We start from the raw sequence: 72,089 nt of genomic DNA, 5'->3' as shown, positions 1-72,089 counted from the left end.
GTGCAGTCACGGTACATGATTAGTGATAATAACCAAGTGATTAGTGATTATAACCAAGTAATGTATGCAACTACACATGTAGCGTACATTGCCAGTGGTCTTTTGTGTACATTTCACTGCACCTGTTCACTTGCTCATATGTTTGTTTTAATATGTACTTCTTATAATCTTTATCTCTATCTTTTTGTCCTCACACACAGTGCTTATACTCTCAATTTGCATTCCAGGGACAATCCACTCCTCCCTGTTTATTCTATGTTGGCTGTATGTACAGCCATATAGCATATGAACACGTTTTAGTCGACAGAATGTGCTACACCTGTCTGATAGCTATTAAAAAATCAAAACAAACAAAATCAAAACAAAAAAACATGTATTTATTGTCTGTCTATCCAGCAGTTGTGCTCTGGTTAATCTATCTGTAAGTTGAAAAGAGATCAAACACTGCTTTAACTCGATCAAACTTTTCCAACAATATGTTTTATGTATATTTTATTGTATCAATAGGAGCTCGTTATTCATGCATTTGAACATATTGAGCAATTTCCTTTGTGATATCGTTTGTTTAGTGGTTATATTGCACTCTCTTGTTTCACATAAGCTAGATGATTGTGTTTATGCTGCATGTGTACATACAAGATACTTATTGTTTCTATAGAGTGGTGAAGTGTGACATCATCAAAAATCTGTTTTTAGAATTTCTCAATTTTTTCTTCATTTCGGAAAGAGCATCAAAAATAATGTCCGATCGTCGAAAACTTATTGAATATATTAAATATTGGCTGAGATATGACCATCTGAATAAATATATGTCCTATGGGAATTCAGTGTTATAGTGCTCTGGTTCATAACATTAGGATCTTTTTTGATCTTTTTTCCAGCTAGTAATTAAAAAAGTAGTTACAAAAAAACTCCTAGGAATCCCTTGGTAATGCAAGCTCTTTTACGTTCAATAAATCAAGAAAAAAAAAATATTTAAAGTGTAAATTTAAGTTATTGGATAAAGATAAGATAAAATATACAGAATATAAGAACATACTTTGAGGAAAGCTAAAAAAAAAGTTTTCGTAAGCAGTTTGAATTGTATACAAATGACCTAAAAAATACTTGGAAGGTTATCAAACTTGTTTATACACGGGAAAGGCAAGACTTCCACAATTACAAAGATTAAAGTTAATAATGAAGTTATTGATAATACTGAACTAATACCGGAATATTTTAATGATTATTTGTCAAATATTGGTCTCAACCTTGCCCCCTAAATACCAGACTCAATAGCATTTCACTGACTTCCTTGGAGCCCCAAATTCACTTTCTTATATTTTAACCAATTCTTGAAAGTGAAATTATAAACATAATTAACGGATTGAAGAATAAGCGGAGTTCTGGACATGATGAAATAAGCAATTATCTCTTGAAAAAAATAATCCTTTAGTCTATATTTTAAATCTATCACTTACAGCTGGGTTGGTGCCTCAATTGATTAAATTGATTAATTTGGCAAAAGTTGTTCCAGTCCAGTCTTCAAGAAAGGAGATCGTTAGAGTAAGGAAACTACATACCTATTTCCTTGCTGACATCTTATCTAAAGTTCTTGAAAAAAATTGTACATAATAATATATGTTCCTACTGTAAAATTCTTATGTACTAGTAATATTTTCTATCAGGCACAATTTGGCTTCCGTGAAAACAAGCATAGTACAACACATGCCCTTTTGACTCTAATAAATAAGGTGGCTCGCTCTATTGACAATTTCGAACATACAGTGAGGGTTTTTTGGGATTCCGCTAAGACGTTTGAAGCAATAAATCACAAAATACTTCTTTACAAACTTTCGAACTACAGAATCAGAGGATTACCCTTAAAGTGGTTCAAGAACTACCTCTATAATAGAAAGCAATATGTTCTCATAGAAAATGCACATTCTTCTATAAAGACCATTGAATGTAGCGTGTCTCAAGGTTCTATGTTAAGTTCTGAAACTTATGTCTAAGAGAGATTATTTAAAAAAAGAAATATGAGAAGCTCAAACTACCTCATATTTTGTCTGAGTATCATCAAACGCGGAATAATGTTACTAAAGTTATTTTTTGAAAACGTAACTATTTTAATACTGTAACTGAGAAGTATGAAGGTGATAGTAAGAAATTATGGAAATAAGTAAATAAGCTTATAGGACGGAAACCTATCAATACAGGTATCTCTAATAATTTGAATGGTGATGATTTTAATGAACTTGTTGTAAATATAGGTACCGATTCTGATCTTGTTATCCTGATTAAATATGTTCAAATAAATAAAATAAATAATAAATAAATCATTTTCATCGTCATCACCATCGTCGGCATCATCATAACCATATCATCATAGTCATCATCAGCATCAGCATCATCATCATCATTGCCATCATCATCGTCACCAAGAATGATCTGTCAAAAGATAGGTTTGGATTTAGTGACCCTCTCTCGATCTCCAAGTGCTTTTATCATTAGTGTTTACGATGCAGTTAATGAAGAACATTATGTTTGTCCAGAGCCAAAACAACATGAGTTAAGGTCCTTCTAGCTCAAAACCGAAAATGTTATATAACGCCTGGCTGGAATGCTCCCCAGGGAGTGGAGATTGTGCACACATTGTGTGTGGGCAAGCACTGAATCCAATGACCAGGGTAATAGCATATTTGTAAAGCGCTTAAAGACATTTGTATTAAGCGCTATATAAAAATTAAATATTATTATTATATTATGATTGTTTATGATTTAGATATCTTACATGTCTGTGTTATCTATCTTACCTTCAGATACCGAACCTGTAGAAGACTTAGAGGAATTCTTCAAGCTAGAAGCTCTTGGAACGGAGAGGCATGAAGACTCTGTTTGCAAGTACTTCTCAGGGACAGAAGAGGTAACAGATATTCAGAAATGATTTTGATGCTGTTAGAGCTGTGCAATACACCACTTTAATCATTTTATTAAAACTGGTTTTTCAGTACTACAGCTATCTGTATTTATTTAATTGTTGTGATTCATCATATCTGTATCTAAGAAATCAGGGTCTTATTGACAGCTGATTTTCTGTTATGCCAAGCTAACATTGCAATGACTTGTATTAGTACTATATTCAGTTGACAAGGTAGCATTATATTGTGAAAAATACAGTGTCTTCAATGTCTTGATTTTATTTCTCATGGTAAAAAAAAAGATCCACCTGAACTGTTTAGGGATTATCTAAGGAATTAAGGAATTACAGGAGGAATAATATCAAGGCCTGTAAGCCAAACTGTACCTCCTTTTCTGGATAACAGTGTTCTAAAAATGAATTTTAACAATGTAAAACCTGTCTATGACATCAAATATGTATGATGCATGAGAAAATACATTATTTCAATCATTTAATGGCCTACCTACAAAAGTCACTACATTGTAGTTTATGTCCACACACACATAAACACTTGCGCACACCAGTACATATGTATGAATAGTTTCTTCTGAGGACTATGGAAAAATACCATCTTTTGAGGACACCCCCTTTGAGGGGATTTACATATTATGAAATATCTTGTTGTCTACGTTTTTGCTCACAATTTCTCTCGATAAATTAAGCTTATTTTAATGGAGAGAAAGAGAGAAAAAAATTGAATGAGGTCGCTTTTGACTTGTTTACTGACATTATATATCTAAGGATTTTATGAATACTGGTTTAATTGCCACCACCAACATATGAGGATTATTGAATAAGCGTATCAAAAATGGTTATTGATTACACCATAATTTTGCATATTATCACTTCTTCTTTTTTTAAATGCTTTGTTCATGTTTTTCGGTGTACACTGTCAAAGGTTTTAGAAGTATACCACTTGGTCGAAATACTCTTCATAAAGTACAGACTGTCATCTGTTTATGACCCCAAATTTTCCAACACTACTTTAATGAGTTTCTAAAAATGGGTTCTAAACATACTGAATATATCCTGCAGGACTGCACATACAATACGAGGGCAACACATGCAGTGCAATCTTCTCTAAACGCACATTGAATTCTGCACCACATAATATACAGGGACACCATGGGTACTTTCTTTTCCAAACATTTTTGGGGGGTCTCACTGAGCAAATCTTGTAAGGTCCTGTGAGATACATTTATCTTTTCAGAGTTACTTCTCAAAATAATGAAGTACATCGTCTTTTTGTATTTTCAAATATCTAGGGTGTCCAATATAAAAGGCTCACCGTGATTATGCTACATGATGTACTGTTTTATCTTTTTTTTCTTTCTCTCTTCTTCCTTTTCCTCATTTCTAATTCTTATCCTTTTTCTTTTCTTAACCCTTACTGTACTTTTCAGAGATTGCGCCGCACCCGCGTGGAATTTTGAATTGTCGTTTCATGACTTTTTTCCCTCAAGTTATAACCGTAAGGTGTTACATAACAATTAGTATGCGCATGTCATCAAAAATATGCTATAATTGCATATATTCGCATATATTCATGTACAATACAGGTTTAGATGTATTTGGGAGATATGAATTGATATCGAATTGCTTGTTTATGTTTCTCAAAGTAACTTGATGTATTCCAGAACAAAAGAATACATTAGAAATAAAACAATAAATATAATAAGAAATAAAAACAATAAAATACAAAAGAAAATAAATATTTGAAAAATGCATCAAATTTGCATAAATTATCATTATTATTACTGGTACATCAAAATAACTATTTTGTGTTAGAAAAGAAGTTTCATCTGAATAATGAGTTTCAATTAACGTTCAAAAAGTGGAGTCTGACAATTTTTGTAATGATTCTAGTTCCATGTATATTTCCAGATTTAATATTCATGAATGCGTATTCATAATTTATGCAAATTAACCTATGCATAAAAATAATATCATAAAAATAATGTAACCTCATGAATTTGAGATGAAGGAAACATTTATTCAAAACATTTTCAACATTCTTCACAAGTCTACAGACAAATTTGTAGAGTTATCTGTAAAATGCATAAAATTAGCATTTTGCATAATTAATTAGGCTATAACGACAAAAATTTGCATCGAAAAATGTTGTCCATCGCGGAAAGAAAATCAAGAGTTGAACAAATATCCAGTTGTCTCGCGAAGTGTAATAAGAAAGAAATCTCACAACGTTTCGTACGCTGCTGCTGTACTTCGTCAGGTGACAAATATTTTGGTGCGCGGTCGCAATTTATACCTTTTACTAACAGTAGTACCGGTATTGACCGGTTCGTCGTTAATTGGCGTCACCCGTCCAGCGTTCTGATTGGACGGGTCCGTGCGGGAGGCGTAGGCGGTAACGCTGACCGCTGGGCTACGATTGGACAATGCTGCGGCATTGTCCGGAGCTGCGCGCTCTCCGCTCTGATTGGCTGGGCCGGTACAAACGGCGTAAATAGTGCCGTTAATCGCTGTGTCGTGATTGGTCAATGCTGCGGTGTCGTCTGATGTTGCGTGTCCTTTGCTCTGATTGGTTGAGCCGGTGCAAGCCGCGTGGGTGGTGCCGCTGATCGACTGGTTGATGTTCTGTGTCCGGGTGAAATTACGTGGGGCGTGCCGTCGTATGGTTCTGATCCAAGAATCCGGAATCTCGAACCCGTTGTCCCTGTTGATGTTGTTAGGTTGTAACCGAATCTGGATCGCTTCCTTTACGCGGCGTGTGTACCAATGCTGTTCTTTTGCTAAGCACTTTACTCCATTCCAGTCGGGTCGGTGTTCCTCGTTCCAAGCATGTTTGGCTACGGCTGAATTGTCTGTCAGTCTTAATCTGACGTCACGTTTGTGTTCCCACATTCTTTCACCTACTGGCCGGCCCGTTTCCCCGATGTATTCCTTATCACATGAGCCACACAGTATGCTATATACCACACCATTGCGTCTGTGTTCAGGAACTGGGTCTTTCGGGTTGACAAGTTGGCTCCTCAATGTAGTGTCAGATTTGAAGATGGTACGGATACCATGATTCTCAAGTCGACGACGGAGTTGGGGTGCGATGCTTTCAATGTAGGGTAGCACAGCCATGGATTTGTACTCCTTACGCTCATCCTGCGTAGTGACTGGCCTTTGCTTGGAAGCATTGCATATGAATGATTTGGGGTAACCATTGGCAGATAGAGCGCCTCTCACGTGACTTCGTTCCGCATTTGCCCCTTGTGGCTTAGTGACGATGCGATCCGCTCTGTCGTGTAGGCATTTAACAACACCTCTTTTGACCGACGGGATGGTGCGAGTCATAGGCTAGGTATTGGTCGGTATGCGTCGGCTTTCTGTAGACCGTAGTGGTGAGGCTCCCAGCACTGCTTCTATGAGCCAAAGTGTCCAAGAACGCTATGGAGTTGTCCACTTCTGCTTCCATGGTGAAGTTGATGGATGGTTGTTGGTCGTTGACGTATTTGAGCAGATTGTCGACTTCCGATCGTGCGACTACAATGAAAGTGTCATCAACATAGCGCTTCCATACCCTGGGCGCACATGAAGATGGACATTCTCTCAATGCATTTTCCTCGAAGTCCTCCATGTACAGGTTTGCGATCACTGCAGATACGGGGCTGCCCATTGCTGCGCCCTCCGTCTGCTCATGGAAGGAGCCTTTGTAGAGAAAGTATGTGGAGCGGAGTACAAAATCCAATAACTCTGTAACTTGTCTCGGGTTGAGACTAGTGCGAGATAATAGCTTATCATCTGTCTGCAAGCGCTTCAGGGCTACACTGCATGCGTCCTCTATGGGTACGTTAGTGAAGAGAGACACCACATCGAATGAGACCATAGTCTCACTGTTATGGACCGTCTGATCTAGCAGAAACTCAGCAAAGCCGCTGGAGTTAGGAACCGTGTGTTCAGATGTGCCCGTCAGAGGAGCAAGGATGTTTGCAAGATGCTTTAATAGTTCATAAGCAAAGGATCCAATGCAAGAGACAATGGGCCGTAACGGAATCTCAGGCTTGTGTATCTTAGGCAGACCATATATCCTTGGAGGTTGCTTGTGGGCGGGTCTCAGTTCCCGGTATGTTGACTCGTCTATGCTGTCATCCTTCTTTAGACTGAGTAGCATATACCTGTGAGTTTGCGACATAGTCGGTCCGTGGGGTCTTTTCTGACCTCTCGGTACGGTCCCGAGGTTATTAGATCCGCCATTTTGTTATGGTATGAATTAGTGTCTAGTATCACAGTGGCCCGGCCCTTGTCAGCTGGCAACATCATGATGGAATCATCCTCCTTTAAGGATTTGATTGCGTTACGCATATCCTTCGGGATGTTCGGCTTTGGAGGCCGTGCTTTCTGTAGAATGGCATCTACATCTCTGCGGACAGAGTCGGCAGTTTCGGCGTCGAGGGTCCTGATTGAAGATTCCACCTTGGCGACTATCTCAGTCACTGGGATCCGTTTAGGAGCAACAGCGAAGTTGAGGCCTTTCTTCAACGGCATCCTCGGCAGGTGTCAAAGTACGCGATGAGAGGTTTACTACCCACTTGTCAGTATTGACTGAAGTGGTGTTTGCAAATGCACCTTTAGTTCTAGGTTCTATTAGACCCGTGAACTTGGCCTGTTGGCGTGCCTTGCATTTCTGGTAAACATCCTCGTACACACGGTTGATAGTTTGGACTACTTTCTCGCTGTCTTCAGCAGAAAGGATACTGGCGATGTCGGCTGCCGTTGAATCAAATTCAGCTTTAGCTGAGTTCTTGGTGAGTCGTGTAAGGTAGATCCGTTCCTTGAGAAATAAATTTGCATATTAGGAAAAAAATAATTATACCATCTTGTTCCTTACGTAAATATCTACAAACATGCAAATTTTCGTGTTCATCGGACTTTCGACGGCCGAGATCATGGGGTGCTCAAAATAGCCCAGTACAGTAAGGGTTAAGTTGTTCTTCTTTTTATTCTCTTCTTCCTTCTTTCCTCATGCTTTCCTTCGTTATATCATTATTTCATCTCTCTTTCCTATTTTTGATGATTTTCTTTTTTTAATGTCGTCTTTCATCTTCCTTAATTGTCTAAATAGTTATGCTTCTTTCATGTTCCTATGACTTAATTAGGCTTCTTTCAATGTTTAAAAGTGAGCAAAGAAGATGGAGAAGAAGAAAAAACACACTCCAATTGGGCCACCCCTGGAACTACATAGAACAACTTATGTTTTCTGTTTGTCAGATTTGTCTGCTTCTATTGAAAGGGTGGACTTCCCTTTAAGTCCTATCCAAGAGACTTGGTAATGAGGATTTGAAAAGATACTCTCTGTTGGCCTCAACATATGCAACAACAACAAGATGGCAGAAAAAAAAGCAAATGGATTACTTATATATTGCATCAAAGAAAAGCATGTACATGTATACTATATAAAATGTAGTGTCCGTATCATCCTATAGGATTTTGTACATGAGTTATTTTGGACAACTTATGATATGAAACCAGCCTTCCTAGCAATTTGATTTGTTTTTATATGTATACAGATGGGACTTGAGTTTGGAATTTGTCTCATTTACCAATGTTTGGTTGGCTTTTTAAAAAGTTTCAGGTTTTGAAAAAATGGCATTTTTATCAGATTTGACCTTGTGTTACCTCTTATGTGTATACTGCGTCTAATTTATGGACCAAAGTGAGTGTGAATTGTTCTTATTGTTCACAAATGGCCAAGAAATTCCCCAAAGAAGTGCAAAATATTTGTGTGTTAAGGTAAATAATGCTTGAAAATTCTATTTCAGTAAAATTGTGTAGTGTCCGTAACACCTGCCACCCCCTGTTGTGTTGCTGTTCATAAAATGATAACCAAGATAGTTTCCTCCAGGATATTGCAAGGTAGTAACCCTAGGGTATGGATGAACAATTTGGGGTTGATGAAACTGCTCTATTGCATAGTTCATTTTTTGACCCAAGTGCAAATGGTTTTGCACCCTGATTGTGGCTATATCGATTGTGACTAAGTCCCAACTTTGCGCATTTTCGAAAAATCACTACCAAAGTGATGGCACTTCATGATTTCAATACCTTCTGTTTGCACGCTACAAAAAAGGATACTTCCACCTTTCATGATCACATTCCGAGCAATAGGCTCGATGGGATTTAAAGGTTTGTACAAAATATGACCTTTATTGTCCCATGGGTAGATAGTATCTCCATGCTATTTTATATATTGCCAACGTGCAACTTTAACTTTGATTATAATTTGTTTCTTTTAAACATGGAATGGAACTGAAATAGCCACGACTGAAATTATAACAAACAGACTTTATTTTGGTCTTTTGGTTCCATGTAGACTAAGCAGCTTGAACTGCTGTCAGAGAAATTCCTGGGCCTAGCTGTCAGGGAATACGTGGACAAGGAGGAGAAGAAAGCAATCCAATCGTCGTTAAACACCAGCTCTCCCAAACGCAAGGTCAACTCATGAACCAAGGAACAACAAAAGACCATATCGATGATGAGGTATGAAATTGCGATCAGATACGTTTGATTTATGAGGAATGTGAAAGAGTGAAAGCTTGTTCAGATATGGTGCAAAAATCTATCACATTTTTAAAATGTTTTTTTAATGAATGGCAAATGTACACAAAAGGACTTGTGCACATTCACTGTCTCCTACATATTGTCAATAGATCCAGTAATAGGTACACCACTATAATTGAAACATTTTGAGCCTAACTTTAACACTGAAAGGGCTGAGGGGGGAGGGGCAAATTGCATCCCCCAATCTTGAGGCACGCTGCAATACAGTGCGTCCCAGATAAACGAAACCGAGAATTATCGATGTTTTATCATAACTTAATCACAATTATAATTGATAAATGACACATATTTGGAAAGATTAGATCCTCCTCTTTCATTTGATGCAACTCATAATAATGCATATTTCACGCATGAGTGATTAAAATCAATTTGAAGAGAGAAAACCGAATAGTCGTTTGGCGGGCGGTATCTGAATTTCAAAGAGAAAATCACATTTCTAGAAAGTTGAGTTTCTGCCCTTTCATATGACACCTCATTCAGGAAAAATGAGCTAGGAATGACAAAGTTCTGTTTGTTTAAAGTAGCCCTTACATTTTCATAATTTTAGCAAACAAATTTGTTTTCACTGGCTGCCTGACGTAGCAAAAAGCAGAATTGACAAAAGACTTAACTCCATTTCGTTGACAATCAGCCATGCATGAAGTCTTTCGTCAGATACCGCCCGCCAAACAACTTTTGGGTTTCCTCTCTTCAAATTGATTTTAATCACTCATGCGTGAAATATGCATTATTATGAGTTGCATCAAATGAAAGAGGAGGATCTAAGTTATGATAAAACATTGATAATTCTCGGTTTCGTTTTATCTGGGACGCACTGTACATTTCAGGATTTTTTTTTTGCACCATGAGCTTTCATGACTTATTATCCAATCTTTTCCAGATATGGAGTGCATTGTCAAAATGAACGTTTCCTCATATGTATTGTTTACAATGCAGAATTGTCAATTCACAGATATGTGAATAGTGATTGATCAATTAGCAATAATAAAAAAATAAAAATATGTGAGGTATAGATCTGAAACTTTATGGGCTTATTCCTGATGACATATATTCTATCTGTATGCCAAGTTTCATTTTTTTTCTTCATCCCCCCCCCCCCCCCCATGGCTGAGATCTGGTAGAGGGGGGGAGGGGAATAAGCGAGCCTGATGAGGGTCAAATAACGCTAGTAGAATATAAATTGGCTATCCGGAGTTTAAGAGGGGGTACATGTAGTTTCCAAGAATCTAAAGCATAACATGGTTGATGGTTGATGATTGTTCTACCTGACTGCTATTAGTATGTAAGCATGTATTTGCTATTTTGCTTGTTAGTAAGCAACCAGGGGACTGGGGACCGACATCTCTCTGAGGGACTTGGTAATGAGGATTAATGCCTTACCAAAGGGCATGATCGCATTGACTTGGTTTCGAACCCGGTACCTCTCTGTTACAAGACCGCCAGGACTTTATAGAAATGTCCATGTATAGATCTAAATGAAGTGCTATGTTTATGTGATCTAATTGTTGATAATGACTTCAATTCAGTTAAATCCAATTTTGATTTGTTTAAATCAAATAAATGGAAATGTTACATTACAAGCAATAAAGGTACATATAGTAACAACAAAACAGTAATAATTGAAATGTATAAGTGATAAATATACAAACACATTGATACAAACATAGACATTAAAATAGAATAACACATAGCATGAGCACTAAGAAAGAGTAAAAGGAGACAGGATGATATAAGAAGAAGGACAGTAGGTCGAGTGGGGAGAGAAGGGAATGAGTCAGAAGAAGGGAAAGAATATAGAGAGAAAAAGAGAAAGAGAGCTGATGCGAAGTAAAGAACAAAGAGTAGCGGGACGGTTGTAGGAAGAGAGTGTGAATATCTTGATTGTAACTATACATCTTCTGTTGTGTTAAACCTCTAGTTGCATCGATTGAAGGAGGAGAGAAGGCAAATGAGTGAAGCTGACATTACCAAAGAATTCAAAGAGGTAGGAAAAGTCCTTTATTCTCCTATAACAAACAAGCCAGTTTGTGGATATAATCAGTACATGTGGAGATATCAAGCATGTGTGTCCATTAATGAGATACACATGTAAGTGATCATCACGGTGTGAAATCATTATATATTATGTACCCACACTGCATTCCATGATGCACAGGTGGAAGTATTCATTTCAAGAGGAGAAAAAATAGATTGCACCCACAGCACCAGTGATGCCCTGGAGTAGCTGGAGCGCCTTATGGATGAGATAATATCAAACTCCACACAGTCTTACAAGAACCAAAGAATTGTGCAAACACATGATGAAAAATCAAAGAGGGAAATTAATGAGAAACCTCATAATAAATGAGAAAAATTCAACTGAGATCTCCCTCACAACTGCCTAAGACAAGCTGCTAAATGGCCCGATACCACAATAAAGTAAGGGTGGAAGAGACATTGTAGAACAGGTAGCACAGTGTTTTTTTCATTTTAAAGAAGTAAAAAGAGGGGTGGGGTACAAATTCTGAACCCAAACCGTTCAGTATCTCCCAATTTGGTATACTAAATCACATCTATCGTTTGGAATCTGTGCCCCATCTTAGTTGCTATATATCCAACTAATGAGCCTACTACTCCTTGTCCAAACCAACTTTATCTTAAATATCTTGAAATCAATTTACAATTCTGTATGAACAGTGGCACCTAGAGCAATCAATGTAACTGCCTCCCCCCCCCCCCCCCCATTGTCCAAACTTATCTACGTAACTGCACAAGCAAGTGAGTAAGGCGACCGGCTTAGGAATTTTGCAAGTGAGCAAAGCTATTGAGTTGTAGGTCTGTGTAGAGTTTCATATTTTAATCATAGATAAGTGTTTTTCTATTCATTTCTACCTAAATGGTAAACAAAATAAACGAACACGGCGGTTACAGAATATAGCAATGTTACCCAAAGATTTTTTTTTTTCAAGAGTTGCAGTTTTCTTCAAAGGTTGAAAGATGATTTTCTTTTGAGAAAGTTGAATCCCATTGTCCTTTCATCAAAGATTTGATGAAATGTTTTATTTCAAATCTCTTGGTTTGGTTCGTATAAAAAAAGCAGGATTGATTTACCTTTTAAGTTGGTAAAGCATCTGAAAATATCAATAACCCTATAGTGCAAATTGAATTGAATTCATAGAGTTATTAGGTGTATAAAGATCTAACCCACATTTTTTGTGTACAATAAATCACTCTGAGATTATGAGAAGCTAAGTCATGACCTCTACCAATTGATATAAATGCTTAATTTCTTCTACATACATAATTTGGATTAGATAAGGAAGATACATTATATTTGAATCTTAGATGCTTTACTTTCTTTTCAGTTGAAGAGAGACAAATGGTCTTTTGATTCGACCAAAAGGCTTGCTGGCACAAAACAGGTTAGTGTGCTTGAGATTTTGTATTCTAATTCTTACTTCAGGTCCAAATTTATACTCATCCATAGCTGCCAACAGTTACGAAAAAATTGTAATTGTTACGAATTTCCCACCCTCGTTATGATTTTCTTTAAATAATTTTTCTTAATTATTTTGTTGTATTTTGTGTGTGTGTGTGCCATTTAACGGCAAAATGCCCATTCTGTCCTGTAAAGTATCCTACAAGCAATTCACATTGGCAATTTGGGGATGTTCATTAGTTCATCGAACACACCGGTCATGACAAAATCATGCATATTCAACCAATGATCCATAACAAAAATTATACCTGTATGTAGGAACTGTAAGAGGCATTGACCCATGTTTTTTTTTATACAATTTTTGTCAGTAAAATACAAATTTTGGGATTAAAGAATACAGTTTTTTGAACTACAGAGGTTGGCAGGTCTGACATACATTGTAGATGTTCCCTTCGCGCACATGATATTCAGTTTTACTTAAATGTTACTAATTGAAAATTCCAAATGTTGACAGCTATGCCCATCATGACTTTTTTTCTATATGAACAGACAGGGTACAAGGTACGCCATTGCCATTAGTATGGTTATAAAAATTCCTACCACTTTCAATAAATAGCTGTGAAAGCTATATAATTAAAGAGGGCAAACAGCTCATTCTTCCCCATTGAAAACAATGATCTCCTTAGGTACCTTTCCTTGATACCCGACAACAAACTTAGAAATACATTATATTGGGGTTACTTGCCTTGCTAAGGTTTATTTTTCTTTAGGTCCGTAATTCCATCAACAAAAATTCCCATATCAGTATTAAACATATCTGAATATTCATTCAGGTTTTTTTTTCAAGTTCGTTTATTTATTTAATAAAAAAAAAAAAAAACGTTTCCGGAAATATAAACATTAAAAAGAACCAAAATGAAACTGATTATATCGGGTTCAGTTGGAGTTGTTGTATACATGACACTTTGGGTATCCCCTTTGGGGAAAACCTGAAACAACACCCTTTGGGGCACAGTGTCTTGTTTGGATTACATGTTTTATTAATGCTTTTAAATCTCTCTTCAACTCTTTTCAGATGTCCACCCCAAGTTGTCTGCATCCGCCACAACAAGTCCACAGATACCACTTAAGGTTTATATACATTAGTTCTAGCTATTCAATCCATTGCTTCCAGTCCATGTATTAACTATGAAAGCAGATTTGTTTCATCCTATATCTGAACTATAAGGCATTTTTAAAAGACATGCAAAGAAGAGCAAAAATTATATTTTATTTGTTTCTCAATGCTTTTTTCCTTCTTTTGACAAGTTTTTATTCATTTTAATACTTTACAAGTGTTGTAGGGTTTAACCAAAATTTAATTGGGTTCAGTTGGAGTTGTTGTATTCATGACACTTTGGGTATCCCCTTGGGAGAACACCTGAAACGATACCCTGTGGGCCACAATGTCTTGTTTGGATTACATGCTTTATAAATGCATTTCAAAACACATGCAAAGAAGAACAAAAATGATTTGTATTTGTTTCTCAATGCTTTTTTCCCTCTATTCAAATCTTTATTCATTTCAATAATTTACAAGTGTTGTAGGGTATAACTAACATTTAATGAAATCTTTTATATCAAATCTTTTGGTTTGGTTTATAGAAGAAAAGCAGGATTGATTATACAACCTTAAACGTTTGACAAGCATCTGAAAGTATCTATAACCCTATACTGCAGATTGAATGGAATTGATAGATTTATTAGGTGTCTTTATGTTATGCTCAAACCATATTTTGTGTGTACAATACATTTTTGAGACATTATGAGAAGCAAAGTTATCTACCAATTGAAATAAATGCTTATCTTCTTCTACCTACTTAATTGTGAATAAATTTGAAAGGAAGGTATATACATTTCATTACAATCTTTAGATGCTCTAATTTCTTTTCAATTTCAGCGGAAAGGTCTCAAAAGGCCTTTTGAATCATCTAAAAGTCTTGCTGGTAAAAAACAGGTTAGTGTGCTTGAGATTTGGATTTCTAATTCTTACTTCGGGTCCAAGTTTCAAGGTTTCAAGGTTTCTTTATTTTTCCACATGATAGAACATAATCAATTGAAAAAGCAATATACAAATTCAATAACATAATATAAGCCATTTTACAAATGATTAAACAATTACTCATTTAAGATTGGCACAGTGGTAAAACATTATGAGAAGCTAAGTTATCTACCAATTTAAATAAATGCTTATCTTCTTCTACCTACTTAATTGTGAATACATTTGAAAGGAAGGTATATACATTTAATTACAATCTTTAGATGCTCTTATTTCTTTTCAATTTCAGCGGAAAGGTCTCAAAAGGCCTTTTGAATCATCTAAAAGACTTGCTGGTAAAAAACAGGTTAGTGTGCTTGAGATTTGGATTTCTAATTCTTACTTCGGGTCCAAGTTTCAAGGTTTCTTTATTTTTCCACATGATAGAACATAATCAATTGAAAAAGCAATATACAAATTCAATAACATAATATAAACCATTTTACAAATGATTAAACAATTACTCATTTAAGATTGGCACAGTGGTAAAACATTATGAGAAGCGAAGTTATCTACCAATTGAAATAAATGCTTATCTTCTTCTACCTACTTAATTGTGAATACATTTGAAAGGAAGGTATATACATTTAATTACAATCTTTAGATGCTCTTATTTCTTTTCAATTTCAGCGGAAAGGTCTCAAAAGGCCTTTTGAATCATCTAAAAGACTTGCTGGTAAAAAACAGGTTAGTGTGCTTGAGATTTGGATTTCTTATTCTTACTTCGGGTCCAAGTTTCAAGGTATCAAGGTTTCTTTATTTTTCCACATGATAGAACATAATCAATTGAAAAAGCAATATACAAATTCAATAACATAATATAAACCATTTTACAAATGATTAAACAATTACTCATTTAAGATTGGCACAGTGGTAAAACATAGTGGAGGAGTCCATTAAAAAAGCATGGCTTGTATTTTATAGACCCCTTGAGAATAAAAAAAAGTTACAAGTGCTCTGTAATATATTTAGAAAATATATGTATACAAATGCTTAGGTAATTCTCCTACACCCCCCCCCCCCACGCTTTAAAACAAAAAGGTTGTCTGTAGCATAGGTGTATACACAAACAATTTACAGATAATGGAAATAATAATAACAAATGATAACCTTTCTCTGGCAGAGAAGAGAGAGAGAAAGAAAGATAGAGAAATGGAAGATGAAGCATGAAGGACGTGGATATTACACATTAATGTTTTGGTCTTATCTTACTAATAGGTTTATCTTTTTTTAATTTTTGTTATTATTTTCCAAAAGCTGTTTTCTGTGTACATGTTGTTAAATGAAAAATAGTAGGAGCTAATTTAATATTATCATATAATGAGTTCCATAGCTGTGGTCCGGTATATATAAAAGTCTTTTGAGCAGTGATGGATGAAATTGATCTGATTGTCTAGTGGGATACTTGTGTACTTCAATTTTTTTGTTAAAGTTTATACCCATCAAGACCTTTTTATGCCTCCGCTCCACTACAAAGTAGCCGGAAGCATTATGTTTTTGAGTTGTCCATCCATCTGTACATCTCGTTGTCGGATCACGTTATCTCAAGGGCCGGTTGATGGATTCCCGCCTAACTTGATTCATGTATGTATCTGGCAGGGCCAATGAACTGATTAGATTTTGGGATCACAAGGTCAAAGTTCAAAGGTCATAGGGCTCATTATGTATGCAAAAATAGCTTGTGGTCGCGTTATTTTAAGAACTGATGGACGGATTACTATCAAACTCAGGACTTGTATGTATCTTGCAGAGCCATTGAAGTGATTAGATGTTAGGGTAATGAGATCAAAGATCGAAGGGTCATACATGTATATGAAAAATAGCTTGTAATTAGGATATTCTGAGAACCTATAATGAATTACAATCCAACTTGAGTTTTACAAATTGCTTCTGTTTTGGTTTGGAAAATTGCTAAATGGCGGAAGCATCATTTTCGACTACGCCCAGTCAAAGATTCATCTAGTTCTATATGAACAGGCAGGGTACTTCATTGCCAGAAGTATGGTAAAAAAAAATTGAATGACTTTTAATAAACTAGCTGTGAAAGCTATATAATTAAAGAGGGCAAACAGCTTGTGTAATCCGCACGGTCAGAAAAATCAGTCTCCCCCATTGAAATCAATGATCTCCTTTTAGGTACCTTTGCTTGATACCCGACAAAATACTTCTAGATAATAATAATAATAATAATAATATGTCTTGTTTACCCAGGGTAGCCTCATCAGTATTCATACTGTTCTCCCTGAGGGCCCTGCAATCATATTATATTGCGGTTACTTGTGTTGCTAAAGGTTTTTTTTTACTTTAGGTTCATAATTCCAAAACAAATAATTTCCATATCAGTGGTTCACATTTCTGAATATTCCTTCAGGGTAACATTTCATTTTGGGGGATAAAGTAGCTTCAAAATTATTGATCCTTTTACTTTTTCTGAATTTATTAACGCTTTTTATTTTCAGAATTCTGAATGCTATTTCGTTTCCAGAAATATGAAGTTTAAAAAGAACCAAGATGAAAATGATTATATTGGATTCAGTTGGGAGTTGTTTTATTAATGACACTTTGGGTACCCCTTTGGGGAAAGCCTGAAACAACACCGTTTGGGGTTACAATGGCCTGTTTGGATTTCATGCTTTATAATTGCTCTTCAATCTCTCTATAACTCTTTTCAGATGTCTGCCCCAGAATTGTCTGAATCCGCCACAGTACAGCAATGCCAATGACACCACTCGAGGTATATATATACGTTCCAGCTATTCAATCCATTGCTTCCAGTCCGTGTATTTGCTATGAAAGAAGATTTGTTTCTGTCTATATCTAGACTATAAGGCATTTTAAAACACCTGCAAAGAAGAAAACACAATGATTTTGATTTGTTTCTCAATGCTATTTTCCTCTTTCCACAAGTTTTATCCATTTTGATAGTGTACCAGGGTTATAGGGTATAACCAAGATTTAATGAAATCTTTGATATGAACTCTTTTGGTTTGGTTTATAGAAGAAAAGCAGAATTGATTATACAATCATTCAAGTTGGAAAATCATCTGAAAGTATCCATAACCCTATACTGCAGATTGACTTTAATCGATGGATTTATTGGTGTCTGAAGTTCTGAGCATTATATGACAATGACTTTTATGGTATACGATTTTGATGACCAAATATGTTGCAGGTACCCACAATTGTAGCATACAATTTAAGAGCGTCAGAATATATTAAGATGATTTTCTTTTTGTAGACATTTAGAAGTGTTATACTACAGAAAATTGTCAAGTCAACCAATATTACATCATTTGGGGGCATCTGAAGGGCCCCTCGGAGCTCTGAAGTTATTCATAACAGCCCAATAGGAAATGCATTTGTGAAGAAAAAAATCATGTATTTTTACTAACTAAAATATTAAATCATCATATGCTATATAATGTGCTAAACCCATCGAGGAGATTCATAGATAACAAATTATATACCGCGGGCACCTAGGCCTTCCATTAACATCTTAATGCCTTTTTGGTCATTTAAGTATAGATATGAGCCCCATTATTCTTGCACCCTGGTTGAAAAATGCTGTTCTAGTTCATTTGCCTTGGAATAATCGGACAGAAAGTTGACCAAATAACTTTGTTATAATTTAATATAATGTAAATTCACATCATGGATGTTTTTTTGTTTCACTATTTCTGAGTATAGGCTATTTTTAGATTAAGAAATATCTTATGAGACCTTTTCATGTTTCACTATTACATTTAATATATTTCATATATCTCATATACGAAGGAATTAGAAAGTGTTCTACTTCACACCCGAAGACTGATTGTGAATGAGAGCCCTGGACTTATGCATAGAAGAGAAGGTATGTAAGAAAAAGATATCAGATGAGATTCAAAGTCTAAATATGGCTTACTTTGATGTTTTTATAGAAAAAAATGATGCAAAAATCATAGTGTTGGACTGTTGTAGCAACACAAGTTAAAACCCTTGAAAAAGCATTGCATGTACTGTGAATTGTTATGGCTTTAAAGTTGATATTCATTGAATGTTGCAAAAATAATGAATTGAATAGCAATGGATAGCGGGAAGCATGTAGAAGACCATGATATTCATTAGATATCATATGGAAATCAATCTAAAACACATTTTAGAAACACCTCTCAGATTTTAGAACCCGGAAATTGGCGGTAGTGAAAAGACACTTCCTATATTTGTGACGTAGTTTAATGGACACGCAGTCTTGAAGGAGCACAGCGATGTGTTTTGCATGCAAGCGCTCAAGTCTTTTGCGATCATAATCGTAGTGCTCCAAATAGTGACGTCACTCGGTATCGTTGATTCGGGACCCCAATCGGGCGTTTACCGGGATGGGTGTTCATCATCTTTCTATTTGCAACTTCTGTGTTCTGTTTGCCTTTTTGGACGCTGGAATTGGTACAAAGACAATATGACCTTTGCATTGATATGAAGTTTGACCATATTTATAATCAATGAATTTCAACTTAAAAAAATCTAAGAAAAGTTTTGGACAGCAAACTATTAACCAGGAAATTGAAGGCGAAACAAATCTCCATTAAAAAGATATACTCTATGACCATGAAGGTATTTGTCCCATTCTCCCAATAAGGTTTACAATTTTTTTTTTTTAATGGTTTAGTGCATTATACCATGGATGGCGTCAAATATATTTTCTTCCATAAGCCACTACTGTGCATGCATTCATGGAGCGTACATGATTTTAAATGCCTCCAGTGGCCAACTCCCGCAATTTACACCAGCCGCAGTAACTGCATTTCACTACTGAATAACTTGTATAGCACCAGCTTTCGGTCTTGTATTTGTGGATTCCTCAGTGACAGAAATCATTATTATCATTATTATTATTACTTTTATGAAGGTTGGTTTGAAAAATATAAAACAAATATACTGTGCACTATTTCAAGCCACTATTGAAATTATAGGTTCCTCGGTAACAGAAATAGCATTATTTTCTTTGGGGCTAGAGTCTCTCAGTGCATGGTAAATTTGTTTACTATCATGATGATGATTGTTATTATTATTATCAATATTATAATCATTATTGTCAATCCATATTTTTGTTTATTCAGGCGGGAAATCTGGGCAGGACACTGTGTTGAGGGGTGATGCTAGACTGAAGGTACATGTAGTCGAGTGGATGAGCACCGATGATGAGACTCACCTTGAACTAAGGGATATGCAAGTTGTGAACCTCTCAGATCTCATCTCCATACTGGCTTCCTTGTGTCCGGCAGTCAAACACTTCTCCATTAATTCCATTCGTGTCTATGTATCTGTAAGTCTAATTACTCCGGTACCTAAGCTTGATATGCCTATGAAATCCATCCTCACACTTTGCATTAAGTCTGTGGATTGTGATGGAAAACTCCAAGAGACACTATTGGAGATCAATAAATGTTTTCCAAAGGCAGAGAGTCTAGATCTGCAAGTGATGAATCTAAATCTATCCAGTAAAGAATACATTTCCGGGGTCAATTCATCATCGTCCTTGAGGGAGCTTAAATTAAGATGGACGGACAGGGTTTCAGATGATGTAACTACAGCAGACAGCCTGTTTATGGATATTTCTACCTCCTGTCCACATATCGTATCACTGGTGTTATCAGGCTTTGGAAGATTTCTATTGAACAAGTCAGGCATAGACATTAAATCATACAAATTGCCACATCTGACCAACATCCATCTTGAAGTAATTGGGACGGATGATTGCTGCCGATTTGCAGCATTAACGAATGTACTTCATGTAGTTCATGTGACAAGTCCACGTTTGAAGCTTGTTGAGGCAGAGAAGGTGCATCTAGGAGGTGCAGAACTTGCCTCTGTTAAGTGGTCCCAAACATCTTCAGGTTGTGAGCTACAACTTGAAGGTGCATCAGCAGCTGTACCCATGGCTGACCTAATGCATCTTGTGTCCAATGAACTTGAAGGACTAACTGTCCTGACATTTGACAGGTGCAAGGTTGACTTTCCTCAGCTAATCAGTCATCCACAGGGCACAGGGGAAGAGAGTTCCCTTCAAGAACTCAAGTTCTTAAATGTGGAAAACCCACTGTCTCAAACTGACATCCACAAACTTTCAGAGATCTACCCTAACACAAAGGTCACAGTTGCACATGACAGTAAGGCATCACATGAAGACTCTAATCAGGGTACGTCGATGCCTTTAATAGGTGAGTTAAAATTATTCAGATTATACATGTATGTTTGTACTAAAAGAGCTTAATAATTAAAGGCATGTTCACATATAGAAGGGCATATGCTGCAGCCGTTAACCATATCTGTTCCTTTTACCTGCGCTGCACAGTTTTGCGCCTCGAACACATAGATAAATGATTGTTTATAGGGCCCTAATTGCACCCAGCTACTGTTTCATCCACACTTGACATAATTAGTAGCCTCATTTTTCAGGAGGGGGTCATGTTCAGACACTTAAAGAAGATGAAGCCATGCATTGCATTTTTATTGAATTTACAAAAGGCAAGCCTAAATGTCCCATAGTTCTGTGCATAATTTCTCATTTAGAATATTGTCAACATATGTTAAAAATGAATCGTAAAATATTGAAAGAAAAAAGTGTTTCATTTTCTGTCCAGATAACCAATTTGTCTGGAAATCCAGTAGGTGAATACACTAAAAAAAAAGCCCCCGCAATAAACCGTTGAATATGTGGAATCATGAGCCTTTAGTTGGGATATAAACGCCGACATAATTTTGAAATATTTATAGAAAATACAATGGTTAATTCATAAAATCTCAAGATGTTTTTAGCAAAACCAACATTTGAAATAAAAATATCGCATGCAGAGTAAAAATTCAATATTACATGCAAATGCACCGTGTGTACTTTGTAAATTGTTCTTTTCATAAGTTTCCAGAAGAAAATAGAATTTGTAATCATCATTTTTGAATAAGTAGCCTCAATGAAAATGATCTAGATGCATATTCTGAGTCTGTTATTGACTGAATATTGTTAGAGCCACAGCAAGCTTAGGGGGCAAGTTCATGAAGAACAGACATACACCTAGTACACTAAGACAGAAGAAATAAAATTGCCATGGAAAGCCTGCTCCATGAAACAGGTTTATTTTGTAATATGACCATTATGTAGGAGTGTCGTGATCGAGTGGATATGTCACCGGACTATGGATCACAAGGTCTGCGGTTCGAGTCCCGTCAGGGCACTGATGTCCTTTGGCAGGACCTCTATTTTTAATCTACATTTGACACACTCGCCCCAGGTGAGGTAAATGGGTACCTGGTAGGATTATTCCTTGAATGCGGACCGTGAGCTGATAACGCCTGCAAGAGCTATAAAGCTAGGGTAATAATTTCCAAAGCTCTTTGGAAGCGCATAGAGACTTTATATTATAATGTGTGTAACACGCAAAAACTGGTACATATGACACACCACACCATACCTTGTGTTGTGGTTCGTTTGGTGTCCTATGCAAGTTACAAGGCAAAATAAACGTGAATAAGTAAACAAAGTTAAAACAATTACTTAGCAATGAGAACACGTTTGAAAAACACAAATTAGCAATAAACGTAATATTTGTTTATGACTCCAAGATACAAATTCTAACAATATGACGTCAAGCCGACTCATGACAATAAGTGATAAACAGGTTGTTTATATTCCTTTCATTAAAACTTAATGAAGATTGCATGAAAATAACCATGATCACAAATAAAGTCCTTCCATTGTTATGGATAACTCTTCCCCCCCCCCCCCCCCAAAAAAAAAAATAAATAAATAAATAAATAAATAAATAAAATAAAATAAAAATGAATACGACCATCAAGTGAACTTTATCAAACAATCAAACAACATTTCTTATTAAAACTACTTTGAATTAGTGGTTTATATATGATAACCACTCACCCTGGCAATCTAGCCTAGAAGACCGTTTCCTCTTATTGTACCCTCCTTCTTACATGTTGATTGTCAATTACACCTAAAGGAATAATAATTTATACAAATCATTGTGAATTTTACTCTAAAACACAATATTGAAAAACGATTTAATGACTATATGACCGCAAAATATTAAATCTTTACTTTACAACTGTTTTGCAAAATATTATTATCCAGAGTTAACCTCAACAACACATTATAACTAAAACTCGTAAAGATTACAAGTAATATAACACAGTAACATTCAAATCATCTCAAATTACTATTACCAAACCAGAATCAAGTGCTTAAAACTCACTAATGAAATCAACCTACTGATGATTAAACAGATATGCCATACCTTACACAATGCATATTAATTCACCACAACTTATCATTCAGAACGATACCAAGGTTATAATCTAACATCAGAATACATCGATCTACAAAAATACTAATTATCTCAATGATTATCAAACTTGTCAAAAGAATAATCTTCTTACCTAATGTAACCCGTAAAGCTTAGAGAGACATGCAACCTCTCTGCCCGCCCCATGAATATGGGGGTGCAGTGCAGGAGCGAATCTGACAAATACCGCTGACCCCTTTTATAGTAACATTGCTCTCGCGGTGATCTAGGCAACACCTTGGAAAGGGTCTTATTTCTTGGAAACAATCATTTTCCATTTTCGGTTTAACTTAATACAATTTTGAGTGGACTTTAAAAGATTATTATTATTATTATTATTATATCGGTTAAAGGAAATTGTGCTTATAGTTGAAAATAACATTCATGTCAATTGCTAAAATATTCCGTGCAGATGCATTGAGTGATTTCAAGTTCGGTGTTGGTGTTGTGAGAACATCATTGTGGTCGGTGTTGACGATTTACGTGTAATATTCCCATTCACCAACACCAGCCCCTAGGGATTGGGAAATTCATGATTTCAAGTTTGGCGTTGCAGTATACCACATATAACGCGCAGGTAACTATGCGGACATCATGTGAGCTATTTTCAAGAGAAAGCACGTTTTATCTTTTGAATTTCTAATATGACTTTACATTTGATATTTGATATGATGTAATTTATTGGAATTTCTGAATGGATTATGCTTTTATCGCAAGACTTTTCGCCTGTAGAGTAGGACATCACTCGGTGTTGAGGCTGGTGTGGAGCTATCGATAACGTGCACGTGCGATTGGTATCGTCCTTCTAAACTGACCGTCGGTGTTGGAGCTCGGTTTAGCAGCCTCTCCACGCTCTCAACACCAACACCGAACACCGTACTTGAAATCACTATATGTGTGTACTTTTTAAATTGTTCTTTGTTTACCGGTAATAAGAAGAAAAAAATTGTAACCATTAATTTGTAACCTCGATGGAAAGGGTCTATATTCTGAGTCCCTTATTTACTGATTGCATCTTACAGATGAGCTCGTTGGAGCCACAGCAAGGGTCCAAATTCATGAAGAACAGATGGCCACCCAGAACACTGAAGAAGGAGAAAAGGAGGAGGAAGGAGAGGATTACATTGCCATGGAAACCCTGCCCCATGAAACAGGTTAATGTTGTGCTTTGAATGATATTAGCAGAAATTGTTTTAGAGAATAAAGAAAGAAAATAAATGCGTCTCTCTGGTGCTATCTGTTGTTTCATGTCCATTTCATTCACAGGCATGGCAGAGACACGAAACAAAGAATAAAGTATTTGAATACTTCACTTACTTGACTTAAGTGCACAGGATGGAATGTCCCCTTAACGCTCTTACAGGTGGTCTGCTTCCATTCACTTCTGTTCTGGGCTTGGTGTTGGGCAGCCTCCAGGCTTAATCCAGAGTCTTGGCGGATTTGTTCTTTCCACTTCAGGGGAGGACGTCCTGGTGGCCATGGCAAAGTAAAGTCATTGGTGTGGACTTGTATGGGTAGGCGTTCCTGTGGCATACGTACCACATGTCCAAACCATTTCAGGCGGCGTTTGGCTATTTCCTCATTTATTGTCTTGGATATTTTCAATGACTTTCTGATGTCTATGCATTTCCTACTTTCGCGACCATTTTGCAGGCTTTGTTTTCCGCCGCTAGGCTGGGCGTTCTTTCTCGGGTTAGTTGGTTGGGGTTTTCCGTTTAGCTAGGCAGATAATTTGTTCATCCGCCTAGCATCCCAATTTAGCTCATGCTGCTTCGCTGGACACAGCTAGCTGCCTGTGCGTCCTTTGTCTGCTCTTGTTTTGTTAGGATTTGTTTTCGTGCATGCCTTTTGGTTTGAGTGTTATTTTGTGAAACATTTTATTTGAGATTGTTTTGTCTGTGGAAATAAAGTGAGCGCTGAGTTTATTATGCTCTCGTTTTCTTTCTTTGGATTTTCTTTTTGTTTAGGTTTGTCATGGATTCGTCTCAACCTAGTACCAGTACCTCTCCTCCCACAAGGAAGCTTCCAGGGGTGTGAGTGGGAAGCCGACGTCTCGCTTGAGTGTTGTCTTCCTGGGCGTGTGTAAGTTAGGGGCCAATGGTAGCGGCTCAGTCTTGGACAACTTCTGTGTTGCATGTTGACCCGGCTCCTGTCAGGCTTGGCATAAAAAGTACTACTGAGCCCCCGCCGCACTATATAGGCAAGAGCATCGTCGGATTTCCGACCACTGAGGCTCGGGCCCGGGGTAAGAATGTTGTCGCATTTCCGACCACTGACATTCAAGCCCCGATCACTGGCAAAGCTCCAGCCAGTGATCTGTGCAAGAGTGATTCCACTTCATACAGTCCTTGAAAACTCACAGACCGGTGGTTACAGGCCCCAAGAGAAATCAGGAGTCAGCTCTCTCGCGTCACAGACGGGTGGTTACAAGACAAGCAGAACATACAAAATATACGACCACCCTTCTCTACAGGGCCTGTCCGATATGTCGACTCCTCTGCTGGCGGGCCCCACATGCAAGGAGTACGAGACCGTCCGAAAGCCTGGTTTGACCTGGTATTCGGTTCGGTCCGCCCCCGGATTGCCGATGCGGATGTCATATCTGTATCCGGATCCAGTGGTTTACCGTGCCCTGTCCCGGGCTGATGGTTCGATTTCGGATCAGGATTCGGGTTGTCAGTTCAGGTCTCGGTTCCGGGCTTGCCGGATTGGTTCTTGGTTACGGGTTGCCAATTCGATTTTTGTACCCGGTCCCCGGATTTCTTATTCAGAGATCTGGCTCGCTTTCGCCCGTCACGCGTAATTGCGAGCCATAAGAGATCATTTGAAAGCCCTTCCGTGACTCGGCTAGTGCTTGTGCAGCCACAGGTCCAAAGGGGCCGGTTCCCGTTGTCTCAGACTGGTGTTTGGGAGCTGAGCACGACCCATCGGGTGAAGCCAAGGTGCCGACTTCTCTGCCGGTGATTGAAGCATCTTTCGACCATGTCTCTTTATAAGTCTAAGTCTGCCTCGGGCATGCATTATAAGACTGGGAGGAGGGGTACGGCCTCTATCAGACACCCACCCTTTCTCCGCGGCGGTCATTCACGCTGAGCCTCTCAAATGCTGTAAGCTATTTGCTGAGGAAAGAGGGTGGGCTTAGCCCCCAACCTTCTCAGCCGACGGCCGGGGGTACGGGCCTTCCTCGGACTCTGGTGACCAGGACCCCGGTCCGGTTTAACCCTGTCCATGTTCGTCGGGTTTCTTGCGGTTTAATCTGTTACCAGTTTGCCAGGATTGTGTCTGAACTTTTGGATCTCTTCTTCCAGTTTCCGGACCTGTTTCTCATACTGGTTTGGAACCCTGTTATGGTCGTTACGGCAGCTCAGAGCCGCCTGGCAAGAGCTGCCCCTCATGGCGGCGCTTGGCGCCCCTCCAGGCGAGGAGACTACCAGATCATGGTTGTGCTCGCCCAATTGGGGCCAGGTTCCCCACGTTGCTGATTTTGAAGGTCAGGTTGGGGTCTCTGAGTCACTAGTCAATGCTAAATTATTTGTACTTCTTGCCGAAGCGTTGAGTGACGAAGTCGGCATAAGAGCCTTGCTAAATCTTGTTTATTTAGCTATAGGCCTCACCGCCACAGAGTCTGAAAAAGCTTTGTGCGAGAAGCTCACGTGTGACCGGAATTTTTCTTTTGAGGGATGAACCCAACTGAAAACCTATTGCAGATGCCGAAGCCAACCGCGAGAAAAAGCCCCAGTCAGACTGACAAGCTAGAGGCACTGATGCCCATGGTTGAGGGAAGGCACCCAAAGCAGCTGCTGACTCCCTACCTGGAGGAGCAACAAGGGCAGCAGGAGCTGAAGTTCCGACCTCCACCAACGGGCCGACAGCACATGGTGGAAGGCCAACGGGCAATTACTCTGTATAGTGGCTAGCCTTTCTCGCATTTTTTGCTCGTTGGTTGTGGCTAGGCTCTCTTCTCCCACTACCCTTGCTACCCCTCCGAGGGAGGAGTGAGTAGCTGGATCGGGACTCATCCTTCCCCTCTGGAATATGGTTTTTTGCGTGCCTCTCTGGGACTCTATCTCGCAGTTGGGTTGGCCATCTGTGATCGGTTCTCAGTGGAGCTAAGTCCTGCGGTGGACCAGTCCTTGAGGACTGTTGCGCAGGCTTATCTCTCGGACACGATTCCCCAGCTAACCCTGAGGCCATTGCCGCCTTTCTTGTTGGGTTTCCAGGTGGCTCAGGAGTTTCTAACTCCTGTTTCCTATCCGACTTGCTGTTTTCATTTTTTCTACAACGACCAGCTAACCCTAATTAGCTGTCTCTGGTTTGGAGCCTGCCTAAGGTTTTAGAGGCGTTTTTCTTTTCTCCTGCATTTGACGGTCAAGGCTCTGCTCCTCATCACTTTTTGGGCAGAGGAGGAGTACTTTCTGTGCCTTGTGTTCTCCCCTGGCCTTATCCTCATCTGGTAGAAGATACAGGGCATTGGTCTTGTACCCAGGCCCTTCTGAGAGCCATTCGATTTCCTCCGGACCAGGCAAGGTTTTCTTCAACCCTCTCTTTGACTTCTCTTGGGTCCAGGAGGACTAAATCTGGTGCCCGGTGAGGGCATTTAAATGTTACTTGGTCAAGACCAAGGGTTTTTCGTTACCTGGGAACCTTTCTCCCCTGCGTCCAAGGTTCCATTTCCGGATGGACTGTCGGAGCCATCTGGGCTGCTGGCCCTGTGGCGCCCACGATAGCCTCAGTATTTCCGTGGCTCTTTTTCGAGGTATTGGTCTGTAGGATCTTTTAGGGACTGCCTTTTGGCGGTCTCCCATTTCTTTCACTTCTTTTGTCTCAGGGACGTTTCTTCTTGGGAGGTTCTGTTCGCGACTTTGTCCCTTAAGGCGGCTTTGTCTGCCATTAATCCCCTTCAACTTGGGACATGCCACCCAGTCTTTTCTGTGCTGGTATAGCAAATAATAGGTAGATACATTAATTTATTAATCAGAAAAATCAGAACTGATGTTATTACTTACTATATAAATCTATGTATCTACCTATGTCCCTCGCTCAGTCCCCTCCACTTGCCCGTCAACATGTCCATAGCATTGTCTCTGGCGGCTCGTTAAGAGGAAATTGGCGGGCGTGAGGTGGCGCACGTGAACTCTGGGAAGGCAATGTATTGGGTGGGGCATGCATGGCTGTGACGTTTTAGTTGTTGATGGCTGCATAGTTTAGGGAAACTAGCAAATAATAGGTAGATACCAGTACATAGATTTCTATATTCAATAATAAAACCAGTTCTGAATTTTCTGATTCCATGTTCATGCATTGTGTGTACTTGTTCAGTTGCTTTTTGTTTGATAAGAAAAAAGAATTTGTAACCATTATATTAGTATAGCCTGAATGAGAATTATCTATATTCTGAGTCTGTTATTGACTGATTGTATTTTACAGATGAGCTTGTTGGAGCCACATCAAGGGTCCATGTTCATGAAGAACAGACAGACACCCAGATCATTGAGGAAGAAGAAGAGGATTGCAATCCCATGGATACCCTGCCCCCTGAAACAGGTTAATGTGGTGTTTTGAATAATTAGCAGAAATCGTTTTAAGAGAATAAGGAAATAAAATAAATGCGTCTCTCTAGTGCTATCTGTTGTTTCATGTCTATTTCATTCACAGGCCTGGTAGAGACACTAAACAAAGAATAATGTATTTGAATAGTTATTAACGGTTAATATTTAGTGTATTCATGATTCGACGACATATTAGATCAAGAGAAGTACAAGCTCATGTATACATATATAAAACTGTGGACGCTGGATTTCGTAATCTCTGTCAAAGTATACAACACAAAAGAGATGTGTCTTAGTGAAAATATGCCTACTGTGCATGGTTCTAGCTAGAAGCAAGTTTTTTATTCTTCGACAAAAGGCAGAAAAACAGGGCAAGGTCTGGGAAGATTAAAATATTTTTCTGTTATCCTATTATTTCATTGTATTACAACAATATTCATGAAAGATCAGTAAAAGTTAACTGTTCTAAATCCTTTAAGTTTAAAAATAACATCATTCATGTGAATTGCTAAATTCCAAAGAATGTATATCTAACTCGTATTTATTTCCGCAACGTAGAGTCTAAACTGTGCAACAGTACGAAAATTTGATAAGGATGCCTTTTAAAAGATAAAAAATTTAAAATTTGTATTAAAGAATATTCTTCTTTTACACTTATTCCTGTCATGAAAAGGGTACTTCAGAGTGACATTGCTCATTGATGCTCTTTAATCTATATTTAATATTTTGCTAGAATGTTGAAGTACAATTATGTATTATATTGTTTAAGTTTGCCAAAGGTTTTATTGGAAATATCTCTCGTGATTTTCAGTACCAGAGGTAGTAAACGTCAAACCAATCAAGATGGAATTTTGTAAGAGAGTTGGAGTTGAAGGTGCCATACTTCAGCTAGATTCCTTCGGAATTGAACTTGAGATCCCTCCTGGTGCAATTGATAGCGAAGCCCCGCAGGACATTTCTCTTCGTGTCCTGACAGATACTCCTAATCTTGGCAACGACAAAGAAGAGATATCAGTCTGCTTTGGTGTACAGTGTTTAGCCCCTGATGACTTGGTCCTTAAGTTACCGGTGACTTACACAATACCTCACTGTGCTGTGATTACACGATACTCCAGTGTGGAGGCAGTCTTGTACACGGGAGAGGGAGAATACTCACCCGGTAAGTACATATACATCTTTACAGGTACGCACATTATGGGGCAATGGTAGGGATCCGGTAATTTGTCTCAGATTCTGAAACAAAATCCTGGATTTAGCTCATGCTGCAATGATAATTATAAACATTTAGGTCAGTCAGTTACCCCATGATTTTTACAAGCCGACCGCCTGTCTGATTATCAAGATTTTTTATGATTGGAAATCGAAACCAAATTTCAGGTTTGCTTAACGGTTTTCATAACACTACAGTCTATTGGGGCAAATGAGTATGATAAAACCGGTCACTCAAAGATTTTTACTTTTTTGTGGCACTTCTTGATCATTTTGAAGTGCTATTTTTTTTGTTAGGGCTTCAATATTACACCATATCACAGACACTGATAACACGTAGGGCCGTGCATCTCAGATTTAACATTGTTAAACGATGCCAGACGAAAATAAATAAATCTTGACCACATCAGATCTTGAGTTGCACTGTCTTACTCAATATTAACATATAAAAACACGAGTGATTCATAAAAAGAGAACCAATCAGAAACATAAACATGGAATAGTACAAAGTACATAATGGAATATGTCAGGTCAGGGGAATCTCTCCTGCTACTGGTAAAAATGTAACCCAGTTGGAGCCCCTAAGGCAGTTCGTCGTTGTCTCCAACCTCATTCTGGCAGTTCCTGCAGGTGCCAAATGTAACAGCTTGCTGTTCCTTTGGATTCATCAGTGACGTGGAGGGGGGGACACGCTGCATGGGCAACATCCTGTCCTCCATATCTTCCTGCCCAGGCTTAAATCCTACCGTCCAACGCTGGAGAGGGCACTACAGCTACGCCTATGGCGCAGACACAACACGGGAGCAATAGTTATCGGTTATAAGCCGTCGCTCGACGAGCGTAGAGCTTGGCGCCAGGGATTGCTCCTGACGGTGGGAGGGATCTTCGGAGCCCACTGGACAGCTACCGCCCACCTCAAGCTGGGCAGCCAGTTAGGTGCTGTCCCGTCACAGTCTGCCTTCCTCATTGGGTGATACCATGATGACTGGCTTTGCTGAAAGCCTCATGGACATCAGCGACGTCAGGAAGACCGCAATCATTAATAACGAACTGAAGAGACTGAACGTGGATATAGGCACACTGAGAGAGAAGGACTACACGTTCTACTGGCAGGGAAAGGGCTCTGACGAGCCCAGAGAGCATGGAGTGGGCTTTGCAGTGAAAAACACTTTGCTGAAGATGGTGGAACCGAACAACTAGTTCTCCTGGGCGACTTCAACGTCAGAGTGGGTGCTGATCACAATTCTTGGCCATCCTGCCTTGGACAGTTTGGCGTAGGTAAAATGAACGAAAACGGACAGCGCTCTGCAGCGAGTTCTGCACCTATCACGCCCTGTGCGTCACTAACTCGTACTTCCAGACCAAGCCCCAACACAAGGTTTCCTGGAGACATCCACGTTCTAAACACTGGCACCAACTGGACTTGATCCTTACAAGGCGCACTTCTCTCAAGAACGTGCTACTGACCCGATCTTATCAGAGTGCTGACTGTGACACAGACCATTCACTGGTGTGTTGCAAATTCAAGATGCAGCCAAAGAAATTCCACCGTGCCGACAACAAGGAAAAGCACGCATTGACACCAGCAGGATGCGCCAACCTGATCTTGTGGAACTGTTTGCCACCGCCTTTGAGAACGAACTTAGTGCCTTTCAGCATGAAGAATCTGCAACAAAAAAGTGGGAAGAGCTGCGTAACACCATCCATCGCACAGCTTTGGCCACCTTTAGGAAGAAAAACCTCAAAGTCACATGATTGGTTTGAAGCCAAGTCAAACGAGTTGACTCCCATCATTAAAGTCAAGCGCGCCGCCCCAGCGGAGTACAAGAAATCTCCCATTGAGAAAAATCTCTAGATTGTCACGGCTGCAAGAAGGAAAGCTAAGCAGATGGCCAGGCGCTGCGCCAACGAATACTGGATCCAACTGAGCGAAGAAATTCAAACTGCTGCCATCACAGGGAACATTAGAAGAATGTACGATGGCATCAAGAAAGCATTGGGACCAGTCCAGAGCAAGACGGCACCCCTTAAATCCTCCACTGGGGAAGCAATCACAGACGAGAGTCAGCAGATGGAGAGATGGGTGGAACACTACTTTGACCCCTACTCCAGACAGAACACTGTGTCCACTTCAGCCCTTGATGCCATTGAGTGTCTACCGACCATGGATGAGCTCTGGTTGGATCAACTCTGGTTGAGCTCGGCAAGGCCATTGACAGTCTGACTTCAGGAAAGGCGCCAGGCAGCGATGGAATATCACCCGACCTGATCAAACACTGAAAGACTGCCCTTTTGCTCCCATTGCATGAGGTCCTCTGTGCTGGCAAGAAGGTGTTGTACCACAGGATATGAAGGACGCCAATATCATCACCGTCTACAAGAACAAGGGCGAGCGAAGCAACTGCAACAATTACACTCACAGGGGCATCTCGCTCCTCAGCACAGTTGGCAAAGTCTACACATGTACCATCCTAGTTCGCCTACAGAAACTAGCCGAACGTGTCATTCCAGAGTCCCAGTGTGGCTTTCGCGGCAAGAGATCGACGGTAGACATGATTTTCTCCTTTCGCCAGCTTCAGGAGAAATGCAGGGAACAGAACATGCCCCTATACCTTGCTTTCATCAATCTCACCAAGGCATTCGATCTGGTCAGCAGAGCGGGCGTATTCAAGATCCTTCCAAAGATAGGATGCCCCCCGAAGCTGCAGAGCCTCATTGAGTCCTTCCATACAGACATGAAGGGGACATTGCAATGTAACGGCAGCACGTCACAGCCATTTGACATATGCAGCGGCGTCAAACAAGGCTCTGACTCTCTTTGGGATCTTCTTTGCCTTACTCCTGAAGCATGCCTACGGCTCAGCAACAGAGGGGATCTACCTACACACTAGATCAGATGGCAGCCTGTTCAACCTTGCCCGTCTCAAAGCCAAAACAAAAGTAAGGGAGGTTCTGATTAGAGACATGCTATTTGCGGATGACGCTGATGTCCAACCCATACGGAGCAGGAGCTCCAGACCCTAATGGACAGTTTCTCCAAGGCCTGCAAGGACTTTGTGCTGACTATCAATCTGAAGAAGATGAACGTCCTTGGATAGGGTGTAGAAGCGCCGCCATCCATCACCATTGATGACTACGAGCTGGAAGCTGTGAACCAGTTCAGGTACCTTGGGTCCACTGTTTGCAGCAACCTCTCCCTGGACGCAGAGCTCAACAAGAGAATAGGAAAGACAGCAACAACACTCGCTCACCTCACCACACGGGTGTGGGGTAACACCAAACTCTCTGTCAAGATAAAGATGGCAGTGTACAATGCCTGCGTCCTCAGCACACTGCTGTACGGGAGTGAGTCACGGACGACCTACGTCAAGCAAGAGATGAGACTGAATGCCTTCCATTTGAGATGTATCCGCTAGCTGCATACTCGCAATCTCATGGAAGGACAAAGTGCCGAACACCGAAGTCCTATCTCGTGCCGGCCTTCCAAACATGTTTATCCTCCTCAGACAATGCAGACACCGCTGGCTAGGCCATGTCCATCGTATGGAGGATGGCCGAATCCCCAAGGACATCCTCTATGGTCAACTGGCAACTGGCAAGAGAGACACTGGTCACCCTCAACTGCGCTTCAGAGATGTTGTCAAGAGGGACTTGAAGGCTCTGAAGGTTAACACAGAACATTGGGAGGGACTCGCCACCGACCGCTCGAGCTGGAGAAGTACCCTGACAGTGTCGCTGCAGGCAGGGGAAGACCAACTAAAGAGTGCAGCGGAAGAGACGCGGACTCGCAGAAAAGAACGCTGCTTCTCACACTGGACAGAGACAATCCACAAGTGCGACTTGTGCGACAAAGACTGCCACTCACGCATTGGTCTGTATAGTTACAGACAGTGCTGTTCCAGCAGGACAGACAGTTAGGATTCACACCCATGGTCTTTACAGACTGAAGGAGGCCTAAGAAGACATAATGGAACAACCCAGGGAGGAGGAAGAACCAATAGGCAGTATGGAAGGGTGATCATGAGGTGTTCTGAATAAAAGTGGAAACTAAACAATAGGACAATGTGAAGTGGAAATGGAATGGAAATGTACTAGCACATGAGGTGGAAATGGAATGGAAGAAACAAGGTGTGGCAATGGCAATAAGAGTGATTTGCGAAGGTGGAGAGGGGAATGGATGTTATGAGTTGAAATGTAAATGAGATGCAAAAAAGATTAATCATAAGAGTATGGGAAAACAAATGTAAAAAGAAGACATTCTCTTGAAGTACATCCCAATCAAACGTGTTGCTACAGGAGGAAAAGTGTCCAAAGAATGTATTGTGAAAAAAAGAAGAAAAGGGAAAGAAAGAAAAATTCAAGAGGGCAATTTATCTTTTCCCCCACCTCACCTACCATTCCCTCATTAGTTCCCATGCTAATTTGCATTTTATCCACCGATACAACAGGTGCCCCCCTCCCCCGTGATGCCTTTGCTCCTCGATGTATGGACCCACTCTATGCCACCGATACACTTCATAAATGTAACGTAAAATTATGTAGTGACAATTGGGAGTAATGCAATAAAAAAAGTTGTTGTTGAACTGCGGTAGTATTCTGAAATTATGTTAGCATGTAAAGTATATAAGCCAACATAATCGGTATTCTGAAAACGATGTTAAGTCCAAAACTGTTACAGAGTTTTTAATGGGACCAACTTTTGTGTTTAGGTAGTTTATAAGGATGACCCATTTATCGAGAGATTGGTCTGAAGGGTTAAGTGTCAATGTCGGAGTTAACAATGTCAAGGGTTAACTTTGCTAATTCATTTTAATGAACCCACAATGACTCTATGTAGAGGTCTTGCCTTTGCTTGTTATTAATTACATTAACAAGCATGTATGTTTATCAATGAGTCCATCATTTTCTTAATCTTCTTTTCCAAATTGTTTATTATTATAGATGCAGTTGTTAAAGAACGAATTATGTTGTCGAGGTCTGGAATACCTAGCTGCACAATCACAAAAGATGTACTCAAACTGAAGATGAATCACTTTTCATGGATGATTGTCAAGATTGTCAAGATTGTCAAGTTGTTCCGAGATATCTTCTTCCCAGAAAAGAGGAAGTGCTGTCGGCCGTTTAAAGAAAAGAACTTAGCTCTGCAGAAGACACCTGTCATCCTACATGCACACCTCTATGACGACATCAAAGGGAATAGCGAGGTAAATTACTGTTGCAGCAGTTGATTTGGAAGTCGAGGAATCTGACAAAATGTACTGAACTGTCAACAGTTGTGGCGAAGATCAGCATCTGTTTCATACACAATTTTCAGAAAATACCATAAATATATGAGTTAGCATTACTTAATCAACATTAAAAATACTTTGTTAACAACATTTTCACTAGACATTGCAGTTGGTGTACAGTAGACCGAGGCACAGGATCATAATTTGGAGACTCCCTCCCACTTAAAAAACAGTCTCCCATACTTGAGACTTAGCCTGAGCTAACAAAAGAACAAATGGAGTAATACTAACAAAAAGGTGTTTTTTTCCAGCCTAAATTTTCCTTTCTGAGGTTAAAAGCCCATATGTTTTGTTTTTTTGATGATAAAAACAAAATAATATGAAAATGAAGGTAGATTTTTAAAACTCTTTACTGAGATAAAAGTTTTATTTTTTTATTAAAAGATCACACTAGATAAAACATATTTAGGCACCTTGCTGCCCAAATATGACAATATTCCGGCAACTTGCCGCACAAATATGGGAGTATTCATGTACCTTGCTGCCTGAAACCATCCTGCTTCTTAAGTTTGAAGGACACTCTGTTATTTTAAAATGTTATTTCCTTATCAAAATACACAAGATGATACATATTTGGACATCTTACAGTTCCTGATACTTTAATTTTATGAACTTGATGTTGTTCTAAAATATGTATGTAATATAACAAAATTTGTCTTGTAACACCCTAAGCGATGTCTTGCAGCTTCCTGGTTAAAATACGCTGCTATAGATATCCATTATTGGCAAGGTGAATTTCTATCAGTTTGCTCAAACTGAAAGAATTACTTTAATAGTATGGTGGTATATAGCAGAAAACTGCTCTTTTCCCTAAAACCACCAGATTTTGCACGTTTAGGAAAAAAATTCATACTGATAAATATCAGATATGAAGCACTTCCCAAAATGTTGTATGTGTTAATTTTCCATTAAATATCAACTATGCCTGTACAACTCATGCTGGTGTGATGATCTAAGACTATGAGCTGGTGTATAAGGCATAACAAGGTTTTGTAAATAGTTTGGTGCCAATCCATTTACAGCCTTACATGTGAGGAGAAGGCGGATTTTGAATTCTATGCGCTTGCGGATTGGCAAACAGTGCAGCTTTTTGAGAGCAGGAGAAATGTGATCATATTTAGATGTCCCTGATAAAACCCTGGCAGCTACATTCTGAGCATGTTGAAGTTTGTCAAGATTGTGTGAAGTAATATCAAAAAGAAGAGCATTGCCAATATCTAATCGAGATAAGAACTAATGCATGTACATGTATTTAGCAGCAGATTTATGGCCAAGGACTTTTCAAATGCTGTTAACATTATTTATGGATGTTATAATACACTGATTGTCAGATCTTCTTCACTTGGGCATTCATGCACTTTCTCGTCAAATATAACACCGATGTTTGGAACTGATGGAGCAGCCCGAATTCGGGAGTTACCAAACTGTATATAATTACAGTCCTTGATCAAATGATGTTGTGACTTAGAAGTAACTATAATCAACCTCTGTTTTACTCTCATTAAATTTCATTACAGTCCTTGATCAAATGATGTTGTGACTTAGAAGTAACTGTTAATCAACCTCTGTTTTACTCTCATTAAATTTCATTTCATGATATGAATATGGTTTATGTATGCAACCCTGAATAATTAATATATTATTTCCCTTTCTTTGGTGATAGTTGGTAAAATTCCAAGAAGGGGAAGAAGATTTTGTACCTGCCCATATGGAACAACAGGTCCTTATTAAGGCAGCAGAAGGTGATCTCAAAATGACCTGCAACGTAAAGGAGACCGTAATTGGAAGACCTGCTGTAAGTTCAGTAATGTGTTTATAGATTCTAGTTAACTGAAAAGTATAGTTGAATCCATGTATTTTGAGGAGAGTTTTAAACTCATAACTTGTGGATGCTTCCTTCATTCGAGATGGGATGGTGTTCCAAAGTGCAAGGTCAGCATAAATAAATGACCACTCCCCTAAAAGCGAGAGATTTTTTTCTGAGCTGATTTCTGATTGCTCAACGAGCAAACTTTACCAAGGACTCATGATAGACAATGATTACTTATTAACAGTATTTTGAAAATTATGGTCAATTGAAATAGAACCATGTTACTGCTTTAAGACGGGTTGTGTGAGAGTATTAGTTTCTAAGTTTAGGTTAACAATCTTGCATGCCGCATGGTTGAAATTTATGGATCTGTAACATAATCATAATCTGAATCTAAATTTGGAATGGTAGGATTTACCAGTACTCTTTCAACTGCTCTGGTGGCTCATAATGGTTGCTGGAGCTAAATTCAGGGCAACAATGCCTATTAAATAGACACTTTCACAACAGATTTTTGCTATAGGAAAAATAAAAGAGAAGTTTTATTTCCCTACTCTTTTGATGACCTCCATTAAATCTTCTTTTTTTAAAGGTTGTCTCCTTTGAAAAACTAATGAGTGGAGCCAGGATTTGTGAACCCTTTGAATTGGACTTCACCGACCAGCCAGACATTGTTGCTGTTTCACTGAAAGTTGGACAAATTGAGACACTGCAAGTCAATCTCTTGTTTCGATTGGATTTCTCAACTCCTCACAGAAGAGAGAGAGCTTCCCCACAAGATCCAGGTATTTTGGTGTAAATATAAGGTTGTGTTCTTGTAAAGGTAAAAAATCTATCTGTGAAATTTCTTCTTCTATTAGATTAGTTGGAAGAGAGTCATAATAGAAATGTCCCCTGATAAGGATTGCTCTTCAAATGCCCTCCAGTTAAAAAATGACATACTTGGACCACACACTGAAGTTTCGAGTTGTGCATAAATTTTTTTTTTTTTTTTTTCCCCTTCCACAGGGTTCTTTATTTTCAAAACAAATTCCATCATATACAGTATATCCATATATCATATATACAAATAATTACAGAAATAATTTCCATACATAATGGCTTGACACAGATAATAATCATCACGGCCGAAAACTTTTGCGGCAGATAAAAACAAACATTTATGACAAAATTAGTACTTTAAATATATAATTAAAAAATACCAAACATAAAATACATGATCATGTTTATGTTAGCACATTTCCAACACTCTCAAAATATTTTCTAAAGTGAAACCATTTCTTTTTCAATTTATTCTCTCTGAGATTTGTTGTCATATATATTTTTCCATTTCATAATAACGTTTAACAGCTGATAAAATTATATCAAATGATGGTAGTTGATTTCGTAATTCAGCTGAAAATATTTCTTGTCTTACAACCATCAGAACACAGTTGAGTGCATTATTATTGCTACCGCAAAATCCAAACAATTTATTTTGATTTGTAAGTTTGATCCTTTCCCCCGTATTACGAAATATCCAGAACTCTAACTTCGACCATACTTCATTAGAATAGTTACAGAAGCAAAAAACATGTATGATAGTTTAATCATTGTTACTACAAAAAGTACACTTCTTGTCAGCCACTACACCAAATCTTAACAAACTGTCCTTCATATATAATATTCTATTTAAAATCTTGATTTGAAACCACCCCATGTTGATATCTATTGTTGACTGAAATGGAATTTGACAGTACGGACCCCAAAGTACATCTTGAAAATCTAAAAAACTTTTCCACTTTGTAAGGGCTTTACATTCTTTTACTTTGTTTTTTAGAAAAGACTGATAAATATGTGAACAACCAACATTTGTTTTCACCACAAGGTGCACAGCTTCGGGAATGATAGGTTCTAAGGCCTTACTAGGAGCTACATGTGTAGTCATTTTAAAACCTGACCGAATTGCATTACAAAGACCATAGTACTTGAGGAAATTTGTTTGTATGTCAAATCTCCCCTGAAACTCAAAATATGAAGAAAAAAAAAAACATCTATTTTTAGGATGTCGTTCACAAAACGTATTCCTCATAAATTCCAAGCCCCAAAACATACCACTTTGTCATTCATTTTATTGTGGGGGTTATTCTAGAGAGGTTGACTTGCAATGTCGTCATAAGAAGTTCGACCAAGTCTGACCAAGCGAAAAGGACCTCTTTCCAAAATGGATTTGGAGTCATGTCTGCTAATTTTCTAAAATAATGTGAGCCCATATACAGGTGAAAAAAATAGGTTTGGGGCAAGAATGAATTGAACATGTGAAAAGTGAAACTTTCTATCTGAGAATCAGTTACAAATCTTCTAATCCATGATATTTTCAGGGATTTAGCATGAATGTAAATATCAATCATCTTAACCCCACCTTTATTATACAGTTGACACATTTGTTCTCTATTGATTTTATCAGGTTTGTTACCCCATATAAATGCATCTAAAGAACGAATTATATCTTTCATAATTTGTGAATTCGGTTCTGGAAGTGAAAGCAATAAATAGTTCAACTTTGGCACCAACAAAGATTTGACTACAGTTATTCTTCCGAGGACAGTTAAGGTTCGTTTAGACCATGAAAACATTTGGCCTTTTATATCTTTAATTTTTTCAGTATAATTATGATTTACCATCTCTACTAAGTTAATCAAAAAATCTATTCCTAAGTATCTCGAATAACCTTTTCAAAATCAATCATCAACAACATGCCTGGAATGTCATTAAGTTTGGTATATAATAATATATCATAAAGTAAACAAATATTTTCTCAGATAAAACGGCCTTTCAAAAATTCTTTTTGATTCTCATGTATCAAGTGGGGCAATACTTGCTTTAATCGATTAGCTATGCACCCAGATGCTATTTTGTATATAACATTTAAAAGTGAAATAGGACGCCAATTCTTTAATAAATAAATGTTGAGGCTTGTTTCCTTTATAGACCGCCGGGTGAACCCTCAAAGTGCCTTAGTTTTTGTGTTTCGTGACCCATCCTCGGCATCTACTTGAAAATAACCTCTAATGTGTAGAAAAATATACTGAAGATGATGTTGCAACTCGTCAGTAGAAAAAATTGCACACAAATTAATAATGTCCAGATTAATTTTTAATAAATATGACAAACGCCCTCATGGGTCCAGTCTGAGACAGCAGTGTATTATGCTATGGGAAAATGACTTGTATTGATATCGAGCAAAGCTGCAGTGCACTCAAAATATTCCACTTTCCCTCTTTCCCCTCTCTCCTCATTCCTTCCCTTTCCCCTCTTTCCTTCCCTTTCTCTCTCTTTCCTAATCCCCCTCTCTTTCTCTCCTTATCCCCTCTCATCCCTCCACCCATTTTTCCTCATTCCCCCTCTCTCTCTCTTCGTCTCTTTCTTCCTCTTTCCTCACCCCCCCCCCCCTCTCTCTCTCACTCTTCATCCCATTCCCTCCCTTTCTTTTGTTTCCTTAACCGCTCTCTCTTTCCCATTCCCTCCCCCCTCACTCTTTCCCACCTCTCTATCTCTTTCTATGTCATACCCTTCAATATATATTTCAGGGAATGGCATATCTTTAAATAAAATAAATCACAGTTTAAAACAAAGTTTGTATTAAAGGCATGTTTGACCAATTATAATCTGGTTTCACATCAAATATATGACATAGTACTATCTCATATTCTCAAAATACATGGTCAATAAAATTGTAAGCCTGCTTGACTACATGGATACTGCTCTTTGGGTTGATGTAGAGAAATGATTCATCATCAGTTATACAGCACATTGTCAATTCACATTGAAATATTTTCAATAACAAACATTCTTTCAAGCGATCACATGTATGTATGTTTTAGCAAAAATACACATAAAATATACATTATAGATAAAAAAAAATTATATATTCATGGATGGCAGGGTCGCAGCCTCTGCTATTCTTCTTCAGTCTAATATACATATCTAAATCATGTTCTTTAACATTTCCAGCAGGTAATTTCATACATTTGTCCAAATGCCATTTAGTAAAAGTTATCTGCTTTATCGAATCTGGCGGATATTGGCAAAATAGAGCATCGCAATAAAGGTCTTTACATTGAATTTCCAAAAAAAGGCTTTACATTTACAAGTAATGTGACATACAATGTGTTAAATATTGTTCCTTCTTTGCCTTGATGTCATCTGTGCTCACTTGTTTGTTGTAATGTTGCAGAAGTGCCTGTAGCAGCCCGCATGGTATCCTGGTTGGACATACCTTTATTGAAAATAAATAAAAGGATCATTTAATATCATTTATTAAAAAGAATAAGTCTATAGTTCTACGAGACAGACATACTGAAGTATTCATCACTACAAAACCGACAGTATGAGTCGAATCTAGCATATAACTATCATCAAAATACAAATAAAAAAAAATATCTGTGCTGACTGGTTACTGTCTCCAACTGAACGGACTGGACATCAGTGACACTAACAGTGGAAATTATTCAGAACTGCTTATTAGAAAACGTAAGGAGGTGTCTCATATTTTTATGAAGTGTTTTTTTTGTGTGTGTAGAGCATGGAGGGCATAGGGTACTGTAATAAATTTTTCATCATGAATAAAAAAAAGATCACCAGGGCAAGGGCAAGGCTCATTCTCCAACACAAGTGGCATATTAATTTAAACGTGTCAAATATTGACGGGGACTGTGGGCCTCACCATGCAGAATTTTTCAAACATGCAAAAAAACACCAAAAAAAAAACACTTTGATTGTGGAAATTTAAGGGGACAGTGGCCCCTCCCCCCCCCCCCCCGAAAAAACCCCACCAGTACGCTGTTCTCAGACGATACCGTAATCGATATGTACTAATGTACTAATCTGTACTAATGTAGTATAGAATCAAGCCTGACCAGTATCCAATTTGACTTGATCAACCACTTTGATCAAGTCAGCTAGGCCTCAATTTCGAGAGCATAGCATTTTTTTAGGAAGTAGAAATTACCCGGTAGATATTCTAATCTAGACTCTCTTTTTTCTTGATTCTAGTTGTAACGTTTAGGGCCGGGAAATGGACATATGACATCTAGACAAAGATCCCGGGTTCGACTCCCACCCAGCGGATGACCGAGGCCTGCGTTGTGCGTTACTGTTAACGTGCCCCTTCCCTTGTTAGACGCAGGTTATGTCAAGTGGAAAACACTCTGTCCCTCCGATAGGACGTTAAATGGAGGCACGTTAAGAACCCATTGCACTATTCGTATAAGACTTAGAGTAAGAGTAGGGGGAAACCCCGGTGTAATAAGTGCAAGAATCTTCACTTCAGTATTATTTGAAGGAGGCAGATTATCTCAAAGAAGAAGAAGAAGAAGAAGAAGAAGAAGAAGAAGAAGAAAAGGATCAGAGTTATTCTGAACATGCTGAAATAGTTAATACTATCATTTCTTCGGAATGGAATGACATAGAATGATAGATATAGATCTAACTTAGGCCTACCTCTTTTTTGTTGAACTTGTTGCAGTTCGAACACCTCCCTGGCCTGGTACACTCCTCCGCCGGAGGCTCCGGGCGAGTACTGCTCTGTCTGCAGCTCGAACGAGTCAAAGTCGCAGTTGACCGCAATCGCAGCAATTTTGTTTTCTAGTTCAAACCCAAAACTGACGTCCTTCCAAAGATCTGCACACTCCTTGAATTTTCTGTAACTCTTCCCACTGAAAGATATCACCTTACTGTGAGTCAAAATTGTATGCATACAGCAAAAACCTGTGTTTTCCTCTGAAACATTCAGTTGTTGACGACAGATTACTACACCTGAAGCTCAAAATAGCGCGCGCCAGTGGTACGTGCACAACACTGCCTGTGATTGGCTAAAAAGCTTGAGGCGCTGTAACATTTACTTGATACATGCACAGTGATTGGACAACCTCCGTGAAAAAAAGAAAGATTTTAGGCACCTTTTTTTCCATTTTTTGAGCTTATATATATGCATTTTTTTCGATTGACGAGTTATGACTATAATATCAAAATATATTCTTTAATAATATCCACTATTAAAAAAGTAGATGCCGAGCCGAGGTCACGAAACTGACGAATTTTGGGGCTCACCCGGCGGTCTATTAGGAATTAAAGTGATTATTCCTAATTTTTGTGACTGCGACAATTCTCCTGTAAAATAAGCAAAGTTCAAAGATCTGATCATGAACGTTTTAAGATATTGCCAAAATAAATGAAAAAATTCAACGGTGAAGCCATCTTGCCCAGGGGATTTATTATTTTTCATACTTTTTAGCATTAAACAAACCTCACTTTCACTTAAAGGACCTTCTAATAAATTGGACAATTCTGGAGTTAACTTAGGAATATCTGGATAGTTTAATAATGTGCCTATATCTACCTCTTCAGTGTCTTTCATCTTATATAAGTTTGAATAAAATTTAAAGATTTTGTTTGATATTCCATCTTGTCCACTAATAACATCTCCATTTTCTGTTGACAATTGCCGTATTTCTTTATTTACTTTATTCTGTTTTTCCAAGTTTAAAAAATATTTTGATGACCTTTCTCCTAGCTCCATCCATTTGATTCTAGATCTCATGATAATTCCTTCATTTACTTTTAAGCGATAGGTTTCACGTTGTGACTTTTTGTCACTTAACCCTAATAAGGCCGGGCTATTTGAAGTCTTACTACGGCCGGGGGGGGGGGGGCCATTATGGCCCCCCCCCTAAGATCTTGGCCGTAATTCGGCCGATCTCCGCGAAAATTTGCACGCATGTCAAGTGAAGTGTATAGAACAATATGATAATTTCAATTTTTTGAAAAAAATCCCTAATTTGCATATTTATGGTAATTTATGCAAATAACGTCATAAAATCACATTTTTACCCATAAATCCTATATTATTCATATTTAAGCATTCTTTTTCACTACATACATTCATTAGACCATTTGGAACAATAATACGACAAAAAAAAATTGGAAGAGCCAGCTTATTCCTTATGTTATCTTTTGTTTTGATAATTTCTTATGTATTTCATTGTTTTTTTAACTTATTTATGTTATTGTTTTTTTTTTCTTTTTTCATTTGTTCCTACAATTCAACTATTTTGACTCCCAAAACAACCACCTAAACTTTAAACAAGACCCAATAACCAATGTTTGATCTATTTTTAGGAAAAATGACATTTCCATATGTTTTGTACACAAATCACAAAAATTAGTGATTTTCGGGCTGACATGCAAAGACAAAAGGTCACGTGACCTTGTAACTATAGGTCCGATTATTATTTTTTTTTTTTTTTTAAGATGCGCAAGACTCTAAAGAAAAAAGTCAGCGAGCGGCGAGGCGCCATCCATATGCGTTCTCGAACAATCAGAAAAATCGTGGAGGGGGGGGGCATAATGGCCCCCCCCCCGGCCTTATTAGGGTTAATTCTTTTAGTAATGCGGTCTTATCATTCGATGTCACTAGTCTTTGTTCCAGTACTTCAATATTTCTTTCCAGTTCCTTTTCCCGACTGATGTTTTGTTTCTTAATGAACGAGCCATATAGGATATATAGATTCACCCCGCAATAGCATTATCAAAGTTTCAAAAAATAATTGGTCATTGATAGAAAGTTCACAATTTCCAACTATGTTATCGTTTTCATCAAACTCTACCTCATCTTTTGCATATAATGTAATTGTCTCTTTTATAGTTTTTATAATTTTGACACAAAATTTTCATCTTTTAATAGAGAATTATTAAATTTCCAAATTCCTGGACCCCGTTTAATTTTATTTAAAGTCAAGCTAAGACGAACTAATGAGTGATCTGTTCGATAACCAGATAAAATATCAGATTTATGAACTAATGATAGTAATTCTGATGATATAAAAAAGAAGTCTAATCTACTTTGTTTAAAAGGGTTTGGCTTGCGCCACGTGTAATATTTTTTCACAGGATATCTAATTCTCCATGGGTCACATAGATCTAATTCGTCCTTCATATTTTTAACCTGCTGTCTCGCCCTAGGATTATTTACATGAACATAATTATGAGTATCAATGGTCTGATCCTGCACTAAATTCCAGTCTCCACAAATAACAACATGTGGATTTTCGAACTCTGTTATGGTACGTTGTAAATCAGTATAAAAAGTTGGATTATCAGTGTTCGGGCCATATAAAGACGCCAGTGTAATGTCATACTCATATAATGTCACATCTAAAACTACTAAGTTTCCACCATTGTCTATTCTACTTTGATTAACTTTGACCGGAATAGTATCCTTAAACAAAATTGCTACTCGTCTAGAGCTGGATGTATGATAAGAGAAAAAACATTTGCCTCCCCATAATAAATTTTAAAAAATGCTACAAAGCTGGGAATTCAGATGTAAATTTTATTGTATTTTCATCATTTGTAGATCTCTCTATTTCTCTTAACACTCATTCCCACTTCATAATCATTATTTAATTAGAGGGATGTTCATTACAGCTGATTGAGGTACAAGCAAAGGGAAATTCTATCATAAATGTACTCCTACATCAGTGGCGGATCCAGGGGGGCCGAAACGGCCGCGGCCCCCCTATTGGCGGCGCCAAAAAAAATGGAAGGAAAAAAAGAGGAAGAAAAGAGAAAAAAGGGAAAGGTGAAAAGGTTAAAAAAAAAGGAGAAGAGAAAATAAAGGAGAAGAGAAAAGAAAAGAAAAGAAGAGAAACAGAGAAAGAGAAAAAAGAAGAAATCCCCCCCCCCCCCACCCTCCCTCCCTCCGGGGTGGGAGATACTGAATTTGTGTTCCCAAAATCTCTGGTAAAGAAGTACTTTTCACGCAACAAAGTCTAGCCCGTAATACAAAAAAATCCGGCCCGTACTGACTTTACACACCGGAGATAGAGAGGTGCTTTTAAAGAGAGGGAACATGCATGCGCGTACCCTATATATAACACTGAGTGGTTGGGGGCGGGGGTGGGGGGGAGAGAAAACTTGGGTGAGAAAGTGGGAAAGACATGGAAATGGCGCTACAGTAACGACGAATAAGGGAAAAACTGTAATCAGGAGATTTGGGGTCATTCCGGAAGGCTTGGGAAACGTTATTGAATAGGGGCCAGCCGCATAAAATCTCGAGCCGCGGATTCAAAGTTATACGTTCAAAACAGCCCCTGCGCTACAAAGGTCATCACTAATTTGAAAAGGGCACAATATTTTGGATGCCTTTTAAATAGAAGCTATATACTCAACAGTCAGTTTAAACTAACGGTAAAGGGGCCGCTTCACAAATCTTATTTTGCTCTTCATTTGGCTTCAGCTCATACCAACTCGCTTGTGCTTGTATTTGTACTCATGTTGGTAGTAATCATGCACAGGGGCGGCGATCCTGGGCCCGAGAGGGGGACACGTCCCCCAGGAAATTTAGAAATATAGCGGAAAGAATGTGGGCTTAAGGATTTTCTAGAATTCAGCATTCAATGTACATTGCGAAATCTCGCTTGGTCGCCCAATAACACAAAACTATGATATGACGCTCCCGGCCGTTTATTTATCCATGGTTGGTGTAATATATCTTTTTTTCTCTATTTCTACTACCGGTAACCTAATTGTGTGCTATCACAATCATGATTGTTTCATTTTCCCTTTAAAGCAGGCGCGTAGCCAGGGGCGGTAGGGGCAGTAGGAGGACATAGGAAGAACAAGGAGCAGATATAGAAACATTTTTGAAAATTCTGACAAGTCGAGAATGGTACAACGAATCGTCTTCTTTCTCGAATAATTTAATGAAACATCAAAGCTTCCACGCTTCACGCAGGAGGGGGAAAACTGAATTCAATGAAGGATTAATAGTCGAGAATGGTACAACAAATTGTCTTCTTTCTCTAATAATTTAATGAAACGACAAAGCTTCCACGCTTCGTGCGGGAGGGGAAAACTGAATTCAAACAAGGATTAAGAGTCAAGAATGGAACAACGAATCATCTTTTTTTCTCTCATAATTAATGAAAGGTTAAAGGTCAAAGCTTCTGCACTTCGCGCGGGAGGGGGGAAACTAAATTCAGACAAGGATTAAGAGTCGAGAATGGTACAAAGAATCGTCTTTCTCTAATAATTTAATGAAACGTCAAAGCTTCCCCGCTTCACGCGGGAGGGGGAAAACTGAATTCAATTAAGGATTAAGAGTCGAGAATGGTACAACGAATCGTCTTCTTTCTCTAATAATTTAATGAAACGTCAAAGCTTCTGCGACAGCGAGCTGCCCGAATAAGATTTTTTTTTTTTTTTATGATCCCCCCCCCCAATGAAAATGTCAAAAATTCGGTATAACTTAAAAAAGGGGAATGTTGATATCGGACAAGAGACGTGACGTGAGCCTGCCCCCTTTCCAAAATTGTGCCTGCTTGTAGGTACCGGTATGGTGCTTCTAATATTACCTTGTCGGTATTGGTATGTTGAGTTGAAAAAAACGGTCTGCGCAATTTTCAAGTTTCCTCTCCCCCCCCCCCCCCCCCCCCCTTTTGGAAAATCCTGGATCCGCGCCTACTACATGTATTTTCTCTGTAGCTGGAGTGAGGAGATGCCAGACTCTTGTTGGTGTAATTTTGTAATTTCCTCCATCTAATTTGCTTGTACCGATCCTAATTAAATGTATGATCCATATGACGTTTAAAAGGGTTATGGTCTGTCAATTAGGACTAACAAATCAGTATGAATTCATCTAAAACATCTATAAATTTTCACCTAATATATCAGTTTAGCTGAGCTGATTGTTACATCTCAGAAATGAATATTACATTAAAGGACAGTCATTTCAATTTATCTGGCCAGTCATACAAGGCTTTTGTTCCCTGAAGATTTATTGATCTCTAGCAACATAATTTAAAATCATTCTTTATTCTGAGAATGTATTATCAGCGCAAATAAACACACTATGCCATGAATTGTGAAATGCGAAAGAATTTTCCCCTTGAGAAGTTTTGAATACAAATTATTGACCTTGATACCAAATATAAGAAATTATATTTAAAATTTGAAGTTGAATATTCATTTTACTTTATTCAGCACTCAGAATTATAGGATAATGAGTGTTACATGTACTTTTTCCTGGTTCTCAAAATTGCAGAACAACTGCAAGGTACATCACGCTCAGATACACTGCAAACATCACATCGAAGTACATGTGAAACTGTGGAGTAAGTTATGATCATTTCTTTTACCTTTAATACTATCAGCATGGTTAATAGATTCAAACTGAGATCAGAGCATGTGCAGGTATAAACCTAAAATCTCTAATGTCTTTGGAGGAGGGATGGGCAAGGGGGCAGTTGATAGCCATCTTTTACTTAAATATTCATGTAGCCATTGGCTAGGACGTTGTGCTGCTCCCCACCCCCCTGTTAACAGGAAATGTTATCTGAAACATACTAACATCCTGTTTTGTTTATTTGATTTATTTAAGGAACATTTCAGGTAGACAGGAAGACTTTGACGATAAGCTGATCACTGTTGCTCAAAAAGTTGCGAAGCGTGATGAGATAGATAATCTCGGGAAGGCTCTTGGCTTTGAGCCAGAAGATATCCAACGTTATGTCAACGATAATAAAGATTCATCATACATGGGTACACTATCAATGCTTCGAGACTGGAATAAAAAGCAAACAAAGGGTACAGAGTGTAAAGCCCTGAAGAGTGTTCTAAAGAAGGTTCATCAAATTCGTCTTGCTGATGAGCTATTTAGTAGTAGTAGTAGAAGTAGTAGTAGAAGTAGTAGCAGTAGTAGTAGTAGAAGTAGTAGTAGAAGTAGTAGCAGTAGTAGTAGTAGTAGTAATGGTTTATTGAAATAAAAATCAATCGCGACTCGAAAGCCAAGGCGAATTACAGGTTTTGTACAATAGAAAAAGCAAACATCATCTATGAGGTACTTCATGAGATGCAAATTATATGCTTCTCTATTGAGGAATACATTGTTCCACCGTTAAACATATATATATACATTTCATAGTATAATGGTTGGGTAGCTTAATCAAAGTTCCACATTTTTGTATGTCCTTGAAGGGGGACAACAGAATATATAGCCCTGAGTCGTAAGATGAGGGCGATATTGTCAATATTCATATTCCCCGAAAGTAGAGCCAGCCAATATCACTACTATCTTTTATATAATTGCAAATAAATTTATTTGCTTGCTAGCTAGTCTCACTTTAGCGTAGGATTATTCATATTATGCATGTCACCTGAACAGAGCAATTATGACGTACGTTCTCACTGCGCATATCCATTGTTTAAGGCTCATTTACATTTCCTCTAATTTATTATTGAAAGTACCTTCCAACGACAGACAGTTTTGTAATGATGTATGAAATATATATTTCAAATTCACCTTTCTCTATTTGTATTTGTGCAATTTACCAAATTTCCTAAAAATAAATACTGATTCTGGTTTGATATCGCATATAATACCTCTACAATGTCTAACCGCTTGACAGAAATATCATTGTCCCTGACATCTGATTCAGGCTTGCCCGCACACAATTTGTGCACATTCCCCACTTCCTAGGGACCATTCCAGGCAGGCTCCATTTTACAACTACAATGACTTTTGCATCCTACTCGGTACCCATTTAACATCTGGGAGGAGAGAGGCAATATAGATAAAATGCATTGCTTCGGAAATAGTGTATGCCAGGGGCCCGTTCCTACAAACCGTCATAAGTCTAACTTCTTGACTAAATCAGCGTTAGTGAACAACTTGTCCGCTACGTGTTTCACCAAGCCCTCTTTGCCAAGATCAACGACAACATCCTGACTAAGGAGTTATGACACCTCTGACACCGTCGTATCTCTGTCATAACTATTTAGTCGATGGGCAGCGCCATCACATGTCATTTATTGGGTAGACTATGGCTGGCAAAAAAGGACAATAAATCCTCCAACTATGATTTTTCTACACATTCACTTAAACAGTGAATTATCGTTTTTTGTATTTGATAATCTCATGAAAATATGCCATGTTTGTATTTAGGGATTTTTCCACTTAAATAAACTGATTATACGCCTTTATTTCCACATTGTAAACTCGTCGAAGGTATATGTATTTTGCCACGGCAGGCAAGCCATAGTTTGAAGTGTATTCTTTAGTTTTCAGACCCATATTAATTTCGAGATGAATTCTATTTTCAATTATGTAAAGTGAATGGTTTAAACATATGTTTTAACCTTTGAGATATTGAATTTTTGTAATTTTTATATTGTGCTGACGCCAAAAACATTGAACACAAATTTCATTACATCGTATTTTTTCAAAGAATAATATAAGGGTGTGTTTTTATAAACTATCAAATGAAAATATTCGGGGGGTGCCCATCTCAACAACAAAACTGATTCACTGGTCATGTAATGAAAAACTCACAATTATATTTTACAAGTGCTTCAATTGTTTAATCTACACAAATTTGGAAGTATATTGGATCTCTTATTTCTTGGTATCATTTTCAATGTTTTTTTATTACTAATTCATTTAAATAATTGCATTTTCCCTAATATTAATTTTGTAATAATCTGGTGGTATTGCGGCTAAGGCTAATTCTCGGCTCCTCTTCTCGCCGATAATATCGATCTCACGAGATACTAGCTAGTAAGCTCTTCGTGAAACGGTTTAGGAAGATCACAGACATCTCCGTAGTTGGCGGATAAAGTTATGACTGTCTTGTCGTTGGTTTCTAGGAACGAGCCCCAGGGGTATATCGAACCAAGACCCTGGCATCTCCAGTAAGTGTTCAAACCATTCGACTAGGATACCTCTATGGAAAATGGACATTGAAAATGTGTTTTACCATGCCATATACAATTTAGTCCCAGAAACTTCTATGCAGGTTAGGCAGTTGATTCCTAAACTATGATTATCACAAATGAGTTTGAACTATGTTCAGACAAAAATGAGTCTCATTATATATTTGTATATGTATATTCCTGCCTTGATGTACATAGTAACACTTCTAGGATAGTACATCAAACTTTAAATTTATGTAATTGCCACTGCTTAAAGTGCAATTTTTTTTGTTTACTTGTACAATATTTGTAATATGAGTTTACTGTTTGTTCATCATATCTTTTCGAGCCTATAGCTGTGCAATAATTTGTTTACATGAATTCAAGTGGTTGCTAATCATATTGATATTGAAATAATATTTAGTTTGGCATGAACTTTTAAAGTGCGGATTCATAGAAAATCACAAATATGGCAAATAGCGTATTACTAGAAACTGGTAAGCTAACAGATGGCCATCGTGCAAGTTTTAGTTCAACTACATATCGGGTGATTTATAAAAATACAAATAAAACAACCTCTATAAGCATCTGGGATATGCGAGAGATTCGCCGGAAAAATAACGATGTTTTAATGCCGTCACAATATGAACCAACCCTGCCCAAGCAGACGACACCCCATAAAGAATGAACATAATTGCAATGCTTTTATTTCTCAAATTATAATGAGTTTAGTGTATATAAATGTGATGGAATTTTACATCATTCAAAAAGGGATATGACCCCCATTCTGAAAACTAAATTCTTTTGTTTGTAAATACACAGGATAGGGGGTAATGAACAATCAAAGAAACCACACTTTCAAATTAAAAAACCTCCGGAATGATAGCATGGACGTCATTTGTTCCCTCTTGAAACGCCGAACATGCCGCGGTGTATGCAGCTGAAAATACAATGGCGTCCTATTTTGTTTACAAGCGACAGATTCCTTCTCCTTCTTTTTTCCTTGCATTTTTCACCCAAATAATACCATGCACGGGGTTTAGAGTGAGGCAATAGATTAAACATTTCGCCTGAGGGTATTGAAGTAAGAGAAATATCTGAAGAAAAGATGACAAAACAGGCAGTGAAATTGTGTGAGATGTCATGGGATATCGTCTGCTTGTGCACATCATGTTCAACATGTGACGTCATATCTCAGCAGCGACCGGAGAGCTTTTCAGGTGCTATGTCGGGGCTGTATCTAAGCGTTTTGTAATTGTTAATAATCATTACTTTGAATGTTGTCTAAGCATTGGCTTTTGATAACCTTGGCCAATCAAAGTGTCACCTTTGCAATAATGACATTAAAGTTAGTTTTTTAAATCAATGAATCTTCTCTTTAAAATTATGTAATATGTTATTTGTTGGAAAGGATTGTCAACTCAGCGTTTTTTAATATATTTTTGCTTATTCTATAATATGAATACAAAATACATGTATTAAACATTGCTGCACTTTGAAGTGAAGGCATCAGTAATTGCATTGGCTTCAAAAGTATCATGCGTGAGTCTGTACATAAGCCTGATCCAAGATGATATAATTTAATTTTGTAGTACTTAAAACATGATCACAAATATCTATCGGTATCTACACAGATACCGTACATGTATAAGTTTCCAAGTGCAAATCCATTTGTAATTGATACTTTTATGAGGAATCCTGTATTCCCTGCAAATTTTTAAATTGAAGATCATAGATAACCCTTTTTCCTCTAAAGGATGGTCTCTAGGCTTGTTTTTAGATGTACCTCGATCGCAAACCGTTTTCATTGTAGAACGCAATGTTAAACCCTCAATATTTGTTTTATCAATATGCATGTATATGTTTTTTTTTTTAATGCAGTTTGTACATTTTCAAACCATCATATTTATATATGTTATATTTTTACAATGTTTTTATCATGATTTGTTAAATAAAGACAAAATGAAATGAAATGTTTTACCGTATCTATCCTCATAAATACCTATGATCCAATCTGTATAGATTTGAAAGTTTACATTGTGACGCGCAGTGGCGTAATGAGCAAAAATCTGCGTCACCATGCAGGGCGGCGGATCGAGCGTCTTCCAAAATAGGGAGGGAAACCAATTGAAATCAGTTGCCAACTGGTTTCAATAGGGAAATTGGAACAACTGGTTCCAATTGAAACCAATTGAACCAGTTGAAACCAATTGCCAACTGGTTCCAGTTGCCTAATTGGTTTCAACTGGAACCAGTTGTTCCAATTTCCCTATTGAAACCAGTTGCTTGGTTGCAACTGGTTTCAATTGGTTTCAATTGGATCCAATTGAAACTTACAGTTGGCATAAACTTAATTAGTTATAAGTTAATTAGCTCTTTCACTAATTGTCGCTCATGTCAACACAGAAGCATTGTTATATGTCTACATTAAGTACAATGTAAGGGGCATTATAATATGCAGACAATTTCATATAATATACTTAGCAAGGAAATAGGCCTATATGTTTGTATTTGATGTATTTTGTCATGGTTAGTGTTTTACTAATCAACTTTTAATCTGTTGTAATTAAAAAGATATGTTATTTATGAACATGCTTATCATTGCTAATTAATCTTAATATGTAACTAAAACAAATGCATTACTTGCAAATTAAAATTAATTAATAAATACGTTGTAAATCAAAATAAATTACATAAAACATTGATCTGCACACAAGCAGATAATATGCAAATTAACTGGTTTCAATTGGAAGCAGTTGGGTAACTGGAAATGACTTCTAACTGGAACCAATTGGGTAACTGGAAATGAATTCTAACTGGAACCAGTTGGGTAACTGGAAATGACTTCTAACTGGAAATGAATTCTAACTGGAACCTTTGGGTAACTGGTAATGAATTCTAACTGGAACCAATTGGGTAACTGGAAATGACTTCTAACTGGAACCAATTGAGTAACTGGAAAAATTATCCCACTGGTTCCAGTTGCACTTCTTATCGGTTTGAACTGGAAATGACACCCTATAACAATATTTTCCAGTTCGGCAATTGGTTTCAACTGGAAATTTTGTATTCCAATTAAAACCAATTGAAGCCAGTTGGAGATTTCAACTGGTTTCAATTGGATTTTGGTCCTGGGCAGTGCGAAAAATTAAATCTTAACCCTAATAAGGCCGGGGGGGGGGGCATTATGCCCCCCCCCCCCCTCTCCACAATTTTTCTGATTGTTCGAAAACGCATATGGATGGCGCCCCGCAGCTCGCCGACTTTTAAATCGACCCTATAGCTACAAGGTCACGTGACCTTTTGTCTTTGCATGTCGGCCCGAAAATCGCTCAATTTCGTGATTTGTGTACAAAACATATGGGAAAGTCATTTTTCCTAAAATAGATCAAACATTGGTTATTGGGTCTTGTTTGATGTTTAGGTGGTTGCTTTGGTAGTCAAAATAGTTGAATTGTAGTTAGAAATGAAATAAAACAACAAAAACAATAAAATACATAAGTTAGAAAAACAGTGAAATACATAAGAAATTATCAAAACAAGAGATAACACAAGGAATAAGCTGGCTCTTCCAAAAAAAAATTGACGTATTATTATTAGTAGTAGTAGTAGTAGTAGTATTATTATAAAACGGAAAATCATGTCATTTCAGCAACATTTATAAATCACTGGTATCGAATTGGAAATAAACCACGTTTGAATTTTATTTGGGGGCAACTTCCCCTCCATCAGTACGCCAGTGGCGATGCGTAAACCACAGAATTGTGATGAAAGGAGACAGTGTAAATTTGAGATTTTTTGTTGTGCAAAATACAAAAATGCAAATAAAAGATGTGAAATTGAAGGCGTATATCAGAATGAATAAGCATTACGAAAAGCTCTCGTTAAAACTATACCCCACCACTATAGCACAGCAGTCAATGTAATCTGGTGGGGTAGCACTACCCCAGATTCGTTTCTCTCGTTAAAACTTTGTAATCTGGTGGGGTAGCAATACCCCAGTTTCGTTTCTCTCGTTAAAACTTTGAGAGAGCTACTACTATTACACAGGCACCAATGGGAATCTGATGGGGTCTCACTACCCCACTTTCAATTCTCTCGTTAAAAACTTGGACAGAGCCTTGAGGCTCTGAGTGAGAGATTAAGATATTGGATTGCAGCTGGACTCTACATCATCTTACGTAATACTAGTGTAAACAAACTCTTACTGGGGTCTGCCTGAAAGGAAATGAGAAGTAGGAAATAAGTATTTTACTTGTTTTAAGATATTTTTATGTCCTAAAGTCACTAATAATTTAGATGAAGACCAAAATGAAAGTTCGAACGAAGCAAAATGACCCATAATTGGCGATATAACAACAATTTTAACTCTGGCAGCGAACCCCTGCATGTGTCTCTTTCTCCCTTCTCCCTTCCTTTCCCCTTGTATCATGCTTATCTCTCTCTCGCTATCACCTCATCAAGGTCTCGGTGGGGGTGGATTACAGCGCTAGTGTTTACTTAGGGCTTATCACAATCTCAGCTCTAGTACAAGTAGAAATGGTGAAAGTCAAATGGGGGTTTCAATTTTAAACGACGAGTTTTCGTCATGGACTAAATGCGTGTTATATTTACGATGTTAATCCCCGTGTTAATCCTCCTCTCCATTGGTGGAGTAAGAAAAAGTACTAGAACAAGAATTCACCAAGGAGGCTATGATTGTGATTTACTGTACCTTAGGGAAAAGATTATTGTAAGTCCCTCCATTTTGGATTTTGTTTGATAAAACAGGATCCCAAACATGTTATTAACGGTTAATCGCCAAGATATCACAACAAAATATGATACCTGAGATGGAAAACATGATAGTAAAAAAAAATAAAACATACGTCACGTCTTTTCAGAAGTGATGTTAATTATGTTGGTCTAACACCAAACTTATTTTGATTTCATTCAATATAACATAATAGAAATAATTCTTCAAAATACAATTCTTGTTTATCGTTAAAACAATTTAATCAATAACTTATAACATGTAGGATTAAAAACTTACAATTAAAAAAAAAATGAATGAAATCCGTTTAAATATAAAACATATTATAACCCTAATACCTTACTACCCAGCCCCAAACAAAACCCACTACCACCTGCAACCCATGCATTCATCTTCACAAGTACAAATGCGCACTCACATACCTAAAAACACCACAAATATATTCACTCACCCACAAAAAACACCCTCGCACACCCCACACGCGCGCGCGTGCACACTCACACGCACACTTATTAAGAGACAGTGGCGTACGCATGATTTAAAATCGGGCCAAAAATTTCGCAACGACTCAGCCAGCCGCTGAATAAACGGGGGGGGGGGGGGGGGTAAGAGGACACCTTTTTTCTCGAAATTTGAAAAATTGACATTTTGTTCCGTTGGGGGGGGGGATAAGGTCACCTTTTTAGGTCAGCCATTGGCATAATTTTTTTTATTATTATTCTTCTTTTCTTTTTTTATAAAAAGAAATATAAAAAATAAATCAAAAGGGGTGGGGGGGGGGGCGGGTTTTCCCCCAAAAAAACATACACAAAACATGCACATTAAAAAAACTCCCCCCTCCCCCTGCTCTAAAAAAAAAAAAACCTCCTCCTGCGTACGCGCCTGACGAGAAATTATATATACAGAAAAAACGAAACCGAGAATTATCGATGTTTTATCATAACTTAGTCACATTTATAATTAATAAATTACACATATTTGGAAAGCTTAGATCCCCGGGTTAGATCCTCCTCTTTCCTTTGAATCCAAACAGTCATTTGGCGGACGGTTTCCGAATTTCAAAAAGAAAATCATATTTCCAGAAAGTTGAGTTTTTGCCCTTTCATATGGCACCTCAATGAGGAAAAATGAGCTAGGAATGACAAAGTTCTGTTTGTTTAAAGTAATGCTTGTATTTCCATAATTTTATCAAACGAAATCGTTTCACAGGCTGCTCGCCGATGCAACAAGCAGAGTTGACAAAAGACTTAAATCCGTTTCGTTGACAATCAGCCATGCATGAAGTCTTTTGTCTACGGCTGATATTGTCAACGAAAGGGAGTTAAGTCTTTTGTTAATTCCGTTTGTTACTACGGGAGGCAGCCAGATGAAAACGATTTTAAAAAATAAAATTATGGAAATGCAAGCACTATACTTTAAACAAATTAATAGAACTATTCCTAGCTCATATAATCCTGCTAGGTGTCATGTGAAAGGGCAGAAACTCAACTTTCTAAAAATGTGATTTTCTCTTTAAAATTCAGATTCAACAACTAAAAGTCATTATTCTCCCACTTACAGACATTTTCAAGGCCCCCCCCCCCCTTTTTTTTAATTTTTCTTAGGGAAGTTCCAAATTAGAATTATCTTTCAAATGGCGTTCGAATTAAACCTTTTTATTTTTTGGCCTGCAAAATGGGACGTAGTACCTTTAATGTTTAATGTTTTGGAAAAAAGGCTCTTAATTTCAGAGAGGCCGCAGGCGCAGGCTGAGCTAGGTCAATCGAATGCGAGATTGAAAATGTGGAGACTACATGCTCGGAGAGATCGAGTAATTTGAATAAACAAACGTGATGGAGAGAGAATAGCATGTCATTTTGTTTTTAATTCGATACTATAATGACTTTAAAGAAAGATGGCGTCCTAACAATATCAGATCGTTGGCCATCTATACACATAGTTTTGCAAACTTGGTTTAATTTGGTCAAAACATGGCGTATATTCTTTTACTTTGGTGCTTACAGTGGCGGATCCAGGGGGGGGGGGGGCCGAAACGGCCGCGGCCCCCCCCCCCCCCCTATTGGCGGCGCAAAAAAAAGAGGAAAAAAAAGAAAGGAGAAGAGAAGAAAACTAGATTTGTAATACTTGTTTGGAACAAGTATAGGTGGGCTGGTTCAACTAAAATTTGAGACAAAATGAAGGGCGCATTTGAGATAGCTAATCGTCTCAGCTACAACATACTCATGGTTCATTTTTAACGAAGCTAAAACGACGGAGATATTGCTCGCGAAAGACGGGAATGTAGAATCCAGTTTTGAGAAAAAGTCATGTCCCGTAGAGAATACACACAAAAAGTGAAAAATTGACATGCCTCCTTTAATCGCAACAATACGCCATGATTCCTTTGTCGAATTGAATGTTTTTGTAGTAAATTGTCTCAGCTAGAACATATTAAAATTTGAAAGAAAATTGATCAATATTTACAGAGATACAATCAATTTTCCAAATATATGATGACGTCATAATATGCAAATTGAAATTTTGAGTTCGGAGGCCATTATGATGAGGTCATGAGTTAATTGAGGGTCAAATGAGACATGAAATCATATCTCCGACTCATACTTTATCAAGATATGAAAACAAATTGAGGTCATCTTGCACCCTAAAGAGCTACAATGGATTTTGTATAGGCATATTTTTGCCCATATATGCTATATATTACAAGAGCTCGCGCGCACGGAAATTTATGTTTAACGGTCGATCATACCGTCATTAATAGTCATAAAGAGATAAACATGGTATCAATTTGTTTGTAAAAATATGTGGAATATTATGAAAGAAAAAAAATGGCGATTCTATGTTGCGTAAAAGTTTTACGCGCGAAAACGCACGCGCATGTGCGTGTGCGCGATTTTTTTATAAAATGCTTAGAATGGCCTAAAACGTATGCAAAATGATTTTGAGACGATTTTGAGCATTTTAAAATTTTGCGCGCGCATTGACGCGCGGACGTACGCGCACGCGCGCGTTTTTTGACCTGAAATTGACCGGACGGATATTGACCTCGATCATGATAAATATGAACGAGAAATAGCTTTTGGTTATGAAGATATGATCATGAGTTGATTTTTACAAAATGGCGCCTAGATGACGTCATCAGTGAAGGTCAATGTTAAAAACATTATTGTGCTTTGTACATATGCCTATACATATGTGTGCCAAATTTCAAGGCATTTAATCGAACCATTTTCAAGTTATCTTGCTAACAAAAAAGTGGTTAGAAATAAGAAAAATATTTAATAATAAATAAATAAAGGCAATTCTAACGAAATTATAAGGTGGTCTGTACGTTATACAGCCCACCTGAAAAGGAAAAGAGAAAAGAAAGGAGAAGAAAAAAAGAAAAGAGAAGGGAAAAGAAAGAAGAGAGAGAGAGAGAGAGAAAAAGAAGATTCCCCCCCCCCCCACCTTACTCCCACTCCGGGGTCGGAGGGACCGATTTTGTGTTCCCAAAATTTCCGATAAAGGGTTACTTTTCACGCAACAAAGTCCGGCCCGTAATACACACAAATCCGGCCCGCACTGACCCTACACACCGAAGATAAAAGGGGTGCTTTCAAACTAAGAGAGGGAACATACATACGCATACCCTAGATAACACTGAGTGGGTGGGGTGGGGGGGGGGTGGGAAGGGGAAGAGAAAAGTCGGGTGAGAAAGGGGAAGGACAAGGAAATGGCGCTAAGTGACAGTAACGACGAATAAGGGAAAAACTGTAATCGGGAGATTTGGGGTCATTCCAGAAGGCTTGGGAAACGTTATTGAATAGAGGGGGCCGGGCCGGCCGCATAAAATCTCGAGCCACGGATTCAAAGTTAAACGTTACAAACAGCCCCTGCTTTTTGAAAAAAAAATTGAAAAGGGCACAATGTTTTAGATGTCTTTCAAATAGAAGCTATATACTAAACAGTCAAATTTTAAATTAACGGTAGGGCCGCTTCACAACTCTTATTTTGCCCTTCATTTGGATTCAGCTCATACCAACTCGCTTGTGCTTATATTTGAACTCATGTAGGTAGTGATAATGGACAGCGGCGGCGATCCTGGGCCCGATAGAGAGACACGTCCCCCCGGAAATTTAGATATATAGCTAGAAAGAAATATACATGTAGCGGAAAGAACGTACATATTGGACAATGCATAATTTCAGCATTCTACGTTGCAAAATCTCGCTTGGTCGCTCCGCTCCAGCCCTCGCCCGATAACACAAAACTAAGATATGATCCCGGTCGCGATTATTTCATGGTTGGTGTATACATAGATCTTTTTTCCCCTTTCATTTCTACTGACCTAATTGTATGCTATCACAATCATGATTGTTTCATTTTCCCTTTAAAGCATGCGTAGCTAGGGGCGGTAGGGGCAGTAAGAGGACATAGGACGAAAAAAGGAGCAGACAAAGAAACATTTTTGACAAGTCCAAAACGGGACAACAAATCATCTTCTTTCTCTAATAATTTAATGAAACGTTAAGCTTCTGCGCTTTGCGCTGGAGGGGAAAACTGAATTCAGAGAAGGATTAAGAGTCGGGAATGGAACAACGAATTATCTTCTTTCTCTAATAATTTAATTAAACTATGAAAGGTCAGAGCTTCCGCGCCTCGCGCGGAAGGTGGAAAATGAATTCAAACAAGGATTAAGAATCGAGAATGAGACAACGAATCATCTTCTTTCTCTCATAATTTAATGAAGCGTCAGTAGCTTACGCTGTACGCGCGGGAGGAGGAAAACTGAATTCAGACAAGGATTTAGAGTCGAGAATGAAACAACGAATCATCTGCTTTCTCTAATAATTCAATGAAACGTCAAAGCTTCCGCGCTTTGCGCGGAGGGGGGAAACTGATTTCAGACAATGATTAACAACCGAGAACGGTACAACGAATCCTCTTCTTTCTCTAATAATTTAATGAAACGTTAAGCTTCTGCGCTTTGCGCTGGAGGGGATAATCTGAATTCAGAGAAGGATTGAGGGTCGAAAATGGAACAACGAATATCTTCTTTCTCTAATAATTTCATTAAACTATGAAAGGTCAAAGCTTCGCGCGGGAGGGGGAAAACTGAATTCAGACAAGGAATAAGAGTCGAGAATGGTACAACAAATCATCTTCTTTCTCTAATAATTCAATTAAATGTCAAAGCTTCCGCGCTTTGCGCGGAGGGGGGAAACTGAATTCAGACAATGATTAGGAACCGAGAACGGAACAACGAATCGTCTTCTTTCTCTAATAATTTAATGAAACGTCAAAGTTTCCGCGCTTCGCGCGGGAGAGGGAAGGGGGGGACTCAATTCAGATAAGGATTAAGAGTCGAGAACGGTACTCTTTCTCTAATGATTTAATGAAACGTCAAAGCTTCCGCGCTTCGCGCGGGAGGGGGTATGGGAACTGAATTCAGATAATGATTAAGAATCGAGAACAGTACAACGAATCGTCTTCTTTCTCTAATAATTTAATGAAACGTCAAAGTTTCCGCGCTTCGCGCGGGAGAGGGAAGGGGGGGGGGCCTCAATTCAGATAAGGATTAAGAGTCGAGAACGGTACGCTTTCTCTAAGAGGGGGTATGGAAACTGAATTCAGACAATGATTAACAACCGAGAACGGTACAACGAATCGTCTTAGTTCTCTAATAATTTAATGAAACGTCAAAGCGTCCACGCTTCGCGCGGGAGGGGGTATGGAAACAGAATTCAGACAATGATTAACAACCGAGAACTGTACAACGAATCCTCTTCTTTCTTTAATAATTTCATGAACATTAAAGCTTCTGCGCTTCGCGCGTAATGGGGGGGGGGGAGGGACAGCGAGCTGCCCGAATATGAATTTGTTATATCTGTTCTCGTATATTTTGGTGATAAATAACACTTTCACAAAATACATATTATCCTCAAATTTTTGCACGCTCGCTTCGCTCACTAGCCGAATTGTGAAACCAGAAATTTACTTTTTCGGGCAAGAGGCTTCAGTCCCCCCCCCCCCCCCCCCCGATAAAAATGTCAAAAAAAATTACCGGTATGGTGCTTCTAATATGACCTTGTCAGTATTGGTATGTTGAGTTGAAAAACTGCGCAATTTTCAAATTTCCGGCCCCCCCCCCCCCCCCCCCCCCCCCCCCCCCCCCCTATTGGAAAATCCTGGATCCGCGCCTGTGCTTATACCAACAAAGCAGCTGCACCCAAGTCGAAGTAGGTTGGCCAAACTCTCCTAAGCAATGACTCTGGGAAATTTGCCTCATTCCATCTTGTCCTTAGGATCGGACCACTTAAAGCTACTGAGACCATCAAATTCATTGATAAAAGGTAGTAGCCTGACCGTTGTCGGCCCTGAAAGCTAGTGACCCCAACATATTCTGTTTAGTTGGTTGTTGGGTAGGACACGTCATAATTTGTGTCCCACCTAGCAACGCCTAATGTATGAAATTCGCATTCGGACTATATTGAAATACAATTATCCGTTACAGATGAATGAAATAATGTGTAACGAGGCATTAAGGATGATTTGTGCATTCAATTTGATAACATTTCGAAAATGGTTCATTGAAATAATCGTACCAGATTATTTTCTTCGAAAGTAAATTCGCTGTCAATATTGATAATTTCAATGAATACTTGGTCGTTCTGATTGCCCAACGGGGGTTTGCGTTCTCTGTTCCCAATTGATACTTGGTCTTCAATCCTGGCTCTCCATAATATAATATGCCTTTATAAGTTATCAAAGGTAATACAAAGTTTTGGTATGGGGTCATGAATTTGGTTTAAATGAACATATTGGACACATATGCGATCCTACAATATTCAATGATCGTTGTCGCGTTTGAAATCGAGTCTTAAGATATGAAATTGTCGATAATAAACTCTTTATTGTATAGCTTCCTCTCAATGTCAAGATATTAATTAAGCTATTTTTTTTTCTTCACTGAAGTCGACCGATTAGCTTATCCCGATTAAAAATTATATAACTACATATTCTGAGATTTTCATGGTCGCAGCTACCATTGAAGGGCCGTAGACGCTATTTGAAATTTATCAACATTTACCGGAAGCACCGGTCAATTCTTATATTCAATTTTTCTCGAAAGCAGAAGTGTTTTATAGGGGCTAAATTTTCTTGTGCTTATGATACATCCGCAGGGGCATCCAAATATATCAAAATTGTAAAGCCTAACACTAACCATCCAATTTTTAAAATTTCCCAAAACTTTGTTTTACCTTTATGGGGAATCCAACCCTTGTAATAAGTTCATTTGAATTAAAGCAGAACAATCAAAGAATTTGAAGAGCGAAAGTGTGAAGTAAATCCGACCAGTTAAAAGAATTTGATGATTGTTTGAAATATTAAGAGATCATGCCAATTTAAGATTCGCATAGCCTTAAAGTTATGCGAATCTCAAATAGGCATTTTTGTCAGTAGATTGTGACGTAGTTCAAGTTAAGTTTATTTCTCATCCAATAAAAAATTACAACAATATAACATTCAAATACAATAATATAAAACGGATAACAGTTAGCCTACTCCTTTGTTTGTCGTGTACAAAAAGATCATTAATTTATGTTTATCTCCAAGTGCTTTCACCCGTGAGGCCGCGACTACTCGAAATATATTATAGACAGTATAGTATAACAGGTCCTCTAAAATGAGAAGACGTACCCTCACGATAAACTTTTGTAGAATTGAAAAATTAGTAATTTGTTGTATGTAACAAATAGGAAAGTTGTCCACCACTTTACATCTCAGAGACATCACTGGTTCAGCAAATTTTAAGAGACATTGCAACTTTCACAAATTATTAACTTTCTCATTTTGGGGGTCGGATTTCATTCAAACTGTCACCAGTCTGCTTTTGGGGGAGGTTGATGTTGCTCTCTGCCGTGGGACGGACAGAATGATATCCTGCTGAGACGCTTCAAATATAAGCAGGGCAAAATTATTTCATGTTGTATTGTACGTAAAATATTATGTATTGCATATTGTTTTGTAAACTTGGTATAATGTATATTATTTTGTTTCACAACGCACGATTTTTGTTTGGAAAATTACATCGAAATAAAGAAAGAAAGAAAAGAAAGAAATAAAATAGAACGACAGAAAACAAAATACCAAATACAGAAAATATAAAGATAGAAAAAAAGAAAGGAATAAAAAAGAAAGAAAAATATATAAACGATGTCCGGAAGGGTTTCTTTTTGCTTATCCAAAGTAGATTGCCATCATTGTCATGACTGTAACTAAAGATGGCGTCCTAAGTGCTCATAGGCTCTTCTTATGCCAGACTTCGTTCTCTCTTTCTTTGAGTGGCTATGATCTGTTTGCATCTAGCCTTGTGAAGAAAGGAAAGGAGAAGAAGAAGAAGAAGAAGAAGAAGAAGAAGAAGAAGAAGAAGAAGAAGAAGAAGAAGAAGAAGAAGAAAAAGAAAACAAGAAGAAAAGGAGAAGAGGAAAAAGAAACATATTGGATAAACAATATCAATAAAAACGAACCCTCGCATTTTTTATTTGCAATTTTAGTATTTTTTGTGATAAAACAAAAACTAAACAAAACAAACGAGCGAAATAAAACAGACTCAATTTATAATAAGCAAATAAAACAAACAGGAAGGTATAGGTTTTATACCCCCTTTTCATGGGGAAGGGCTGAAGTTGAGAAAAGGGGAATTTAATGCTCTTTAGGAGTAACTTTTTCTTTGCAAACTATATGTTTGTTTGAACTTAATTGTCCGTCAAGGTTAAAAAATATTAAACTAGTTACATACTGTTTGAGGCAGAGGAATCTATCTTTGATCGGAAAAATAGCGGTAGTTAAATCTCTATTGTTAAATATGTATATTACCCATTTTATGGTAAACTTGGTATATAGGCCTAAATTATGTTCCTTTACAACTCACCATTTTTTGTGATGAATATTACAGCGAAAGAAATAAAATAGAACGACAGAAAAATAAAGACAGAAAATAGAAAGATAAAAAGAAAGAGAGGGAGGGAAAACAAGAAGAAGATATAAACTGTGTCCGGAAAGGTGTCTTCTTGCTTATCCAAAATAGATTGCCATCATTGTCATGACTGTAACTACAGATGGCGTCCTAACTGGTAGGCTCTCTCTATGCCAGATTTCGTTCTTACTTTCTTTCAGTGGCTATGATGTGTCTTTATCTAGCCTTGTGAAGAAAGAAATTAGAAGAAGAAGAAGAAGAAGAAGAAGAAGAAGAAGAAGAAGAAGAAGAAGAAGAAGAAGAAGAAGAAGAAGAAGAAGAAGAAGAAAAGAAGAAGAAGAAGAAGAAGAAGAAGAAGAAGAAGAAGAAGAAGAAGAAGAAGAAGAAGAAGAAGAGAAGAAGAAGAAGAAGAAGAAGGAGGAAGAAGAAGAAGAAGAAGAAGAAGAAGAAGAAGAAGAAGAAGAAGAAAAGGAGAAAGAGAAATAATGGATACAAAATATTCATAAAAACGAATCCTTGCATTTTTTATATGCAATTTTATTCAATAACTAGATAAAACAAACAAGCAAATAAAACAAACAAATAATGAACAAAGTGAAGGTTGTATGGCGACCCCCCCCCCCCTTGGTAATTACCCCGTCCAATTACCAGCGGGACAATCCCCCCCCCCCCCCGAAGACAATTACCCCCTAAAAATCACCCCCCCCCCCCAGGACAACCACCCCGAGGACAATTACCCCCCCCCCCCGAAACAAAAACTATTTTATTAAAACCAACTTATTATCAGGTTGGACTTCCCCAAGGGAGTAATATTGTCCTCGGGGGGGGGGGGTGTAAGTTCTCCTCTGTTGCCCGGGGGGGGGGGGGAGGGGAGGGTCAATTGTCATTGGGGTTATTTTTAAGTGGGGCGGGGGGCAATTGTCCACAGGGGTAATTGTCAGCGGTGTTTACTGTTTTCGGGGGAGGGGATGTGGTTGTACTCGGAGGTAGTTTTCAGGGGCGTTATTTTCCGGCGGGATTTTCCAGGGGGTAATTGTCATGATACGCAAAGGAACACCAATTTGCCTATGCAGGTGTACATTATGTCAAATTGCTTCAATGCGTATCGCTGGAGAGGGGGAGAGGCGGCATGTGCCCAGTGCCCTCCCCCTTCCCCCGTAGCAATGCCTACTTGAAAGGTAGAACACAAATCTCATAAGTTTGTTGTTATAGATAGGGCAGCGGCACAAGACAAGAAGGAATAAAAAAATAACAACAAACAAAAATGGATTAAAGAGGGGGAGGGGAACGAATGAAGCAACGAGGAAAATGTAGCCAAGAAACGAAAAAAAAAAAATAGCCCAGGAATAAATATGGCCAGTCCTGAAGACGCAGTTCACAGAAGGTACACAAATAAAAAAAAAATAAAAAAAATGAAACACTAGATTAATGAATTTTACCCAGGGGGGGGGGGGGGGGGGGGGGATACTCGCATATCAGGACATACGGGGGTGTGCCGCTCTAATGGGTCACTTTTTCACAAAAATCCCTCAACATGGGTCCCACTTTTAACAAAAATACCATTACAGATGGGTTAGTCTTTTCAAAATTTGCAAAAAATTGCTAAATTTTCGGGTGCTAGCCATGCCAACACCCGAAAATTGTAGAAAATGGCTCTTTTTTCGAGAAAAATGCCCCCTAATAATGGGTAGGGGGGTTTTGAGGCTCGAGCGGCATACCCCGTCCAAACCAAATCTGAGAATCCCCCCCCCCCCCCCCCCCGATGGTGGTAGGGCCTAGATCTTTAATTGTCATTATTTTGATTGGAGGATTGTTGGTCACATGATAATTATGCAATAACCAATCTATTAAACGACTACTCGTCATTGAGCGTGCATTTTATGTTATATAAAACAAATAATGACTGCTTTCATTCGTTTAATAGGCACAAGTTAAAACAGATTAACGTTCTATTAAACTCATAAACATTAATTATTTGTATAATGCAACTGTACATGTAGGCCTAATAAATAATACACAAACTATAGAAATCCGGGGAGCTCATTGTAGAATATATGACATAATTGAATTGAAAGGGGGAGGAGGTACTCAGATTTGTCGGAATGGGGGTGTGCCACTGAAGCCTCGAAACCCTGACCCGGGTTTAATAGTTTTGGGAGGATTTTTCTCGAAGTAAAGCCCATTTTTCATGTGTGCCATACAAACACACGAACATTTTGGAAATTTTGAAAAAGCAAACCCATGTTTAGGGATATTTTTGTTGAATATGGGAGTATGGGACCCATTATGTTCGTGAAAAAGTGATCTAGTGGAGCAGCACACCCCCGTATGTCTCAATATGAGTACCCCCCCCCCCCCCTCTTTCTTCTTCTCTTAGTTAAGTGCAGCTTCAAGGTGATGAAGATAATCCCTGGGGTGTATAGGCACAAAAGTAACTGGGTGTACAAATGATACTGCAGAAACACGATCTATTAGAAAAAATAAAATAAACATCGACTTTTCAGAATTGTGATTATTTTTATGTTGTTGGTATTAAGTGTCAAAGTGTAATAAGAATGGTTCCTATATTAGTATTTTTATATTCCACTCTCATCAAAATTTGTGCTTTCCTTCATAGGTAAACGATTTCTGATGTTTATATGTTTTTATATTATCATTGATCTATTTGATAGGATAAGCATTTATTCATATTGTATCAGATAGATTGCTTTGTCATATGTTTTGTTGTATATTATCGGGTTATATAATTATAAACAAAACAAAAAAATAACCGTGATATATATAAAATCATGTATACGTCTGCATGTATGGGGCCTCTCAAAAACAGTATTAATACTGTGAAAGTTTTCCTGTTTAAATAAAACGAATAAATAAATAGATAAATAAATGGAAATGTTGGCCCTAATCTTATTTTCTATATAGTCTGCCCCCGGAGCCCGCCACTGCTGGGACGACCGACCAATAGCGAACGCGTCGCAAGACGTGATTGCGAGCGCTCTTTGAATTGAGTAGTACAGCTCGCACGCTCATCATTACCACCACCACTACCAGTACAAGACAGGACCTTACAAGCTCACAAGCTGTGTTTGTGATGAGCGTTTGCTGTCAATCCGCACAGTCTTAAAGTTCTAAGCGGTAGATATTTCATCTGACCACTTTTTCAGGATTTATCTTGTTCTTCTTGCCGCCAGTCCAACCTTAGGATGATGTTACGGATAGTATTGTGTGCAGTTCTAGCTGCAAGTTTTGCAGGTAAGAGCCAACATCCCCCTTTGTTTTCAAGAAGAAGAAGTGTGGAGTCGCTCCGTCTGGTCGCTTTTCGCTTGACCAGCCGCGCAGCTCAGGCCTTGTCTGTCCGGTTAAAGTTCTATTCCATTTCATTTCATTTTCCCCTTCAAAATATGTTCAATGTCTTTTATTTGTCATGAATGTGAGGCTTAATTGCCGAATGTGCTCATTATGTGGATATATCGTGTGTGTCTTTGTCCGCTTTAACGTTGAAATCGAGACCGGTTTTAGATTACGTAAGCCCGCCCAAAATAGAAAGAGTAGGGAGCTCGGCTTGGGCTGGGGCGTAGCTTTTTGGAGCTAGCCAGACGTTTCACGCCAACGGCCACGCCAGTGCTGGCTTTGTTCACCCTCGAACAATAACGTCGCGATGCGTTAATCCAGGCACCCCCCTTTATCGATTGATTCAAAATTTGCAACTGTCTTTATTTGAGCATTCGGGTAATGCTTAACATTTACAGAGATGCATTGCAACTATAGAGATTAATAGGTGATTTAAAATGGCAATTTGAAGAAGTTTACAAGCAATATTTCATGGTTCTTCTAAGATGTATGCTGTACAGTATTTTTAAGGACTATAATCATGACGATTAGTGCTATTTGAAGGCAAAGAGTAGTCTCTGTTTGTTAAGTGTCTGGACACCCCATCCTCACATTTACAACTCTTTGTCCTCTATGTAAATGACTTGCCCTGCAAGATTAGTAACGGCATTCAAATCTATGCTGATGATACCAAGATATATGGAGAAGTTAGTACATCAACCCAACGAGACTCAATACAGGAGGATTTGAACAAAGCAGCTTCCTGGGCCAAATCGTGGCAACTCACCTTCAACTCAGCAAAAACCAAAGTTATGCACATTGGAAAGGGTAACACCAAGTCATTGTACCGCATAAACAACCAAATAATTCAAGAAACTGTTGCAGAAAAGGATTTGGGTGTCATGGTAGATGATGAGCTGACTTTTCATACACATATTGACACTGCAGTTAAAAGAGCCAATCAGACGTTAGGACTTATAAAGAGAACTTTCACAAGAATATCAAGAGACACATTACCAATCCTGTTCACGACCATTGTTCGCCCTCTTCTTGAATATGGGAATGTCATCTGGCATCCAAGGTTTAAGGCTGAAGCAGTGAAAGTTGAGAAGGTGCAAAGAAGAGCAACAAAGTTAATTCCCGAGATCAGACACCTATCCTATCAAGACAGACTTAAGAACCTCAAAATGTATTCACTGCAATACAGAAGGATAAGAGGCGACATGATTGAGGTCTACAAGCTGATGAACGGACTCGTAAACTCCGATCCTGCAGCCTTCTTCACATCTGCTCCTCATGAAGCTACAAGGGGACACCACCAGAAGCTGTATAAGCAAAGGAGCAACACAGTCCTAAGAAGAAACAGCTTCAGTCAGAGAGTAGTAGAATCCTGGAATAGTCTTCCTACATCTGTCATCTCCTCATCCTCAATCACTTCTTTCAAGATTAGATTGGACAAGCACTGGTCCTCTCAGCACCAAATGCTTCCATAAAATTTATTTGTGCGTCCACCCGCCATGCGAGCAAAAATAGTTAAGGTTCTTTTTCGAACGAAGCACCACTCAATGAAACGACCGGAAGTTTCAACAGGATCACCTCACACTTCCGTATACTGATGCTGATGCTGATGCTGAGTAGATTGCTGGAACCCTTTTATGATGTGGACTGTTGCACTTCTTTGAAATGCAGTTTTTAAGTCCCATAATTCCCTCCAGAGCTCCCTCCAATTTGTGTGAATGTTTAACAACTTGTGGCCAAAGGGCAAGGAGATAAGAATCTTGATTAATAATTTTGATTAATAATCTCGCTAGAGTCTCTCTGCCCTTTGCACAGTCAAAGTAATATTGTGTAGTAGAGGTTCCAAAGTGATCTTTCAATTTCAGACTTGTATTACCTGAGAAATTTGCAATTATTGACAATAGAATAGAAAGTAGAAACTCTTCAATTAGGAAGACATAAGGCCGGTGACTGCTTTGATAACTAAATAGGACCATGAAAGAAAAGGAAAAAAGACTCTGATTTAAACAAAATTCCTGTACTTTGAAAAAAAATGTATTTAAAAAGTTGAACTTGTATCAGACTTTTCTTACTTAATATTAATTGAAAGGAAAATGTTAATGAATTGCACAAAAGGAAAATGATTTGCTTTAGTTATACAGGCCCTAAATTGCAACCCATAACGGCCAGAATGTTGTGTCAGAAACTGATATATTTCAGTAGAGGAGGGGGGGGGGGAAGGAACAAAGAAATTGCCTTCACCGCCCGCCTGCCTGCCTGCCTGCTTGGACCGCCTATCCCAGGTGCTTTGCCTTACTGTCAAGATAATGCGGGGCATTGTTTTGAAGACAAGATCACGGCTAGAAGAGGTTAATTCAGGTCATACGAGGAGAGAACAGACAGGAGGAGCGAAAGTTTGCTCGGTGCTAGTCTAAATAAATCAGACCCCTTCCTTGTTGGTCGGCTACATGTATATGTACATGTACCATCGCTAGATCTTTAAATCTTGTACATGTAGTCATGTACGATTGCAACCCATGTATTTGAGTTTTGAAAATGTCTTGAAAATGTCTTTATGAGACAGGCCCTTGTACAATAATTCAATGTGAAGTTGAGTCCCATGGACAGACATTTTGTATGCTTGTACTCTATCAAAGACACGAAACAATACAAAATTTACAAACTAGAAACGGAGATATAGGCCTTTTAAACAATGTCAAGTTTAGTCCCAAGGAAGGTGGAGGATTACTTTTTGGAGTGGTCCCAAAACCCCAGAGAGAGAGAGAGAGAGAGAGAGACCTTTTGATTGTATATCGTAATTATTGTTCATGGTATACTATGTAGGCCCTACATGTAGGTCCCCCCCCCCCCTCTTCCTCACAAGTTGTAATATGTTACTTCAGATCGCTTCATCACAAATGTTCATTTTTTCTTTTACATCCCTTCATCCAAAACTTTTCTTTGTACTCTACTGTACATTTAAAATTACATGAGTACAGCTTCAGTTCTTTATGATTAAGAATTTCTGAGTTTTTGATAGATGAATACAGCTATCTTTTGAATATGATATTCTAGGTGTATTGTACATGTAGATAGCCTATTCCATTCCTTGTCCATTGCCCTCTATACAGTACGGTATACAGCATGCAAGTGGCAAGAACCATTCTTTTTATCACTGCAACCAAAACCCAGAAGTCTTCATCAATCATTAACTGGCCTCGCTGATTACAGCATGTGAAGGCTGTCCAGACTGGACAAACAAATTGATTTGACCGGTACTAGCGGTACTAGCTTGTTCATACTTTACAAAACTGATATTTAGTATCATCCTGTAGTGAAAGAGACATGTAGTATGTAGACAACAGCATTCAAAGAAACATCATATAAAGAAAGTAAGAAATTTATTTTTAAGAGGTCAATTGACCCGACAGCTGGCCAATCATTACTGCATGCTCATGACGAGCTCCTCATATTTATACGTTTTTCATAAAAAACAGCATCCAGACAAAAGGGGGACCCTGTATCTGTTTCATTTTTTTGTTTGAAATGATGCTTAAATATGCATTCGCTCTACGCCATTTATTTTATACGTACTTTTTATACTTCACACAATATTTCCTTATACATGAATGTATTATACAAATTAGACTTTATAATAAGGTAATTATAATCTAGGTACATATAATCTGATTCTTGTATAGCAAAACGATGAATTCTAAAAGTCTGGACGCATACAGTACATGTACCTCAGAAAGATAATTTTGATCACTAACCACGCATGTGCCTTCCTGGGACATTTCCTATGGTATCTCAAAAGATAAATTCAGTGTCCTCAGCGGAAAAATAAGCTACAACTGGACTAAATATTTTGTATTGTTCTTGACTTCTTTACTTGATTATTTGATTACACATGTTCAATTTGACCTTGCTGATCCCTTTTTGGTATCAAAGGAGGTGGTGGGAAAAAAAAGAACTTGATGGCCTGCAATCTGAGTTGTTAATTACCTTTTTATGTACAATGTACATGTACATGTAGCTTACACATTAAGTGGTGTCATACAGAAAAATCCCTTGAAAAATCCTTTCAAGGGAGAATTTTCTTGCTTCGTTTGAGGATTTTTAATGGGAAA

The 72,089-nt window shown here is 38.2% G+C and overlaps 4 protein-coding genes across 4 annotated transcripts in view; 3 read left to right on the top strand and 1 right to left on the bottom strand.

The window, feature by feature from the left end:
* Nucleotides 1-2,926, top strand: part of LOC115921269 (double-strand break repair protein MRE11-like) — a 14,916-nt gene extending 11,990 nt beyond the window's left edge. Inside the window, exon 11 of the mRNA XM_030978585.1 lies at nucleotides 2,802-2,926. Within this exon, the coding sequence (XP_030834445.1) occupies nucleotides 2,802-2,926 (125 nt within the window). The remainder of the gene's footprint in view (nucleotides 1-2,801) is intronic.
* A 15,854-nt stretch (nucleotides 2,927-18,780) lies between these two features.
* Nucleotides 18,781-22,321, top strand: LOC115921268. Its single transcript, XM_030978584.1, has 3 exons — nucleotides 18,781-18,856; nucleotides 20,103-21,203; nucleotides 22,272-22,321. The coding sequence occupies exons 1-3, from the start codon at nucleotides 18,841-18,843 to the stop codon at nucleotides 22,319-22,321; spliced, it is 1,167 nt and encodes a 388-aa protein (XP_030834444.1). The 5' UTR covers nucleotides 18,781-18,840.
* Nucleotides 22,322-29,715: 7,394 nt separating this feature from the next.
* Nucleotides 29,716-37,991, top strand: LOC115921267. Its single transcript, XM_030978583.1, has 4 exons — nucleotides 29,716-30,044; nucleotides 35,036-35,298; nucleotides 37,046-37,177; nucleotides 37,785-37,991. Exons 1-4 carry the CDS (start codon nucleotides 29,729-29,731, stop codon nucleotides 37,989-37,991), a joined length of 918 nt encoding a protein of 305 aa, XP_030834443.1. The 5' UTR covers nucleotides 29,716-29,728.
* Nucleotides 37,992-40,816: 2,825 nt separating this feature from the next.
* Nucleotides 40,817-43,106, bottom strand: LOC115920961. Its single transcript, XM_030977785.1, has 2 exons — nucleotides 42,674-43,106; nucleotides 40,817-41,450 (listed from the first exon to the last, which is right to left on the bottom strand). Exons 1-2 carry the CDS (start codon nucleotides 42,927-42,929, stop codon nucleotides 41,374-41,376), a joined length of 333 nt encoding a protein of 110 aa, XP_030833645.1. The 5' UTR covers nucleotides 42,930-43,106; the 3' UTR covers nucleotides 40,817-41,373.
* Nucleotides 43,107-72,089: the final 28,983 nt, after the last annotated feature.

The sequence above is a fragment of the Strongylocentrotus purpuratus genome, unplaced genomic scaffold, assembly GCF_000002235.5.
Source record: "Strongylocentrotus purpuratus isolate Spur 01 unplaced genomic scaffold, Spur_5.0 spur5_scaffold_1, whole genome shotgun sequence".
NCBI classification, from domain to species: domain Eukaryota; kingdom Metazoa; phylum Echinodermata; class Echinoidea; order Camarodonta; family Strongylocentrotidae; genus Strongylocentrotus; species Strongylocentrotus purpuratus.
Note: the sequence above shows the minus strand (reverse complement) of the source record. Positions and strands in the feature narration are given on the sequence as shown.

What these genes read in the sequence shown, in the direction of transcription:
- LOC115921268 (XM_030978584.1), top strand. An exon ending in TACGTCGATGCCTTTAATAG is followed by an intron (nt 21,204 to 22,271) that starts GTGAGTTAAAAT and finishes CACTCGCCCCAG; the next exon opens with GTGAGGTAAATGGGTACCTG.
- LOC115920961 (XM_030977785.1), bottom strand. Translation starts at nt 42,929, where the DNA reads ATGCATACAATTTTGACTCACAGTAAGGTGATATCTTTCAGTGGGAAG. An exon ending in ACAAGTTCAACAAAAAAGAG is followed by an intron (nt 41,451 to 42,673) that starts GTAGGCCTAAGT and finishes TTTTCAATAAAG; the next exon opens with GTATGTCCAACCAGGATACC.
- LOC115921267 (XM_030978583.1), top strand. Translation starts at nt 29,729, where the DNA reads ATGGAATTTTGTAAGAGAGTTGGAGTTGAAGGTGCCATACTTCAGCTA. An exon ending in ACATCAAAGGGAATAGCGAG is followed by an intron (nt 35,299 to 37,045) that starts GTAAATTACTGT and finishes CTTTGGTGATAG; the next exon opens with TTGGTAAAATTCCAAGAAGG. An exon ending in CCGTAATTGGAAGACCTGCT is followed by an intron (nt 37,178 to 37,784) that starts GTAAGTTCAGTA and finishes CTTTTTTTAAAG; the next exon opens with GTTGTCTCCTTTGAAAAACT.